General features: G+C 40.9%; 2 protein-coding genes across 2 annotated transcripts; both read left to right on the forward strand.

Moving 5' to 3' along the window:
* Positions 1–33919: 33919 nt before the first annotated feature.
* On the forward strand, positions 33920–45342 carry IL12B (interleukin 12B). Its single transcript, XM_061456605.1, has 7 exons — positions 33920–35864; positions 38206–38287; positions 40170–40451; positions 41588–41705; positions 42733–42926; positions 43726–43871; positions 45198–45342. Exons 2-7 carry the CDS (start codon positions 38206–38208, stop codon positions 45321–45323), a joined length of 948 nt encoding a protein of 315 aa, XP_061312589.1. The 5' UTR covers positions 33920–35864; the 3' UTR covers positions 45324–45342.
* Positions 45343–50964: 5622 nt separating this feature from the next.
* LOC133271291 (ovomucoid-like) lies at positions 50965–60401 on the forward strand. Its single transcript, XM_061457225.1, has 5 exons — positions 50965–51170; positions 53688–54647; positions 56754–56773; positions 58689–58816; positions 59336–60401. The coding sequence occupies exons 2-5, from the start codon at positions 54593–54595 to the stop codon at positions 59379–59381; spliced, it is 249 nt and encodes an 82-aa protein (XP_061313209.1). The 5' UTR covers positions 50965–51170; positions 53688–54592; the 3' UTR covers positions 59382–60401.
* Positions 60402–63053: the final 2652 nt, after the last annotated feature.

A 63053-nucleotide genomic window follows, 5' to 3' on the forward strand; every position in this document is an offset into this window, starting at 1 on the left:
CAAACATTTTCATCATATGCAGCTACAGCCCTGTGATATGAAGTGCTGAGGATGGGCTTGAAGGATCTTGAGCTTGGTGAAGAAACTTTAGCTTTCTTCTAACCTCAGTTGGGGAGATACTCTCAGGATTTATACCCTACTCCCTTTTAACCAGTGGGGACAAATTCAGAGGTTCACATGTTATTCTGGCCTAAGAAAAAGCAGGTGAGAAGGCTTTAAAAAGTTCTTCAGCCAAGAGTTTTTGAGTTTCAGGTAAAGGTTCCATACCCATAGTAAAAATGGTACATATCTGTTGTAGTCATAGTCAACAGGAAGGACCTATCTCTTCAGAGGAAGAACAGAGCCACAAGAACGTGTTCTTCAGCCTAAGCAATCTGTAGTCCAGGGAAGTCCAGTGAAAACACAGTAGCAAGGTACCTCCTATGGAGAAAGAATGAGAGTACAGACTTCAATGTGGAAGTGTACCAGGCTCTTTGAGGATGTCATGGACTTGCTGCTTGGTGGCCTGACCCAAAAGTTATGAACAGAGTATTGTGATTTCTTCCTTTCTGCACCCAACATATCTGCATTCACCGACAAGCTTATCTTTCCTCTTGTGAGAATCAACATCCTAACCCAACTCCCTGGCTTCCAACACATAATTTTGAAGATCTGGGGGAAAAAATGGCTAGTGAGAACACGTTTTCAAAGAAATGACCCAACTTTGTGCCCAGCTGACTGGTTCCCTTCTAGTGGTTATTACTTTTTAGAAATTTACTGTATAAAGCACAAATTGTCACCAGTTTGGCTCATGATGCTGTGGGATGAGGAGCAGTCTGAGGAGTTTGAAGGACCTGTTTGTCCTTTGCCAGTTGCAGCCATTTGAGCTGGAACAATCTTTGCTGTTAGTCAGGAAGTTAATTGCTGAGACATGAAACGGGGGTAGCATGTCTTATTGCAGCTCTCCTCCGAGATTACTGAGAAACAACTGAGCGGAAGAGAGTCTTAATAGCAACCCAGTGTGGACCATTTCCCCAGACCTTCCGTTTCTTGCTGAAGATTTATATTTCTAATTCTTTTAATGAAGGTTGTCCCAGAGGTCAAGAAATTCCTAACTGACACTGGCAAGCAGGATTATACATGAAACAGCGCTCCCAGCTACATGCTGGCAGAGGGGCTTCTGGGGCAGAAGTTCTAGGGGATCTCAGTCATTGCAGAGCCCTTGCAGTGCTCAAAACTGCCCTTTTTTAAGTAAACAAAGTCATAATTTACAGGCTCCAATTTCATCTTCTGATTGAACATGTTTGAGGAAAGAAATCATATTTTTAGGCTTATTAAGTTGAATTTTCTGCCAGCAGCACTGTATGACTGGATTGGACACATATGGAAATGAGTTCTTATCTGTCCTAACACACTCCTGATGGAGTTAGCTCTCAAGGACCTGATGGAGGCAATGCTGGTGTCTGGACAATTTTCTTCGTAGCTGCTTAAAGTCCTATTAGTTGTGTGTGGTATGTCCAGAGAAGATAGCTGCAGTACTCATGCCAACAATATCAGCACTAGCCAAGGCCCACAGGAGGATAATTTTCTTGGTGTATCAATGTACGAAGGCCCACCTGCCTTCATTCCCACCTCATTGTTGTTCCAAGGAGGAAGGAAGTGGTGGCAGGGAAAGGCTTTATTTCGTACAAGTTAAAGGTTACCCTTTTTTCACATAGGTCCTGAAGGCTCTTCTCCCAGCCTTTGGCATGTCATAGTCAAATGAGACTCCTAGAAAAGCACCTAATCTCCAGCACACTCCTCTTCCTGCTCCAACAGCTATCTGAGATGCTTCCTTCACCTCAGGACCACATAGCTCAGACAGCAAATGAAACATTTTGTGCTAAAACTCAGGCTCAGGCTGGAGCTAATGGAGGAGTTCCTACTTCCCACTGTTATCTATGCATTTGACCCCCTTGCTTGAACTTCTGGCTTGAGCTTCTGGCCCTGGTGGGTGCAACCAGGGGCTGCTGAATCCGCCTGCAGCAAGGCCATGGAGGTAGCAGTGGTTGTATCTGCCCTGTGCTAGTGGAGAAACCATTTCCATGAGGCGAAGCTTCATGACCCATTCACAGCTTCAGTGCCATCAGAACTTCTCTTGGTTTTCTTCTAAAATGATGAAGTGATCCCAGAAATAGATTATTGTTTGAAGCTGTTTCGGAACATTGAATTTGTCCAGATTTTTATGCTGCAGGCTACAACTGCATTTGAATAAACAGAATTTGTCTGCCAGGAAACCTGTCTAGTAGGGATTTTTTAAGAGCAGGAATACAGCACAGAGCACCTGCAAGCAGTGGAATAAATGTGATTAAGCATGAGTATGTGCAGGGAATTCACAACTTGGTTTTACCTACTGAGGTCTAAATTATGCAGTGTGACATATCAAAGATTTGTGGGAATAAAGCTATATTGGTGGGAACAGTAACACTTATTAACTGGAAAACAGATATTTAGGGAAATGATGACCTTAAGCAGCTGTCCCCAGGGATGCTTAGAGTTTTAAAGAAACTGCTTCCTTATTACCTTAGTAGTAGAGTCTGTTCTTATTCAGAGAGGTGGACACTGTCCAGAGAGAAGCACTTTCCAGCATATCCTACTATCCATTCACTACGTGTGAGAGACTTCTGTAAAAGGGCACTGTGTGTTTCTGGCATATATTGAATCCTTGATCTTTTCAATGCCTTTAAAAATTTCTAGTTATTCTCAGCAAGTGGCAATTGCTTCTGTCAGTTTCAAAGTCTAAATATACCAGCTTCCTGCCCCTTCTGATTGTATTAGTGATGGTGTGAGCTGCAGCCACTGGCTCCAGGCAGGCTGCAATCAGATCTGACAGGGTCTGAAGTTCCGGTATGCTTCAGTATGGCACTAAGCATCACTCATGGCACCAAGATCAGTTTCCATCAGGACTTTCACCCTTGCTGAGACTAAGGGAGAGCTGAAATTGTGGGTTTCACACTCCGGAATACTTACATGAGAAGGCTGAGGGCTGAGCCGGCTCAGCAAGACTGTGCCTGTTTAGGGTTCTAATTCATGCTGTATTAAAGATGGGTTTTCATTGTGTTCTGATTGCACACACTAATTAGGTAAATAGAAATTCTGTAATTTGCTATAGGGAATTTTTTCTTGTGCTTGTTTTAGGGATGGTACATTCAGAGCAATGACAAAGCCAATATACCCACTTCTGCAAATAGATATACAGTACCATTTAATGGACATACCTGCTTCCTTTCTTAGTCTGTAGGTAGTGACACCATCTTGCTGATTGCCATGAACAAACTAAGGTATGAACTGTGGGAAATGAGACTGATGATCCATCTGCCTTTGAGAGTTGCTGTACCAGGTACGGCAAAAGGCTATTACAGACTCATGAGAGAATTTCTTCCCTTGTTCTAAGCTGTTATGCCTTGTCCAGCCAAGAATGAGGAGCTGGAGTTGCTCCTGTCCCAGGAAGAAGATGAACACAGTTTGGTGGCAAAAGTAGGAGAGAGAGGTGGGGAAGAAGTGAGAGCACAGGAGACATGATTTTGGGAAAACATGACCTTATGGGCAAAATTAGGCAGTAAAACTTCACTTCTCATCACTGGGTGAGACAACCTGTAAACTGCATTTGCTTGCAAACCCTTCACTGCCAAAAGCAGCTGAATCACTGCTGAGAGACTGAATCACTGCTGTTGCTGACACAGAAAGGAGGGGCTTCCCATATGCTCACTTTATAATATTAGCTCCAGCATATGAATGTGACAGGTCTAAGAGTGAATAGAGAAAACAAAACTTCAAAGGTCCTGACATGATGGCATTTAGGGACTATAACAGCCACCATCAACCTCATGTTCCTCTGTGGCTTATATATATTGGAATCCAAATCAGATTCAAACCAGTTCTCCAATAAGGGGAGCTGTCAGAATAGTGAACGTCCTCCCCAGGCAGCTGTAATAAGTATACATAACATACCATCCTGAATAAATGTAAAGAGAACATCTTTTGTGGCTTTTAAAACATCTTTTTCAATCTCCTAAGACAGGATTGTGAATCATCGTGTCATGCTGTCATTTTTGGAAGTGCAACAGATGGAGGAGCAGTCATCAGTGATTCATCAGAAGACATCTCAGGGATGAAACCGGTATCAGGGGGCACCCGTTATGGAAGACAGCTTCTGTACATGGTCTGCAGAAACCCTGGACCACAATATTTGTGATAGGTGTGTATATTTTATATGAAACTACTGGAAGCAATGTTACCAGTTCATTCATAAAGGTGTCAAAAGCAAGGCGATCCTACAGTTACTCTTGCCTCATGAGCATTACATCAGCCATCTTATGTTTATGCATTATGGCACAATCCTTAATTGCTCGACTGCTTACTAAGTTGATGGAAGACCTGTCTCCACCACTGCCCAGGGTGAACTTTGTGGGATAAATCAGCTGCATAGCAAAGCACTGTTTGTGTGCAAGGCTCTGTTTTCTTTTTGGAGGCATGGAAGTTCAATGTACTGAATCAGTTGGCAGCCTGAAGACACAGAAGGGATAGATGCTGAGCAAGGCACCTGAAATCAAACTCCCCAGAGGTGGTTGCTAATTGTGTCACTAGTTTTGTGGTAGCTGTGATATTCTAATATACAGCACCAAGCCATGTTCTGTAGCAGTTCTGGCAAAGCACAACTACAGTGAATGCTGATTAGTGTTATTCTGTCAACAAATTAAATGTTGCTGGTACAGAGGTGAGTACAGGAGAAATTTGTGCTGAAAGCATCCCAAAAATGTGCATCCTGATCAGCACAGTTTTGGTGGTTACTTTTTGTCTGAGCAATCGGAATTTTTCCAAATTCAGCTGAAAAGCTGTTATGTAAATAAACACCAGTGTTGTAAAGCTCCCAGATTAGTGTTATTAGTGATGTTGAAAAAGTTAATAGAAGCTAAATATTATATTTATTCAATAATACCACAAAGAGGAATAAAGTCCCTTAGAATTTGATTTAGTGTTGTCCCTCCCACAGGAATAGCTGGGAAAAGGCCACCCTATTTGTTATTTTTATTATAAGCCATACAGAACAGGTATTACATTTCATTGTCATCTTCAGGGAGCTGAACCATGGTCATTTGGGCCTCAACTTGAGAACTTGCTTCCTCTTCCCCTCAGAGGTGAAGACACCAAGGCAGCAAGTGAAGTGGCCAGCTAGGAGGAACATTTTCTGCCAAGTCTATAGGCAGGAGGAGGTGGGATTCTGCAACATGCCTGGTACAGAAAGGAGGCATAAAAGTGCAAGTGGAAATCAACATGCAGGTGAGGTGGAACCAGAGCTTGGTCTGTCCCTTTTGGTTCTCCAACCTTGTATGCCCTGGCTCTGCTATGACCTCCATCTTGCTGAGTTTATTAAGAAATAAGAGTTCTTTGACCCTGGTCCTTTTTTAGTTTTTAAGGGTCTGCAGATCCAGCTCTCAAGAACACATTGCATGTTTGATTTCTTTTTTATCATGGTTTACCCTAAAACCCAATCAGTACAGTTTGTGAAATAAATGGAAAGACCGTTCCTTTCATTTGCAGATACTAGCAAAATCATGACAAGACAGATTTGGAAAGGCCAGTTCAAAACTGGAAGTAGGGAAAAAAGGAAAATCCAGAGGGAAAGGGGTAGTATAGTCACAGGAATTTATCTTTAAATTCTGGTTTTTATCATGGAGAAAGAGAAAGGGCTTCAATTATGTTAATATTGCCAAATCCTGATAATACTTAAAACAGTTGCAGAGGTGGTTATACTGGTAAAAGAAAAACCCTTTGGAGGATCTAAAAAGTTCATTTTCTTGGCAAAATTAGGAAATAATCAGCTGAAGAGAATCAATGGAGACAGAGAAACACAACAGAGAAAGGGGAAAAAATCTGTTCAGGGACAGGTCTAGCTCTTAACTTGAGAATTAGTCAAAGGGATAAGAAGTGTAGCTTCCTGGGTCTCAGTTTAACAAGTTTCTTAACTGTATGCTTAAACTTAAATTACTGAGTCAGTGTATAAACTGACTCAGTAATTTAGTAGATGACCTCAGCAGGTTCTATGATTAATCTCAGCAATATTAACTTGTTGATGTTTAAGGACACATTTATGCCAACTATGTAACTAAAGTTCGATTCTAGGGGCCACAGCAGCAGACAATTTACTTTCAAATTCACTTTCAGTGTCTATGAAAGAGAAGCAGCTAGGCCTGAATAGTTAATACGTCTATTTTGCTTCTTGCTTGCACTGAAAATGAGACCAGCAATATGTTTATTACATTCCCTAAATCATCAGACACAGACAGCAATAAGAAATTTTCTAGCTGGCTGCTTGAGAACAAATTAACTCCTACTTCAACTCCATCACCTTTGAGGATGCTTTTACCGCAATGACTTTGATGTTTAGTGGACAAAGTAGAGTGGAATCAAGAGGGGAAAACATTAGAAGGATCTGTTTGACCTGCACTGCTTGATGCTGCTGTGATAAAATGTAGCTTATTTTTTAACAGATATTTTGGAAAGACCCATCCAGTCTTGAGCCCGAAGTACAAAGTTACCTCAGCTTCCCTGTAGCAAGTTGCAAAAGACAGAATATTCAGATTATCGCGAAATGACCCATAATGTGGAACTAGTTTCTCTTCCCCTCTGCTGACTCAATGACTGTGTACTTTCTGGTTAAGTAACATTAGAGGGTATGGAGTTGACTTTCTGATAAGGAAGGGCCTATTTGTTTTTCTCCGTTGTTGTCATCATTTTCTGGTTTAAAAATTATAGATTCTTTTCTTTTATTAAAGTTTTCCTTGATATTGCTCCAGGTCAGTGTTTGTAAGGAGTAATAGTTTGAGTGCAGAGTGTCTTTGAGATATTCTACAGAAGCCCATTTTCTGTAGCAGCATAATTTTTGGCAGCATACAACCATGAAGGAGACGTGCTGGTTCTCCTTGTGAAGTAAAGCTGGCACTGAGTTTTACACTTCTGCTAAGAAATCATGGCAGGGGGGTTCTCCAGTGCTGCCCATTCAATAGACATGAGATCTAAGGGAGACTTTAATGAGAGATAGATAAGTCACTGGAAGATTTACTTCTTTGCTTGTCTCTGGGTTTGATGGCTCTACAGTGTTTCCAGATCTTTACAGCCCTCACTCTGTCCCTGACAAGTTTGTCAGGATTTTAACATTTTGCATTCCTAATGGCAAGGTGCAAAGTTTCTTGTCCCTCTAATGCTAAAAGGGTTCGCAGTTCCCACAGAGGACATAACAAACCTGTTCTGCTGTTATTTATGGAGGAAAACTGTTTGAATTGTCAGGACATGCCTGCTTCCTTTGTGAACACATTCGCAAATCCTAGGGGCCATTAAAATACAAGCATAACTATAAAAATACCTGCACCAGGTGGTCCTTATTCATGGCATGCTGCTTGTCATTCTTGACTCTGAAAGCTTTAGTTGGCAGTTCAGTGAGCAGCATTTATCCTGTGTGACTCCATAACAATGGAGAGCCAATACTGAAAATCCCAACAGCAGAAAAGTTTGTCCTCCAAAACAACTCGAAGACAAAAAGAGTCTCATTTTCCTTGAAACACCCCAAAATCGGATGAAATGAAAGGATAAATTGAAAAATGTAATTAATATAAAACACAGACTATACTGTAATAAAATAATTCCAAATAAAGTGTTAAAAAGGCTTTACCCTGCTGCTTGTTCTGACTGCATTTTTCTCAGCTTGAATAATAAAAGCTTTTCCTTTCCAGTTATAAAGAGATTTTCAGTCATAATTAGAGTGGTGTAGAGCAGACCATGTGTATAGGGGGAGTTTTGCAATGAAATGCCTTTGAAAATCCCAGTGGATATTGATCTTCTGGTGTATTTCACATTCTCATTTCTTTTCTTTTAATTAGGTTTTTGAAGTGTCCATATGTGGTGAAACAATGCTGATGTGCCTGAGCTGTGACTTGTTAAACCTACTACCTCTGAGCACACTTCAAGGCATATTTTAATATGATGAAGGAAACTCTTAGTCTTACATGCCAGAGTCTACATTCAGGAGTGATTTGACTTGACCAAACTCTTTTAAACAAGTGTAGCAGATCAGAATATACATGTTTTGAGGGTGCATTTCTTAACAAGATGTGATTCCACACTTTCTCAGAGCACCTCTTACATATGGCCTATCAGTCCATAATTCTCCGAAAATAGGAACAGCTGATTATTAATTTGTGTCTATTTCCTCACAGGAAATCTTTTAGGATTTTACCACGGAAGGAGCCAAAGTGTCAGGAGCTGTTAGACAGACTAATGCTGACTGGATATAGCAGCTTTACTGCAAAATCTTGGACACCTTCCATATACCAGACTCCAGAGACCCAAACTGCAGAATTTTCCTTGGATCTCAGGGGATGACGAGGTAAAGGCAGCATGTGCACAGATCTAGGTGTGGAGGTCAGTAAAGGCAGCATGTGCACAGCTCCAGGTGTGGAGGTCAGTAAAGGCAGCATGTGCACAGCTCCAGGCGTGGAGGTCAGTAAAGGCAGCATGTGCACAGATCTAGGTGTGAAGGCCAGTGATGGGATCTGGTGGGTGCCTTCCAGTCTGGAATAAAAAAACTGTGTGCCAAATTTCAGAATACACATTGAGGTAGAACATAAGGAAAGGTTCAAACCAAGTATCAGATTTGGCTCCACCTGCAGCAGGCGTTCTCACTCTCACTATACTGCCTGTGCATACCCCAAACACAGAGTAAGCTGTTAGTGTCCTAGAGACAGGCAGTACAATGTCTTACTCCTCTCCCTGTGTTCACACCTCTTCCCATCTTCTTTCTTCCTTCTTCTTTCCCATTTTCTTTGTGAAAAAAAAGAACCCACAAAACGAACCTAAAACAAAAAAATCTCCAGAGGTAACTTATCTATAACTGTGATAGCAGCATTTATTTTCATAATGTCTTAAAGTATTGCTACAACGCATGGATTTCTTTTCTTGCTGGTGCCATTGATCTGAATCCAATGCAGGTTACAAGTTGTGGTATTCAAAGAGAGTTTTTATCAGCTCACATCTTACAGTACTGATCTTATTGACATAAGCCATATGTGTAAATTCATTTGCAAGGAATAAACAAAAAGAAGGAAAAAAGCTGAGGAAATTAAATCTCAGGAAAACCAAACAGCTTGCACAGTATCGCTCCTAGAACATTTTGTATCGCCCTTGTGCATAAAGATTTGAGAATGTAACAGCTATTCCATGTCATTCAGCAATTTCCTGTGTGAGTCGGTGCAGAGGTATTTATCTCTGAGGAACTTGCAGAAACCTTCATTCTTAAGTCACTTGAAAGGAGGGGGGATGATGCAAACTCTGTAAATAAGCTCTGTAGTGTGGTCTGTAGCCCTGATCCAGTCTTTGGTGTCTGGGAAGCATTCAATGGCCCTTCCAGCCAGCCTGTAAAGGTCACTGAAAAGTTCCCAGGCCTTTTGGTTGCATTCATTTAGACCCAAATAGGATGATGTTTTTTTGTAACTTCACTTTCTGTGATTCTATTAGAAAACCTCACTTCCCATTCATACAGCAATATTTCCATAAGGCCAAATTTCACTCTCACATTGGAAAAATAGCAGCTTTTGGGCTCACCAAGAGCAACATTGAAATGAACTTTAAGCTGTTGCCTTCAAGGCTTCTACATTCATTAGAGTTTACAAAGCATTTTCTTCATCGGTGTAGCTTTTAAGTGGAGAAACTGGCGCACCATACCCCTCCTTTCAAGTACAGCTCCCTTTGTACAAGTGTGTCTCTGTCCTTAGCTACGGCTCCTCCATGTCACCTTAGTGTAAGCAGCAACAGCTCTTTACTGCGACCGAGCAGTCTTAGAAAGCATCTGAAGAAACTTCGTCACTAAAACCTGAACTTCTAAATTGTGGAAACAAGCTCAAGCTGGAATGCGTTAAATTCCCTTTTCCTGATCTTATATTACCCTCTAGTGGCTGAGTCCTTGAGCACCGGAATCTAAAGTGTTTAACTCAAGGTTTTCTTTCAAGCATTGCCCTTTAATTGACCATATTTGACCTCTGTATTTCCAATAGGTTTTATGTTTTTTAAAAAAACTTTCTTCAAAATAATAGAAAACGTGCAAAACCAACCGAATCACTTTATCTTTGAAGGAAATGAATGCGAGAAGCATTGTATTTTTGCCAAAGAAGAAAAAATGGTCTTCAGCACTGAAAAATGGAGAACCACAGTCTGAAGACAAAAATAGACCCTAAAAATGGATGAAGGTCTATTTTAAACCTCCTCGACATCTTTCGAGACTAGGTAAGGAATGAGAAAGGCAGAAAAGGCAATGAGATTAAATATTAAATACTTCGGAAAGTATATTGAAAACTTCCATTTTTACTTGCGGTTGTTATGGAGGAGCAGTCATTCAAGGTTTCTAGGGAATAAAATTGTTTTAAATTTCAGCTTCTGTTTCTAATTTCAAATTCTCAAGGGTTTGGAGGGATTGATATAATGTAAATTGATCAATACGTTTATCTCAAGGAATTTGGCAGCGTAATCACTATCATGGCTTGCATTGCTCAGTTTGTTCATTCTTTATTATTCTAAATTTATCAAAGAGTTGGAACAGTGTGTCTATTGCTACTAACAAATTGACAGGCTCACATTAGCTTAATTCCACTTAAAGCAATAAAATAAATCTCAGGGCAATTAGGTAACTTTTCACACTTCTGTTATTTACAAAGGAATAGAGAGATTCAGATGTGTATTTCCTTCAGAACAATTACATCAAATGCCATATTTCTCTGACTTTCATTACATTAGAAGTGTTCAGTGAGTATTCACGACGTGCTCTTTGCACTGCCATGGTAATGAGTTATGTGATATTAGCTCCATTCTGGCAGGATAACTTGCGTAAATAACTAACATGATTCTAGTTATGAATATGAGAACAGAACATTCAATTTGAAACTACATTGTTTCAGTGTGACCCTATTGTTTATTGTAACTAACCGAAACAATTCAACTTTGCATAACTGCCCAATATATTTGATGGGGCTATTCTCCTCTAGCAAATCTTTCCATATGAATTATAGTAAAGTAAACTCAGCAGACATTCTTGACAAAGCTTTCCAAATAAAAGTATAATATTGTTAGAAATTCATCCAGGATATATTGGAGCTTGGAACTCCAAGCATATGAATATTTATGAATCACAAAATAGTCCCCAAAATATCTGAAGATCAACATTTGTTTGTAACTGAAATAAAATGTATAGAATGTTTCCCCTCGCCACTCAGGCCCCGTGTATGCAGCAGTCTTAAAAAGCAAGTTGTTGGATCTTTTATTTTGCTGCTTTCAGAATGAGAGGTCATCCTCTCTGTCCATGGAATGTCACTGCAGTAAAACTCAAGCATTGTTGGGAATGTTTTATGTCTTTCAGTCCCAAACAAACAGCTGGGTACTGTAAAACCTCAAAGAAATCACATGCAAATATCAACACAGCACAAATGAAACATGAAGAATTTCTTGGGGTATTTTGCCCCAGTGGATTAGCAAACATCAGACCAATTGTATCCCATGTCCTGAGCTCTGCCTTTATTTGAGCCTTCCCAGACAAACACCATTTACAGTGATGAAACATTCCCTTCCTGTATCGTTCTCTCCCTCCTCATGCCTAACCAGGTTAATTAAGTCCAAAATTCTAATAAATTATAGATCTTCTCACATATCTCTATCTCACATAGAATCATAGAACAGTTAGGGTTGGAAAGGACATCAAGATCAACCAGTTCCAACCCCCTGCCATGGGCAGGACACCTCCCACTAAACCATGTCACCCAAGGCTCTGTCCAACCTGGCCTTGAACACCGCCAGGGATGGAGCATTCACAACCTCCCCGGGGAACTCATTCCAGTGCCTCACCACCCTTACAGTAAAGAATTTCTTCCTTATATCCAATCTAAACTTCCCCTGTTTAAGTTTTAACCCGTTACCCCTTGTCATGTCACTACAGTCCCTAATGAAGAGTCCCTCCCCAGCATCCCTGTAAGGCCCCCTTCAGATACTGGAAGGCTGCTATGAGGTCTCCATGCAGCCTTCTCTTCTCCAGGCTGAACAGCCCCAAGTTCCTCAGCCTGTCTTCATATGGGAGGTGCTCCAGTCCCCTGATCATCCTCGTGGCCTCCTCTGGACTTGTTCCAACAGTTCCATGTCCTTTTTATGTTGAGGACACCAGAACTGCACACAATGCTCCAGGTGAGGTCTCACAAGAGCAGAGTAGAGGGGCAGGATCACCTTCGACCTGCTGGTTACACTCCTTTTGATGCAGCCCAGGATATGGTTGGCTTTCTGGGCTGCAAGCGCACACTGAAGCCGGCTCATGTTCATTTTCTCATCAACCAACACCCCCAAGTCCTTCTCCGCAGGGCTGCTCTGAATCTCTTCTCTGCCCAACCTGTAGCTGTGCCTGGGATTGCTCCAACCCAGGTGTAGGACTTTGCACTTGGCATGGTTAAACTTCATAAGGTTGGCATCAGCCCACCTCACAAGCATGTTGAGGTCCCTCTGGATGGCATTCCTCCCCTTCAGGGTATCAACCGAACCACACAGCTTGGTGTCATTGGCAGACTTGCTGAGGGTGCACTCAATCCCTCTGTCCATGTCAGTGACAAAGATGTTGAACAAGACCGGTCCCAACACTGATCTCTGAGGGACCCCACTCGTTACTGGTCTCCAGCCAGATATTGAGCCATTGACCACAACTCTTTGCGTGTGGCCATCCAGCCAGGTCTTTACCCACCGAGTGGTCCACCTATCAAATTGATGTCTCTCCAATTGTTGTGGTTTAAACCCAGCCAGACAGCTCGTTCACTCACTCCCCCCCTTTTCCTCCCACTTTCTTTCCTTTTCCCCCTCCTCCCAGAGGGATGGGGAGGAGGATCAAAAGAATGCAACTCCCAGGGGTTGAGACAAGAACAGTCCAGCAAACAATGTACAACACAAATCACCACCGCTACCACCAACGGCAACAATGATAAGAGAAAATAACAAGGGAAGAGAATACGATACCACCTGCCAGAAACGAGTCCAACCCAGAAGCCCCCGTGTCCTTCCGGGTAACTCCCACTTACCCCCCGGGCATGACGTGCTGTGGTATGGAACACCTCTTTGGCTACCTTGGGTCAGGTGAGCCAAAGCCAAAGCAAGTCTGCTTCCTCCTGGCTTCCCCTCCTCCCTGGCAGAGCATGAGCCTCACAAAGCCCTTGGTCAGGGTAAACATTACTGAGCAATAACTGAAAACATCAGTGTTATCAGCACTGTTCCCAGGCTGAAAGTCAAAACACAGCACTGCACCAGCTACCAAGAAGGAGAAAAATTGACTGCTACTGCTGAACACAGGACACCAATTTAGAGACAAGGATGTTGTGTGGGACAGTGTCGAACGCTTTGCACAAGTCCAGGTAGATGACATCAACTGCTCTACCCCTGTTCTGTAGCCCCATCACAGAAGGCCACCCAATTGGTCAGGCAGGATTTCCCCTTAATGAAGCCATGCTGGCTGTCACCAAGCACCTTGTTGATTTTCATGTGCCTTAGCATGCTTTCCAGGAGAATCTACTCCAAGATTTTGCCAGGCAGAGGTGAGACTGACTGGTCTGTCATTCCCTGGGTCATCCATTTTCCCCTTCTCGAAAATGGGGGTTATATTTCACCTTTTCCAGTCATTGGGAACTTCGTCTGACTGCCATGATTTTTCAAATACGGTGGACATTTTAGCTTTCCCACTATACCACGAGGGATTAATTAATTCTCCCGAATTAAGAATAAAAATAAAATCACATCCTCCCTAGGATATTAAGATAAATTTTTCTGTGGTGTTAATCTCAAGCTTGTATGAAAAGTGTCTCAATTTCTCATTGCAAAGAATGCTCACATACTTTGAATGCAGGAATATTGAAGCCTTTTTATGTTAAAGGCAGCAAACTTCCAGGGCTGTTGAGAATGTGAAACTGCTTAAAGCATCACCATAAGGTTCAGACTTTTCCAGCCATGAAAAAGCCAGACAGTGCCAGTGTAAGAGAGGCCTGAACTCTGTTTTTACTATCCCTTTTGATTTCAGCCTTAGAATCTGATCTTAGAATCTGATTATTTTCATCCCCTGGATGCAACTTCAGTGAAGTTTTATCTTTCAGCAGCAGAATTAACCTTTTTAGTAAAATCATTCTCTTTTAATCTCAATGTATCCTATTTTGCATTGCTTTGCCTCATATGAGCACTGCTTTGCTAGCCTCTTTCCAAGGTTCAGAGGTAACAGGACACAGGTGGTCACAGCTAATTCCTACTTGAAACACCTTCCTGATCACACCCTTTTGGTTGGAAGGTATAAATTACTGTGGTGCTCAGCCTTGTTGGTAAGAAGGGGTTTTGGATTGTGTGTTGTACTGGAAGTCTCTGGTGTCTATGGATCCATATGTTGTTACTCTAATGCTCTCTGGTAAGACAAGATTATGAAGGATTCATACTGAAAACTGTATCTTTGTAGCTAGTGTTTTCTGCTGAGTACTCTTTGTAGTCTGTGTTTATGCAGCAGGAACCTCTGAAAATGCAGCAATTAAATAAGCTGAAGTATCTTTGAACTGGTCTAAAAATCTCAAGGTTTTTTGGGTAGAATTATTTAGAAAAAGTGATTTTTTTTTTTTAATGGTTCTTTCAACTCTGAAGCTAAAGTCACATTTGGCAACATTGAAAATTAGATTTCTTTCAGTATATTGCTGCCTTGCTTTTGCAAGTGGCTCTGGATTAGGGTATGAGGGAAGTGGGAGGCTAATTATCTAAAGTGAATGCAGCAAATATTGTATAAGCCTCATAAAGGTCCATCTGAATTTGCTTCTGGCTGAGGCAGTGGTAACAGTTCTGACATCTTTAGAGATAATTCTCTTTCTTTTCATGAAGTATGATTCTTCAACGCCACATTTTAATAGTGTGAAGACATTAAACTTCCCTCTAATTTTCTAAGGTAATTAAGGAAACAGAAGTTTGCTTCCTGGCAGCCTACCTTCTTTTGCAATCTCTAGTGTGTATATTCAGATGTAACTGAGTTTGTCACTTTACTAAATTAAAAATTCATAAGTAAAAGATTGATACTTGAGCCTAGAAATAATTAGGAACTTATGAACAAAATTTCTGTTTCATTGAAAATGCTCTTACAGGGTCCTAACTTCGTAATATTTAATTACAAATGCCCATGGATTTCAAAGGCAAAATTTCAACAACTAAAAACTGCAGAATTTAGTCAAAGATAAGGGGTGGGTAATCCTTTGGGATCCTAAAGAGAATCATGTGGATGTGCTGGTCTGTTTCCTGAGGTGTTACTGTGTCATTAAGACCCAGATTTGCACTTTTGCTCCCAGCACTCAGTTGACTCTGCAAAGAGTCTTTCAGATGAGATTTCAGAAGCACTTGAACGGTGCTTTGTGGACTCGTGGCCTTTTGACTACCTTCATTAGTCAAGCATGGAGCACAGCTAATGATGTCTCCCAGGTATTTAATCAGAAGTCCTGCAATGCGGTTAGGTTACTGCTTTGATGGCCTGTCAGTTGATTTGCAGCCAGATTTTGGCATATTAACAGTTTTTCTTCTTTGAGTGCTTCACTTACGAAAGGCGCTCTCTTGGGATCCAGTCAGGGTAACATGGTTTGCCACCGTGAATGTGTAGAGTAACTGCTGTCCTTATCCAGCCTTTAAAAACTTAAAGAATCAGGAGTGATAAAGAATGACTAAAGATGCTTGCAAGGCTGTATGGACTGGTTGTTCATGTCTAGTTGTGCATATAACTAAGGCTTCCCTGGTTATTTCCCTGAAGAAAGTTTTACCACCGCCTGCATTTCTTGGAATCTACCTATATGGTAAAAAATATAAAAGAGCTACCTTGATGAAATGAATGTTTCTTAAAGAGTTGCTTGGCCACAGAAAGTATTAAGAAAATAACTTGGGTAACCCCTGGGCTATCTGATAGCTCAGCTGTTTCCCTGCAGAAAGGAGTTTATATTGGTGTGGCACACTTGTGTTGATATAACTGTATCCTCACTAGAGCAGCTATGACTACTGCCAGCACTACAGCTGGTTCTGGCCTTCTTCAAGGGCCTCATTCTGACACCAACCTGCTTAAACCTTATTTCTATGGGCAGCTGTGCACAAGAGTACCCTAATTGCAAAACCTGACGTTGATTTTGCAGGTCTTCAGCTTTTCTAAATACAACATAGAAATTGTTGGTAGGTGTTAAGGCAGCCAAGAAAGAAAAACAGCGATAAAAAGTTTGGGCTTTCTGACTCTCGTGTATTGATGTGAAGTCTAAACCTCATTAAAATGTAGCCGTGGAACAAGATTTCTCACATAGGAGAGCCAGAGCCTTAACTTGGAAAAATAGGTTTTGTATGAGTAGATTTTTTTCCTTTTTCCTTTCTGGGCACAAGAGCATTTCCTCAACAGAATGTGGATTATTTCCTTGCTGTTTAGTAGCTTCAGAAACAACAACTGTGTCCGAAGAGAATCGGAAAGTCAGATTCGAGCACCTGTACCTGCCTGACGCCTTGATCAAAATTCAGTGCTTGTACAATTGCAGAGAGATTCTCCTGTGCCAGCTGCTGTATGTGAGTGCCTAATGAAATACAGCACAGCACAAACCCTGCTGGAGTCGAGTCCTCACCAACATCTTGGGAAGTCAGAAAAAATGTCAAACTTTCCAGCTCGGTTGTTTGGGCAGATTTGGAGTTACCTATAACAATGTTGAATGAGACACCTTGATTCCTGCTCAAAGCAACCTCGGACCTACTGATGACTTACACCTACTAATGAAAAGGATGCAGGGGAAGGGAGGGTGCATAATGCCAATGTCTGAACTCTGGGATCCACAAAGAAAGCAGTATCGAGGCTGATGACTGTGGTTCAGGATAGACTGCATTGGAGAATTGCCCCTAAGGTGGGAAATTTTATGGCATAAAACCTGACTTCTGAGAGCTTATTTCACTATCTGTATTGGAAACAAGTCTCTGCAGAAATGAAGAAGCCTTTTTCAATGAAAAGGGCACCTTTCTCATAACACTTAAAAGAACACATGGAATTTTTCTTCACCTCAAGAAGATGATACCATTCTTCAATTCTAAATACATTTCAATGTGTGTGTTATATTTTTTCCCCTCAGACCACACTGATGTTGTCAAAACTGTCTAACTCTCAAAGGCTACAGAGAAAATACTGCAGAACTGAGAATGTGAGTTGGGAATGCTATGTCAGTGGTGTTCTGACAGTGTTTTAACAAGGGGATCTACGAAACAGCTCTTTTCTAGCAGCAGTGAAACCACTAGGGAAACTTGTGGGTATCAGCCAAGAGGAGAAAGAAAGGTTGAGATTCATGGTAAGAAGATTGTGGCATTTGTAATACACTTGCGGTGTGCTTGTGATACACTGCCATTGTTGCTTGGGTGATTAAAGAGATTAAACAGCTTCCAACACAGAGCAATGGAGCGGCTTGTAAAGTCAATAAGGGCAAATTTTTCTTTTGGGGTGTTTTTTTAACCAAAGGGATAAATTGTCTGTGAGCTGGTAGCAGAGATGTAGGGAGGAGTCCCTGCCCCTGCTGTGCAGTGCTTGGACATCTTTAGAGCAAGCCCTCACAGACAAAAAAATAACAATCAAAGCTTATGGGGAGACTTTGTCTTCATGGGGCACAGCTTAATGTTCAGGCTGCCTCCAGTGAGATGTAACTCAGAGGTCTGAGGCTGCAGTATTTCATCCAGGACCTGAACTGCATGGGGCATGTCTGACCTGCTGTAGGTGCAGCCATCCCACCCGGCTGCTCGCTGCCTTGGCCAGGGCAGCCACATGCAGCAACCAGCACGCAGAGTGCTCCAACCAGTTCCCTTCTGACCTCAAAATGTCTGTCCTGCTTTCAGTGCATCACACACCCCCCTCGGGCCCCAGTTTTGGGAAAAGAATACAGTGCTTGTCCATGTACCATCCCAGTTAATGAGGGAAGTCTCTGGCAGAATGAGATGCTGGTTCTGCTGGACTTCTTGACTTGCTCCTTATAAAGCAGTTCTTACAGGAGCTAAGTTAATATATTTTGCTCAGATATTTGGTGTTAAGCAAATTAATGGGACAAGGGCTCAGAGAGGAATTTTCAGTGAGATTTAGTAAATGATTTGGGGAGTTTCTTTTGCTTTTTTTTGTGGCAGAAAGAGATGTGGTCCTTTCTTTAGGTGTTTCATCTCAGAAATTCCATGGAATTGGAGGGACTCATACTCAATATAATGTCCTTGGCCTTTCCTGCTGTGCTGCTGAGACACTGTGTCCTGGGTTCAGCGCTTAAACCATGACATACTGGTTTTGTAGCCTTCAGTTTTAAAGGCATTTGGAGCATTTAATGGCTTGGGGGGGGTTGAGGAATGCTTTGGAGTAAACACCTCTTGTGTGGTCATGATGACAGGGAATTGGTCTTGGTGATCCAGGTGTCTCTTCCAATTTCTATTTTTTTAACAGGCATCTCTTTTTAAAGAAAAGATGTCTTAAAGGGGATAAGTATCTTTTATTTATATTTTTTTATCCTCAGGTCAAAAAATACGGACATATGAACTCTGTGACCATCACTGAAGCACATGGTCTTTCATTTCAGTGTCAGCTAATTGGCTTTTTTAAACTTAGATCTACCGGTGAAGGGCAGTATATTCACACATGTGGAAAATGAAAGAGGAAGAAAGAAAATTGCCCCAGTGAGTTTCCCCATTTCATACCCCTATTAGTCTTGTAAGAGGTCTCTTGATGTCACAGGAATGAAGCTACTAGGGACATTTTCCACCCACCCAGGAGGCAGGAAGTCCAGTGTGCAAGGATTACATTGCTTTCTTATGTACTGCATTCTTGGATTACTTTATGATTTTGTTCTTGCTAAAGCAAGAAATTTGAATGCTTATGGAGGTAAAGAAACCAGCACAGAATAAACAGTCACAGACATGAAGAGGTTATGGCATTCACACCACTGCATGTCCCCAGACACTGTCTTTCACCCATGCTTACAAGGAGGCAGCTCGCATCCATAATTATTCTAACATTGGCTTCATCCCTGCGAATTCTATTTGCTGTGACACGGTAAGAGGCTGAAAAGGGCAAGAGGGGCTCCTTCACCATGGACCAGGAGCCACTTCTGTACCAGAATGACTGTGAGCTGGCAGCTGCAAGCTGTTTCCAATCCAGGCTCTGCTGGAGAGCCGCTTTGCCACCTCTTGCAGCCTTAGGGCAAACTTGTGTGATTGCTTCAGCTCACCTAGCAGAACGCTGCTGCAGTACAGCCTTTCCTGGTTCTTTCCATGTCTGCCGCTGGCTCCCAACCATGTGCACTAAGCTGGTGCTGTGGAGCTCATCAGCCTCTCATGAAACTATGGGAGCTGGCTAATGTGCAAGGAGGTGCAATATTTCCAGCATCCAGGACTTGTAAGTACACCTGGAGAAAAGCAAAGTCTCATGTTTTGGCCCTGGGTCCCAGAAGTCCTTTGACTCTGAGCAATTGCCTGGGCTATGGAGGAGCCCCAGGGTGGTAGCACAGCACTGACTTGGGTACATGTGCCTTGGGAATGGGCACAGCTGACCAGGGATGTCTGATTCACCCAAAAACATGAACTGGGTATAGGGAGAAATGACAAAAGGGAAGTAGACTGAAGAATTGACTGTGCATTAGGAATCTTTGTGGAGTTCGTTAATTTTGAGATGAATTGAGAGCATTAGTCTTGCAAGTGAGATCACCCTCAATATGAGTCTAACTGGAATTTATCTATCAGAAAGTGGAATGAAACTATTCAAACTTTCTATGAAGCTACTTGTTAAAGATCACTGGCTTTCAGTTGCAGTAGATTAAGGTTGGCAGTGAATTTCTGATTCATAACTAAAAAGGCATCATTGTCATCTTCTATCCTGGAAATTCTTAATACAATTTCTTTCATTTTTAAGTCATTTGACTAAATAGAGAAGAAGACTGACCTTGCAATTAGAGCACATGGCAGAAGCAAATCTCGTGTTTGTATTGCTATAGTCGGGTAACTTGATCAGTATGTTAATTTCTCAGTATTAAAAGCCATGGTAATCCACACTGGGACCTTGTGAATTCCATAAGAACAGTAAAGACTATTGGTGTGAAATTATTGCAGGGAAGGTACAAATGCTTAAATAATAAGTCAATGAAAGCAGTTGCAAACTACTAAATTGAAATGGAAAACTGCATCAAGTAATGTTTTCTGCTGTTCTTGGTGGATTGAACTTTGACAGTCCAGTTGCTGATCCTTCTTAAACATGTTATCCCAGAGGTGCTACCACTGTCACTGATGGGTTTCAGCCTTGGCCAGTGATGGGTCCATCTTGGAGCCAGGTAGCATTGGCTCCATTTAACATGGAGGAAGCTTCTAGCAGCTTCTCGCAGAAGCCACCCTTGTAGCCTCCTCCCACGTCCACCCAGCTACCAAAATCTTATCAGACAACATCATGTCACTTAGTAGTAGGTGAAAAGGCAGTGTGATGTAGAGACCAGTGTGTAACCCAGTATAGACTACTGCATATGCTTTGCAGGGTTGTCCAAAGCAAATTAACTTGTTCAGGACAGTTTCCTAATGTTTGCTATGCCAGCTCTGTTTGCATTAGTTCTCTTGTTCTGAAACTTGAAGCTTTTGGCTGGAATAATTCTTCATTTCCCATAATTAGATCTTTTTGTGAAAGCTATTGGCAAGATTTGGTTTTGATATCATCTTCTGCCATTGCATGCTTGCATCGGTCACATGAACTTTGTTGGCACACCACAAGTGAGACTTGTAGTCACATTGGAAAATACATTAGTTGCCCAATTTGAATGTCACAGATACATTTGAAGTTTCGGATGCCAGCAACGGTCACAAAGTGTTAATGAGGTCTGGGTTTAGTGAAAATGTTCACAAAGTTCAAATAAACTGCAGTTTCTGAGGGGCTGTTTTGAAAATCACTGAGGTTTGAGAATTCTGGATCTGGTTTAAGCACTGCAGACGATTCCTTAATAAAATGAGCATGAACTAAAGCCTAGAATTAAACACAAGAAAGGTTAAAGTTGAGTATAAAATGCGAACTGGAATGTATAAATGGTAGACAAAATATTATTCAAGTCAAGCATTTTATACAACTTTATTACCTTCAAAGCAGAGGAGGTTCTGCTGAAATGCACTTGAGGGGGATGAGCATGAAGGGAATGAAAACAGATAAGGGACTCTATGGTTTGGAAATTCAGCAGAAGTCTGGAGAAAGAAACTCAGCTTGTCTATGGTTAGAAGGATGCGGAGGAGAGTGTGTAATAGGAACTAGCAGGTAAGGAAGGCAGCTGGGACCCTGGAGATGTAAGGATGGGGACAGGATGGAGGCTGTGGGACAGAGGGCTGAGAAGGAATGATGCCAACCATGGTCTGCAGTTGCTACAGCAGGCTCTTGGCGGAGATAAACAAGGGACTTGGGGCTTCTGGTGGTCAGTGTGACATCACTGCCAGCAAACAGACAGAAACTACTCAAATTACATGTCAAATCTCATCCTACTTGCAGAGCTGATGGTGGTCCCTGGCTCCCACCATGTCTGTCTTTACCTTATTTGTGGGTGTTCAAAGACTCTTGATGACCTAAACAGCGTCAATGTGACATGACACGATGGAACTTCTGTATTTCCAGTTTGGTTTTGTTTATTTGTAAGTCTGTAAGAAAAGTACAGACAGAATAACCACAAAAAATTACTGAAATTGCAAGTCAGTTACTAAGATACGTACAAAAGCCCAAAAGAATAACTTCCACTTGAAGGGTAGTGGTGTGGGTATGGGAGGGGATGAGACTCAAACATCTCTACAGCCCATGTGAGTGCTGCAGAGGAAACTTGTATCAGAGCATCTGTGCTCTTCTGTCAAATCAGAAGTTCTACTGAAAAAATAATCTTCATAGTTTATTCTGGTTTATTTTGGAACAACAAGAAGTTTGCAGGTACTGATTAGTGCTTCTGAGATGTGTCCATCTTGCTTTTCTTCTTATTTGGCAGCACCAGGAGTATGACATTAAAATCCTTCTTGTCTGTACTTAATCTCTACCAAGCAGTCAGAAATTCCTTAAGTCCTACTGCCATTTCGCAAGTCACATCTGTAAATATCAGGAGTGAAATCCTGACCCAGTACAACGAGCACATGTTTTTATACATTCTAAGTTAAATATTCTTTTATTTAAATGGAGCAGAGATACGGCTTCAGTCCTTGAGCACCTTGAAATCATCAGCCAAACCTTGACTCCAAAATAGTCAGTGTAACATCACCAGTCATAGTTACGGAGCTGTGTGTTGACATGAAAAATACATGACACAAGAATTGATTGGTTGATGTCCAATACAATGTGCTAGGGTTTTATGTCAAAAAAAAAACATTCAAAATCAATGCTTGCTAAGTTCTCCTCAGCAAATGAAGGAAATCAGCTTCTTTATCATTATTTTTAATAAGTAACACTGATTTTTCACAGTGTGAGAGGCTGTTCTATGTAGAATACGGTAAAACTGTAAAGCGGAACTGACTGATCAGCAGGACAGGGTATGTGCAAAATTTTGGTACAGTTAAAGAGAATTAGCACATGTTCTGTGCTTTAAGGATGTTATTTCTTTAAAGCTATTTTCACTGTTGGGACATGCTTGGGCTTCAGTGTTGTTTTTAAATAATACACAAGAAACATAACGGTTTTTTTTCTTATGCAGTGTTTTTCCATTGAATATTGAGCCGGGCCATCACACCCTCTAAAAAGACACAAATCTAATTCCACCCAACGCTATCCACTGGCAGAAGATAATGACAACATGGCAGCACCTTTGAGTTTGCATCAGAGCTTGTTTCCCTGACATGCAAACCAAGTTCACAGACCTGGGCTTACAGACGGGTAAAACCGTCCTCCATCAAGCTGCAGGCAGGCACGCTGCACCTGCCCGATGGCTTTTGAAGGTACTAATCTCTGAAATCACAGGTTTTCTGGCCTTTGTATTTCACTGGATCAAATTACGCTCCTGTCCACAGGAAATGTGTTTTCTTCCCTTACTCACTGGATCTACAGCTCTTAATGTCATTCTTTCTCACCATCCTCCAGCTGGCAGAGAATGTCCAAGTTGCTTTGAGCTCTTCATTTAGTTTGGGAGTTTGCTTCACATGAACTTCATCAGAGATGTTGGAGGGGAAACACACTGTTGTCTGTGCAAACACACCACTTTGCTTAAAGTGTAATGGCTGCTGCTCTTCATATTCACATGGCTGCTGCAGCAGTGCACTTCCCTGTGACAATGAAGAGCCAGTTCCAGGCTTCTGGGGGTTGAGGTCAAGTTAGGTCTTACTTAGTTCTGGGGGAAGTACTACAGTGAGCACAGACTTACCTCTTCTGTGAAAGGCTTAGTATTTTATTACATAATAAACAGAGCTCCACTTCTGACTCATCACTTTGTTTTTTCCCCCCTATATGTAAATGAAACCACAGAGTTGTTTTGACTGGAGCTGGTTGTACATCCCTAGATAACCACTCAGCAACTGGAAGCTTTGCTGAAGTCAAGGAGGCTATTCTAATCAGTGCCTGCGTACTCCGCGTCTGGCTCCTCTCAGAAGGAAACAGTTTTTAACATAACAGAACTGCCTTAGTATTTTGAAACTGAAAATTAGAACTTGGGGAGGGGAGAAATTGTGACTGCATCAGGAAAAAGTACTGTTTAGTTTGAAATCACGTTCTGTGCATTGCAATGACTTTAAATGACACACAGGTAGTCCTGAATTGCCAGGTTTAGGCTGAAGCTGTTTTGTCTTGTGGTGAGTGAGAAGGTGGACACGAGCAGCACCAACCTACACTATGCTACTGGGGGAATGTGCGGTGAATATGCACAGTGGTGTCAGTGGACATAGATGCAAGGTACTGAATGGTATTTCAAAACAGCATCTCTTTTCTCATGCTGTGACGGAGGAGGCTGTGGCCTGATGTATTAGAGCATATGAAGGATACCACCAGAATAATGGTCTAAGGGCTTCTTCTGGGCATTCATTAATTTCCCAAATTTATCTTGGACAGATAAAACATTGCTGAGACTCGAGGTGGTTCCTTTCCAGTGAAATTGCGAAGGGAAACACTGAATTTTCTTTTTTACCAGGATTCCCCTTCCAACTGAAAAAAAAAATCAGTTCTTTAGGAGCAGTGGCTTTAAATTTTCCTTCCCAAATGCAGATATGCTGAAGTTGCTTGTGAGGAATATTAAACTTAGCTGCATTCTGCTGGATTTCAACGCTATAAATCCTTGTTTAAAAACACAAAATGAGAAATGGAGGTATAGAGTTTCTAGGTTAAACCTTTCAGCGAAGTATTTGGACAATGAATAGTGGTAACAGGCATAATCTGTATACAACTACAGGCAATGTTATCTACTCGTGCCTTGTCCACATCATACAGTTTTATATGTGCTGTCCATAGAAATGTACCTAGGTCTTTTCTACCACATTTATGCATCGCTGACAAGGAATTCAGATTCAAGTCGTAGTAAAAAATACCACACGTTGTTGCAGAGCTGACTTCCGTGGAAGCTATGTGATGACTCCAGGAACATGGCTGTGTTCATACCACATCCTGTGTCTGTGGTGTTTCTGCCAGCTGGCTCATGGAGCAGTGCCAGGCACGGGATGCTGACCACAACCTGCAGTGTGACCAGTTCTTTCAGCCAGCATGAAGTTCCCTGCAGGTCTGGATGGAGGTGTCCTTCCATTAGGATACTCACAGTAGTTCTGTATATTCATTAAATTCACTTGGTTGAGATAACAAAAGCAGTTCACATACAAAGGATACTATTTGCTCTACTGCAGAATTTTTATTTCATCCAATCTCTTTACAACACTGAGCTACCATTACTGGACTGCATCCTGTGATAAAAGTGGTTTTCTGATGAACTCTCTAAATACGGTTGACATCTTGTTTGCTTTGGGCAAGCAACAGTTCCTTTGACAAGGTGATTTATTGTTATGATCATCAGACTAACTCTCTGAAGTAATTCTTACTCTCAGACGTTAATTATAGGTGGAGAGAATTGAAACAACATTTAAAATAGATATTATTATCACATATACAAACAAGCATTGCATAGGAATATTAATGTTCTGAGGTAATCAGGCATGTGCTTATGGAAGACATTCTACAATGCAGGGTTTTCTCCTGCTGTTTCTCACTTACCTATGAAATTCCATTGCTAATTGGAAGATAGTACAGCTTTGGCTCACAACATTAGAGGAATTTGCATTGTGGAAAGTCACAAAGGCAAGCAAACACCTTGCTCACTCAACATGAATAAGAGAAATAACCAGTGAATACCAAGTGTACTGTTTTCATATGATGTTCCTTGCAGTAGCTATTACCACGGAAAGGAAGTAAAGCCATTTGTGGCTGGAACCCACATTTGATTGACTTTCTAGTGCTGGGGAAAGGTTTGGTGGAGTTACGAAGAAACTCTGTTGTGCTTTCATTACATCAATATCTATTGTGTAACTTAGCTTTGTACAGAGAAATTGAATTTTTGTTTTGAGTAATCTGAGGAACATCCTAGGGGATTTTGCCTATAGAAAGAGGCAACGGAAAAGCCAATTGAAGATGTAAAGTTAAAAATGGAGTGACACATTTTTGGCTCAAATAGCTTATGAAGTCAAGTAGAACTTGGGTGCCAATGAATCTTTATGCTTTGCAGCTCCGCACTGCAGGGTTGGAGACCAAGTTTAATTTCTATCCTGTTCATTCATTCTCCAGCTAGACAGAGTGATGACTGCCACCCCCCAAAAAACAATTAAGCTTCAGGGAGGAGCAGAGTTAGGGACGGACAGGAGAGTCACCAATCACTGTGTGGTAGCTGCAGGGGTTATTTACTTAACAGGATACCATCCTCTTCCCTCTGTAATCTAGAAGGTCCTGGTTTCATTACCTTCATACTTTCTGCCTATAATGAGAGTAGAACCCAGTAGAGACTCTCATTTTCTGATACAGGATCAGATGAGCTCTCATACATGCAAAAAGAAGTCAATTTTAACTCGAATTGAGAATTGGCAGTCTCTGTGCAATTCTGAACAGCCCTGGGTATAAGATCTAAAAAAAACCCCAAAACCATAAATCACTGGGTTACATTTTTGGCAAAACCAATCCCACGAACATCCACGGGAAACATTTCCTTTTCTTTTTTTAATCTGTCTCCTCAGCCAAATTTAAGACACATCTCATTGCTGCTCAGGTCCAGGAATTTACTGACATTTGTCAATGATTTCATCTGTGTGACAGACCTGTTTTTTACAGAGCTGTTGTGCATTTACTCAGGATGATGTCAGAGCCACAGAAGGAGCAAAAGAGCACAATTCCCAGTATGAGCAACTCCAGGCACATCCTCATACTCCACGGCGTGATGGTAAGCAGAAACAAATGTGTCCACTCCATGCAAGCAGTTTCATCATTTTGGGGGAAAGTACTGAGTGGAAGTTCCCGCATGCAAGGATTTCTCCTTACTTTGACACCTAAATTTCTTGTTGAATGACAGTTATTGACCAACCAGTAACCTCCCCAGAATAAGGAACAGTGGGTAGGTTCATACCCAAAATCTCAAAAGACATCCCATAATGACGTGAAAAGCTATGTCTGCTTTTGCTTTGCTCAAACAGAAATGGAAGCTGTTACCTCCTTTCCTGTTTTCCTCTCTCTGCTCCTCGTCTTTCTGTAATTCAGGAATTAGACCTCTCTCCTTTAATGAAGCAGCTTGGTCTCAATGTCTTTACCCTTGCACCTGCACACAGGGACCATACCAGCAGGCTCAGTGTTCAGTTCTTAGCTGTTTGATGTTGTCTCCCTTGAAAGCAGCTTTTTAAGGACTTGCAGAACAGCAACAACAACACTGGAGGATGTGACAATGTCTGTTAACCCCACTGCTGTTAAATCTTGAGGCAAGGCATTGCAATGTCACTTGCTCTGAGTGCAAAACTGCTGTTCAGTTGGCATCAACACAAACAAGGTATTCCTGGTGATTAACAGCCATGGCAAACTCAGGGCACGGGCCAGCCGGAGACACAGCTTCAGGCTGGCATTATTATTCCATTCTTACAGCTGGCACATCAGCTCCCACATCTGCCCCTGTGCCATGAACAAGCAGCCTTCTGCAAAGATTTCATTCAGAAATGTGTAGTGGTGAGAAATGGAGTTGTTGTGGTTAAGTATGAAACAAACTAATTCCCATTAATCTTGTAACAGTCTGTATGTCAATGCAGCTGAGAATGAGACAGATAAAAACAGTTAAAAACTAAAGACTCCTTTGTCTCTTTCCTCTGCCTGTTTAATTACATTTTTGGCTGCAGAGGGATCATTTTAGTGGTAAAAGAAATTTTTAAAAGACTTCCCCTTTTCAAATATAAACAAGATAAATTCAGATAGCTGATCCGTATTATAAACCTTGTAACAAGAAAGCTGATTGCTAAGAAAGCTGATACTGTTAAGGGAAAACAAAATATATCTGGATCTCCTGTTTTATGGCTATGATAAATAACTCTAAAAAAAAGGATGAATTTTCAGGGACCATATTTTTAAGAAGTAGAAGAATGCAATACAAAGTCAAGGCTAAAAGCAGTACCGCAGAAAGTGTGGTTTTGCTGAAAGGTGACACTGTAAAAATAACTTTTGGGGCTTCCAATTTTTTAATTTATAAAGAAATCAATTGAAAAATATTGAAATATTCGTATGCTCCCTATTAGAGTTCAGATCTACTCTGAGCATCTCTTTAATGGACCAAGTTAAGGAATGTGAATTCTACTGCATGCATCCAAGTTAAGCTCGTGTATTGCTGCTCTCCCTAGTGGTTTGCTGCGTGATTAACTACGTGAAACTACACAGCAAGTGTAGTTTTGTGTCCTTGAAATTCCATGATCTATGACTCAAGTGGATATTGAAAACCTGGGTTTCATATTTCTCCAAATTTTCCAGTGGAATTTCAAATATCTGTTGAGAACGTTAGACTGCTGCGGTGACCTTACTCTTTCAGAAAGCTCATTTATAAGCATCTTAGAACAGTCTGTGGGCCAGTTTGCAAATCTCTGTTGCAGAAAACGTCTTAAAGACTGGCACATGCATTCATTCCCTATGTAAGCCAGAGGATAGACCTTAGTCTCCTGATCCCCTCGTTGAGAATACAGGCAGCACGCTTCAGGTCTGACCATGATCCATTAAAAACAGTGGAAGGTTTTCCTATCGTCAAGGTTGTTTCAGCCACAGCCTGCATGTAAGGGGCAACCTTTCTGCAGGCACCTCAGTCAGAGAAGCCTGAAATGAGTTCTCCTGTCTAAGCATTGTAGCTTTAGTACCCGAGAGATTTTTGTGAACATTGGCGCAGAAACTTTTCGCTCACATCTACGCTGAAACACCATTGTATTAGAGGGAGAAGGATTAGCCCTGTACTGTTTCCTCTTTAAACTTGGAACATTCCTTTTTCCACTGTACAAACTCTGTGTAAATTCACATTAATCCAAATTTGGCTCTATCAGAAATAGAAAATAAAAGCCAAAAGAAGGCTTTTCTTTCAGCTTTCTTTTAAAAGCTTGCTCAAAGTTCCAGAACTTGCTCACAGGTTACCTTTGCCTTTGCAGTTTATCAACATAAAAGCTATGTAAAGCTTTGAATTATGTAGTTTTAATTAGTCTAGGCTAGTACCAAGCAACCTTATTATTTCTCTATGTATAGTATTAATAGTTCACAATTTTACAGATGCTCATCTTTTCTTAACATAACCGTTAGTGTTTAGATTTACATGTTAACACATGAGAATCAATTTTCAGCTTACATTTTTTACTAAAATCAGCTTCTGGCTATTGTGGTTGCAAAGAGCAGCTGATGAGTGCAACGCAGCTGCATACCGGCACAAGACAGAAAGTACTGTTTAAAAAGCAAGTCCCTGGAGTATATGGTATGTGGAAAGGCCAGCGGGGCTGTAGCCCCTCCTGGGCACTTCTATTCCAAATGTTATCTGGTACGTAAGAGCAGGGAGGATTTGTCAGCCCAGAGTCCCTCTCTTTTCCCCATTCCACTGTGGTTGCTAGAAACCAACACACGTTAAAGCTCCTGAATTTTTAGCACTCAGGGTGGTAATACTGTAGTCCCTCTTATTACAACATGACTTCAGCAGGGAGAAGGTTGACAGAAGTTGCAGAAGTGAATGTCGTGTCACAAAGCAACCACTGCAGTCATTTCAGAAATTTCCTTAGACTTTCAGAAGTTGAGGGACGCTTCAGTGGTTCATTTCTGAAACATCTTTGCTTTCCAAATAGGCCTTGTATGACCTCATTCATTAACAGTCATAGGAGGCGTTAAAGCTCTATTACATACTTTGAAATGTCTATTCATCCCCTCCAGGAGCCTGGAATTTTCTGACAGATAAAAAGTTGTGCAACAAGATGCTTACCTCATGACCAGGCACTGAATCTTGCTCCTGGTATCCCTTATAATATGGGGTCCCCGTCGCAGTTTGAGTCTCTAGGTTTTAGTATAAAATAAATATATAAACATTAATAATTACATATCAAAGTAGGAAGTTGTCATTACTTCCCTATTCTTCCAGGTATATCCTTGAGTAATTTATGTCCATTTTCTCCTTCAAAATAGCAATAAAGGCAGATAAGAGAAGTATTTTTCCTAATGGCTCCACTTTGTACTGACATACGTGCACTAAAGTACAATCGAAATTCTATTAATACAGTATTTCATACCCAGATGTCAGCTTGCTCTGCTGGGATCCTGAGCTTGATCCAGAGTTGCACAGCAGTAGTTAGCACAGCGCCAAGCCTGAACAGCCCACCCTCTTAAGAAAGCTTCAAATCTGCTTGTGAAATACTATGTAAATGTAGACTTAGGCAACGGAACTACTAGTAAGAATAACTCCTCTGCTCTGCTCTACTTTGTTTTCCTGTCATTAATGCTATGATAACAGGCTGGTACACGAGCAGTGTGCTTCTATATAGCACAAATCATTTTCCCCACAGGAGGAAGTGTCTGTGTATTAGAAGGACAAGAAGGAGACTTCACTTTGTTCTTCATAAACACATTTCAGTCAGGGGGGTGAGATATTGGCACAGGTTGCCTAAAGAAGCTGTGGCTGCCCCGTCCCTGGCAGTGTTCAAGGCCAGGTTGGATGGGGCTTGGAGCAACCTGCTCTAGTGGAAGGTGTCCCTGCCTGTGGCAGGGGTTGGAACTGAATGAGCTTTAAGGTCCCTTCCAATCCAAACCATTCTGTGGTTCTGTGAGTCCATGATAATGTCTTTCAGTGCCTTCAGCAATTTTCCCTTTCTCCCTAAAATGGGAGTTAATGAACGGCACTTTTATTCCCAGTTCTCCACTTCATCAGAGCTGCAGATCACCCAGCATGGGCTATGCTAGCCAGTGCAAAAGCAGCACTCCTTCACCTATGGTTCATGAGCAGCCTTTTCCTCATAAGGCTCTTGGATACTGCATGTAGCCATTGGGATTTAACAAGCTTATACTTCATTAAAGGAGAACAATGTCTCATGTTGCCAACGGTTTTTTATTCCTTTAATCTCTGAGACTGCAAATCCTAGTGCCAAAACAAATTGTTACAGTTGCTGAAGCAGAATGATTTAAAAAAGTACCCCAAAGAGTAACCTGTCCTTCAAAGGCTGCGCTATTGGCAGGTGAGTGAGGTTAAAATCACATATTCTATATAATCCCACAGAAATTGCAATGTAATGACTCCTGCAAAAGGTGTTGTTATAACACCTCTCTCTGAGGCATGCTTAACTTTTGCAATTCCTTTCTGAATTTGTTGCCCAAAGATTTTTTTCCTTGTCTATTACTAACTTACTGCAAATACCCCAAAAAATGTTATATGCAATTTTAGAATTGCAAAGAAACCAAGTGTCTGGCCTCCTTTCTATAGAAGTTGCCTGACAAACAAGAAAATGCTGCTTGAATTTAAGTCAATAAGTTACAGCTTGGTTTTTCCCTTTACTTTCAGTTTGATACGTTATTTCCCCCACCCCCAGCACTGTATCCTGGCCTAAGTTACGGTGACAGTGGATTTCAAATAGTTCAGCATCACACTCAAGAAGTGAGTGAACTTTACGTAAAGTGAGCAACTTGCATCTCGATCCTCCAGCTGGGTGTAACATATCAGACTTACCAAATGTAAACAAGAGATTTGTGATGGAAATAGAGGATTGATGTAATAGGAAGCATTGCATTGCACTGCATTGCAATGCACTTAAAAAAGCAATGAACAATCTTCACATGCATGCTCTGGGGGAGGAGCTTTTGTGCTTCCTTTGTTAAAGAGAGGCTGGTATCTCTACCATTCTGCGATGAATCTGTTTCTTTTGTATCTCTGCCCAGTATTTTCTGAGTGACTATGGAGATTTGCAAAAGGATATCATAGACTTGGGTACCCAAATCCCATTAACTCTCTGGAGTCATTTACTGTAGAAGATGCAATTTGGTTCTTAAAACTCTATTGAAATGACATACCTCTTTTTGCTTTTTTTTTTCATTCTTAGGCAGGATGGTACTAGCTCCTTCCTCATGTTATTTTTTCACTTCTACTACTGTTTCTAAACACAGGTTGCATGTATAATGGAGTCTATAGAGAGAGATCCACTGTATCATGAGTTTTAAGTTGGCTGGGAAGATGTGAATTTACTGTCGGAGGAGTAGGACTAAGAGGCGAAAACCCCTTCTTTCCTCTTCTCTTCATTTAGAGAAGCATGTGCTCTGTGTTTGCATGTATTTTATATCCATATTCAACCCTACCCTGAACAACAGTTAACTCTAATCTAAAGTTGAGTAACTACATTAGCATGATACCGGCCAATTAACTGGGTCAGGGCACAGTAATAGTGTTGTTCAGCTTCTATTCTGGAGGTAGTGGATGGCATACCAGCTCAGAGCACAAGCGAGGTAAACTTCTTACTGTGCTCTCCATCCAAGGAGAGGTGCTCAAAGTCCCCACCTTGCGTGGCTGTTCTAGTTGTGTCACTATGCAAAGAAATCAGTTTGTATAAACCTTAGAGGTTTTGATTTGTATAAAAGTGGGAATTATTTTACCCCTTATGGCTTTGCATTTCTCTCAAGGTTTAATCTTGGTTCAGTGATTCCATGTAGTAGCTCGCAACTGGAATTTTTTAGGAAAATTCATTGATATACTAATATTACACAGTGTTTCCTCATGAAGTCACATAAATCACTGTTTGGTGAATTAAGTGAATTTGGTGAATTAAAGAACAGAGTTCCCTTCTTACTGCTACTACATTAATAATAACAGTATTAAAATCTGATCTTTGTCATTGATCTCCAAATCAACATCCATGCAAAACCAGCCAGATGCTAAAGGAAATTCCATATGGAGGAATCATACTAATTATACAATTTGTATGAATCTTCCTTTTACTAACGTTATGCAGTTTTTTTTTTTTTCCTGGGTTGTGGTAAAATAATTGTGTCATTCCAAAAAGCAAAAATCATCTGTCATTCAAAAGAAAGGAAAAGCATTTTCAAACAAGCCATTCCTGCCAAAAAAGAGTGTTTCCATTGCATTAGAGGAGAGCAAAACATGGACATAGAGTTTCCACCATTCTCTTTCAGCATCATAAGGGAAGTAGGATAAAATAATTGGAGAGAAGCTGCTCTCCTCCAAATTTCCCCTTAAGAATATATGAGCTCATAATGGAAAACCAGACTGTCATCAAAGATATTTTCACCATCTCTATGTTTTAATATTTAAAAATTCCTCTGATGGATCATAGCAAACTATCCCATCATGGAAGTTCCACACAGATGTGTCTGTGCTTCATAACTGGCATCTAAGATTCTTGACATAAAACTTGGGTACTGAATTACTTCACTTGCCCCGTAGCAATAGCTGAGCTAAGGCAGCTCTGTAGGCTTCATGTATGTGCACACTCTAAAGAAGTGTATGTATTTATATTAATCATTAAGTATTCATGTTTCAGAACTGAGCAGGCATTTAAAGACTACCATCAGGTTGGGTGGATGTTTATGCTATGCATTAGTGACATTACAGTCAAAAAACAAAAGCTATAATACATGGTTGATTAAGTAAGAAACTGGCAAGCTAAGATGGGTTGAGAAGGAAGTAGGCAACATGTATGTAAGGTTACTTGTGCCCTTATTTATCTGCTCAGTGACTGAATGCAGCTTTCGAGTTTTCCTGGTCGTTGCTAACTTGCTGTTGAACTTGTGTGTTATCACAGAAGTGAATTCTGGATATTGAAAATTGTCTTAAATGGGAAAAAAAATGTTGCCTAGCTTAGATTCAGCCTGGGGTCTTTCCCATTTGTGAAAGGAGAGCTGCCTTAAGTGCTTTGCAGAGGTTGCGTTTATAAGAGGCTAAGAATGCAAAGGGAAATGAGTGTCACTGCTCAATGGGGCTTCCTCCCTGCCCTTGCTACAAGGTCTTCACTGGAAGGAAAAGCAGATGAATGGGAACATGATGCACAGCCCAGCCTCCTGCTGATGTGAGTTTCAAAGGTAGTCAGGGACCAGGATCAGGACTAGACAATATTTTCACCTGGAACAGTTTGAATACCATTCACTTGCCTGTGCACAAGCCACTTCTGCCACATGTTTCTCAGCATGCCTTCTCAGACTGCCATCTTCTCTTTCTCATCAGTGTAACAACACCAGCAGAGGAACTGTCAGTGTCTGTGTGAGCCACCTTTGGCAAACTAGCCTGGATAACAATAGATGTTAGGGTAGGAGTGGGAATATAAACAGTGTACGTGAATGGAGGATCCAAAACTGCCTGGGAAGACATTTGTCCCAGACGATCATGTAGGAGAGGAAGATGAACATCAGCCAAACGCAAAGACAGTTCATGTGCTTGTAACCCACACGTCCCCTCAATATGTGTGTAAGACCATGTATATGTGTGGAAGGGTGAGAGAAGAGCTTTTTGGGATAAGTGGAGGGTAGAGACCTATAGGTATTAATTAACAGTTTGGAAGTTTCTAGTACTCTGGCTTGTCTGTTGTACTGTTGATATGGATCTGGAATGAAGAGTTCACTGTTGCTGGTCAGTTCTCTGTCATGAATAAATCAATAAGCCACTTTGATCCAGATTCAGTATACAGGATGTGAGGGGAGCAGTTTTTCTCTATGGCAAAGCCACCATTTCAAATCTGCTTCCAGGAGCTGCGCTCGCAACCTTCAGCCCTCTCGCTCTGCTTTTGCCGGCTCTGGCCGTGAGCTCTAGCAAGGGGAAATCTGGACTCATGTTTGAGTAACAGGTTGGGTACGCTGGGCTTGGCGAGGAAGTTGTTAGGCCCATCTGAGATTGCAATGATCTAGTTGTGCGTTTAGTCAGGTGGAAGTTAAAGTTCAGCAGCCAAAGGTGTATGTAATCCTACTCAGGCTGTGCTTGAAGAGGATGGCTGAGGAGAGAAGAGCATTCCACTGGCAATGTTGTATGTTTGTGTAAGGCTTTCAGCACAGTTAATGTGGAATCCTGACACAACCTTAGAGCGTGCCACCCTGTCAGCTGTTTGCCTCCCAGATGTGTGACAATAAACAGGAACCCCATGCACCAGGAACTGCTGGGGTTCATAATAAGTTTATCTCGCTGCTAATTTATGTTGCTTCTCCTTTTGTTTTATGTTCTTGCCGTATTTGGAAGGACCAAATGAGCAACATATGGCAGATGCTTGTGTTGGTTCTTCGCGAGGAAGACTTCCAAAGACCACGGCCTACAGCAGAAGGGACAGGCACCCTTTTATTTGTTGTAAGATTACTAGATTATAGCTTTCATCTCCGGGCTATGGGAATACTCCTGCTACTAGAAAGCCCACAAGGTAGAGTTGTGTCTCTTCATGAATTCCAAAAGTATGTCAGGCTGAATTTCAAGCCATTTTTTTGATTTTATAAGCAATGTATTTCTTCTTGCTTATAACTTTTCAGTCATCTTAGGTTTGGAACAGGGCTAGAACAACAACTTAGTTTTGGTTTACCTTACAAAGTGAATGGCTTTCTATTGCTTCACAAATAACAAAAAAAATCAATAGAAAGTTTTTCCTCATTTTCAAAGTGTACGTTATGTGTGGGGCTTCTGTTATGCTTGAGGACAGGTCTCAATGGAACATCAGGTCATAAAAAAAAAAAGGTTATATTTTAAAACTGCAATATGAAATAATGCGACCACATCAGATTTTGATCTGGGAGCCAGAACTAATAGTTTAATTTTTGGTTAGCCCAAGTCTCAATTATTAGGTTAAATGCAATCCTAAAACAGCAGTTAAAAATTAACTTCCCCTTAGCTTCTGATTGCTGTTGTAGATGGGATTTTATTTCATGTAATTATCTCTTTTGTGCTTATCAGGTAGAAATAGATTTATTTTATTTAACTTTCTCTTTCTGTCTTCATAAAATATTTCCCATCAGACAGTTTTGGAAGTTTATTTAGTCTGTATTTACTCTTCCTCAGATGATGAACAAGGCTGTACGAGAGGGACAGAAAATCAGGCAGGAAAGGAAATGCCTCTGGCATGCCATAAAGGTCACTGTAACAATCTCATCATCTCATTTCCTCTTTAAAGTTTACCTGGGAGTCCCAACTCTTTTTTTTTTTCTGCTTTAGCTCTGCCACTATGTAAAAAAGGAACCCAAGCCACGTGTTGCAATTCTGTGGTATTGCGGTGAAACGGAGCATCCCTTTCCTTTCGGAGTTAGAAGTGTTTATAAGCGAGCCAGCACTTTGCTTCCTTCAGATCACAAAACCAACCTGTCTGGCAACTTCAGCTAACAAGCACCGCAGGAAAAGGTGAGAATTCCTTTCTTCTCTAACACTGGGGCAACACAAATCTGGTACCAACTGATTCAGGTGCAGCTAATGAAAACTTAGAATTATTTATTTTAAAATGTTTTTAAATAGTAGTTGTGACATTTTTCACAGGACAGTATTTATATGCTTTTGTGCCTGAAGTTAAGCACGCAATGTGTATCTATGTACCTCATAGAATTGTTATCTATCAGAACAGCTGATGGTTTGAGGTAATAATCTTTTGTATCTTACCAGGATTCATTTTGCCGGGGTGTGTCCATTGACAAATACGTAGTTATGGTCAGATCATTCTCTGGCTTAAAAAACATGCAGTCCATTGACTTGGCCCTGCCTTGAGCTGGGACTGGGCCAGAGTGATGCCCAGAGGTCCCTCCTCACATAAATCATTTTGTGATCCTCAGTGAAGGAATCTGTGCCGATTTACAGCACCTCCTGCTTCCAGTGCACAGGGAGCCTACGATGCTGGTGCACATTCCTCATCTATGAAGTGCTTAGGCAAGTGCACTGATTAGTGATGTTCAGAAACTGAGTTTATCTCTGCTTAATTTTGCAGTAATTTTTTTTTTTTTTTTGGGGGGGGGGGGGGGGGGGGGATGTTCTTCCTCTATCTTCAAAAATGGAATAATTTTCCATGAAAATTTGAATATTTGTTTTTCGTCCAAACCTGAATTATGAATCTTCTCCCTAAAAGCAGGAGAAACTTGTCTGTTTTCAAGCTACAGTTTTTATGAAAGGCTGATATAGAACAGAAGGCATGTTTTATACCCTTCTCCTCCAGATTTTAGTTGTATTTCAGATACCAGCATAGTGATAGATGCCATGTTACAATGAAAGAAATTAGTGTCTTTTAGAAAGCTGAAAACGTGTTTTTCTTTCACAAATTACAGGCAATCCTGCCTGCAATGGAAAGGAGATAAGAATGTTTGCCTTTTAATGAAGCAATAAACTGCTGATAGGCTGCCTGATAGTATCTGGCTTTTCGCTGAGAGTAGTGCCTCTCTCTGAGTATAGATGCAGTGTGAGCTAGTTCCTCTCGTAGATACTCTCCGGATACTTGTAGTTTCTAATCCCATTAACAGCTATGTTGTGAGGGGTTCAAAATCAGATGACATAGCACTGGTCCAGAGACAGCTGACTTTGATCACAGTTAATGACTGCTAATAATAGCAGAAGCTGCCAGTGAGCAACAGATTTGGAGCATGTACAAATACACACAAACTCTTCCTCCATAAACCCAAATGAATATGTTTCATGGCATATGAGAAGAAATCAGGACTACCCCCCCTTTCACTGAAAAAGGCTAGTTTGCGAGGAAGAAAGCCCCAAACCACTTAGTTTTGTGTTTTTCATGTGCATTCTTTTTCTAAGTCATACTCCTGTTCATTTGGTTTAATCTCCAGTTGAAAAGGTCTGAAACTGTAACTTGTCAAAGGTTTTTATGCACCCAGTGGTTACTACAGTATTTGGCAAGTATGTTTTCTGTTTCATGAAAAGCTCTAGCTGTATTTTTCAGTCAGGACAAATATACATTTATATATTGTATATACAGCCACATACTTGCATATTCCCATGTTAGAGATATGTTTATGTCTCAAATGAACACAGCTACAATGTTATACATACCCAGCTGTCTCTGCAAATATAGCTGTGGCATTGAATCCAAGAGGAATTTTACCTGAAATTGCTTGCAAAATTAATCCACCAGCTTCAGGTGCGTATTATAACTGGCACCAGTTAGGGATGTGTCAGTATTGACACCAGCTCTACACTGCATTACTGACACTGCTGTCACTTGTTCTCACCAAGGTGGGGAAGAATACAGTCCAGCAAACCACTTCAGCTGGTCCTTCATTTTATTTGCAATCCTTTGCTTTAGAAGGACTACTGACATGTACATACACCAAGAAATATAAGCTTTGTATGACTGGAATTTAATGTCTATGGATCCTTTAGTGAATGCCTTGTTCACGCAAGCAGCCTCAGTGACAACAGCAAGACTTTTCTTGCCTGGGGAATATTTAATTGAAGGACTTGGGAATGCTTCTGAGCTCCTGACCACATAAGACCTATGCACACAACAATTTCCTCTAAGTTCTGTGGTTTCTTCTCTAAACCGGTTTGTGGTGTCAATAACCAGCAGATCAAAATCTCAGCTTGAGTCTAGTACAAACCTAATTTCCAATGTTCATGTAGTCTAAGAGTTCTTACTTTACTGGAACTGACTCTCTCTTGCTGTTATCCTGCCCAGCACTGGGCTTGGTTTCTGTACACACTCAGTAATCCTCAATGAAGTTTAGTAATTTGGTTTTTTTCCCTGCAGATGTCTCACTTACTATTTGCCATACTTTCATTATTTTCCTTTGCTGCCCTTCTGGAAGCACAATGGAAACTGAGGGAAAATGGTAAGCAGTCTTCACTTACTGAGACCTGCAGCTGCTGTAGGACACAAGGGTATTTCAGAGTTATGTTTTTGTTCACAAGTACAGCATTTATCAGATATAGTACCTTAGGCCAAAATTCTTCCTGTTTGTTTGCGAATAACTAGCCACCTAACTGGCATTGAAGTCCCAAAATGTTGTTCAAAGGCCATTTGAATTTTTGCATTAGAAACTGTCTTATTTCCCACTCTCTTGTTTCAGTCATGAGGTCTGGAAGCAGAAACATCATCTTGTGACTTAGGTAACAGCCCACAAATAAGCAAGTGCAGACTTAATTGTCAAAAAGAATATTTCATAGTAAAACCTAAAACCTAGAAGTGGCTTATCCAATTTTTCTGGTAAACAACTTGAATGTAAATACATTTGTAAAAATACAGTCAGTAATAAGCAAACCTTCTGAATAACTTACCAGAAAATTGGGCTAAATTCAGCTAATAAATTTGCTGTTCCTAGTCACCCAGTGTAGCTCCATAATCCATTCTGTCTTCAATGCAGTTATCCAAAAGGGACCCTAATCAACATGATGAAAGCATTCTTAATCTGATTGTGTTTTAATTTCCACAACTAATTCAATTACTTTTCCCTGTATCTTTACATTTAAAAAATATTTATCCTGTGGGTTCCCTGGACAATGCTATGATGCTGAAAACTGTGTTTGTCAGTATCGAGAATAATCTGTGCTTGAAGTCTGTAAGATTTACCTTGCCTGTGCTTCAAAGGTCCATAAGTAGTTTGGTAAGCTTTCAAGCTACCTGGAGTTGCATGTTTTCTGTCATTTTAGATTCAGTGTTTGACATGTATTTCTTAAGTGTTCTTAGCAATAAAGTCTTAAAGCTCTCATTTTGGTAGTGAGGTGCTCCGATGAAAAGATCTCAGAACTCTGATTTCCTGAGCTGTGCCTTGCTGTGGTCTTGACACACTAAGAAACAAATTTTTGCTGTTTCTTTCATGTAGAAGAGTCTCTGAGGTCACTGAGCATGGCTGGGAAGCCTGTGACAGCAGTAGTGTATCTGAGCAATGAGAGTTACTTTTGAGAACTGATGCCACATAAAAATGTAGGTGAAGTTCTCTAGCAAAGAGACAAGAGAAGATAATGTTTCTTTAATGGGATTATTATTTTGTTATGTGGTATGTCTTCTGATTTGGAAAGGCCAACAAGGCTCTTCAGAATTACCAGATGGCAGTTAAAAGACCTCAGTTGTAGTCCATTTGGCTCTGCTGTAGCTCAGCTCAGTCATACCCCATCTCTTAGTAATTGCTCCACTGGGACCAGGGTGATAGGAACACAGATTGTTCCCTGCGGAAAATTGAAAACAACAACAGCTACAGGCAAATACAAACCACCTGCCCAGAGCTCCCATCTATCTCATTGCTTTCTCACAGACTTTGATGCTGAAGAAGGCAAAGAATCATAGCTCAGCTCTAAATCCACAAAGTAGTTTTACATGCCATTCTGTGAGGAAAGGCCACATGCCACATGCCCAAGGAATACCTGGGCTCAGTGTGTCCTGGCATCCTCACCTTTAAAATAAAGGTACGTGCCTACTTCCTATGGTTATGAACTGCTGTAAGGTTCTCTGAGAACATGGAAAAAAAAATAAATGAATCACTTCTTCCGTTAAAATGTCAGCCCTATTGATCAGCAGGTTCTAGAGACACAATAGATTTTTTAAGTTGAACCTCTTCTTGTAGTTAAGATTTCCAGGTGATGGTGAGGCCTTGGGCAAGAAAGCCAGAGATTTGTTAGTGGTTTTCCTGGAAAGTAGAGCTGAAAAAAGGGCTCAGCTCAATCTTTATATTGTTAGGTATGAGTAGCTGCTAACATGTCTTTCTCTGCAATGTCCAGTGTACGTCATAGAATCAGAGTGGAATAATGAGACACCAGCTAAAAGAGTGGAGCTCACCTGTAACACATCTGATGAGACACTGCCAGTGTACTGGGAAAAGGACAGCGAGCTGAAAGGAACTGGACGGACTCTGATTGCTGAAGTGAAAGAGTTCCCAGATGCTGGCAACTATACCTGTCTGACAGCTGATACCCATGAAGTCGTCAGCTATGATTTCTTCCTCGTAACTAAAATAGACTCCAGTGGGCAAATGATAAGGTCAATTCTGAAAAGTTTTGACGGTACGGTCATCATATGCTGTGATGTATCTTGTTCAGCTTTGTGCCTTGGAACTTTATGAGGTCCAGAGGGAGCTCTCTGGAGAAATGTGCCAGAAACATCTACTTTAAAATGGGTCCTCTTCAAATGTTTTACTGACAGTGAAGGAAAAAGCACTACTTTTGTGGGTTTGTGCATGGAGCAGCTGATGAGCAGCATAGGAATCTGTTGCCATGGGATTAATTTAGACTCTCTAGGAATGATTAGAATCAGGATAACATTAATACTATGCCACTGCTTTTCTGGTGGGGAATCAAGTGACTTGCTTTGCCTTCATCTCACAGACCCAGCACTCAGGAGAGAGTTTGCAAAGCCAGGGCTACATGGTTTGACATGACCAGGGATTGACCTAGATTTTAAGTGCTGTCGTTTGGTCTTCTCCATCTACAATTAACCCACTGGACAAGCCTGTGATGTTTTGCATTTTCTGCATGAACCTCGCTCATCTGCGTCTCATATTGCAGTTCCTTAGTGTTGTGCCAAGAACTTAGGAATTTCCAAGGCTTTTTCCCTGACTCCTGGACCCATATGCCAGATGCAGTAGGCTGATCTGCCAGTCAGCTACATCCAGGGTGCAATATAGAGAGTCTGCAGTGCTGGGCAGCAGAAACAAAACACATGCTTGTATTAAGGCCTCATTCACTTCTCACACTGGAAACATTCCCCACAAAGTGCCCTAGTGTGTGAAGATGAGAGATGATCCACTGCAAGCACTCTCAATGCACGGCATAATAAATACAGAGCTTTACCAACTGAATAGCGCCAATGTTTCTTTTTGAAAGGAACAGTGGCTTTGCCTATATAAATCTCTTACTGACAGCTATCTGCAACAGCTGGGGTGTGCTCTAGCTCCTGTTAATAGTCATGTAGATGTGGTTAATGTGGGCCCATGTAAACCAGCCTCCAGCCACTTGCTAACTCTGGTTATATGGCTTTTAACTACAGGTGGCTGCCCAAGGGCAGTATGAGACTGTGTCTGCTGATGTACCCACCAGCTACCAAAGTAGATGGGAGCCTACTGAATCACTGTTTTCTCTCTGCTTGGACCTCTTTGGCAAAAAGACTAAATAAATCGTGTTTTCTGTCTTTTTCCATCTAGAGCCAAACAAGACGTTTTTAAAATGTGAGGCAAAGAACTACTCTGGAATTTTCGTATGTTCATGGATGACAGAAAATGAGAGTCCAAATGTGAAGTTCACAATCAGAAGTCTAAAAGGGTAAAAGCTTGTACTTTCCTTAACAACTTCATAGTAAGGCTGGAACGCCCTTTGTGTTACTCTCAATAGGAGATCCTGGATTTTGGGCTGCTGCGGACATGTAGAAGGCAAGGAATCCCTCTTCCAGAGTCCGAACATGTGCAAAATGTTTTGAGCCATCACTGGGACTAACTTTAGTAAGGGCATGGAAGTTGCTCAGAAATTAATAAAGGCTTGAAAATGGACCAGCCCCCACTGGACTGTTACAGCTGCTACAGTACAGCCACAGAGTAACTTAAGCAATAACAAACCAGTTCGTGCTGGGGAAAGAGAGGAAGTTGAGCCAAAAGCAGAAACAATTGTAGTACTGAGTCCCTTCGCAGCAGATCCAGTGCAATGAGGGGAGTGGGAGACTGCACCCACTGCAGAAGCCACATGCCACTGACGAGTCTCTGTTGAGGAAGGCTACAGAAACCTGCAGGGGAAATATGTGAGGGGAACCTTATGGGGATTTCCTGCCTCCCACTACTCTTGGGGGTTTCTCCAAAACATGGAGGGCTTAAACAAACGTCACTTCAGTTTGTTAAAGAAGAAACAACTGCAAAGGGGGTTATTTTGCTGAATGCAAAAATAGAACTGGATTCAGGTAGTACTTTATAGGTGGCTTTTGTTATTTATTTCCCAATGGATATATTTTAACCTTCTCTTATTTGTTCCAGCAAGGCTTTGGAAAGGGCTAAGGAACAAAGTAAGATACTAGAGCTTGTCATGGGACATTGGTAATAAGGAATGAGATATCCTGGTTTAGGTTTAAACCCTAATTCATTCTGCTAAGGCAGGGGGGCTTTTGTGATTTACATTAATATGTAATACAGCACTGAAAATGTAAGAGCTAAGAACTCCCACTGTCCCTCAGCTGTTGAAGCACAGCCATAAAATGATCCAGGCAACATCAGAACATTACCTTACCAACTATATGGTGTTCTTGTGGCAACGAATTCTCAGAACAAACCAGCATTTCCAGTACTTTTCTCTGTTCTGTATTCAGCTCTCAAGGAGACGTAATCTGCAGCAGCCCTGTAGCTCACACTGACATATCAGTGACTGAATACACAGCCCAGTGCCAGAAAGAAAGCTACTGTCCCTTTGCTGAAGAGCACGAGCCAATTGAGATGTTCCTGGAGGTCATTGATGAGGTGGAATATGAGAACTACACTAGCAGCTTCTTCATCAGAGATATCAGTGAGTACATCAGGAATCATGATTAAGCCTTAGCTTTATTCTTGCCAATAGTGGAACTAACAACGGGAGCTGATCAAACCAAGCTTGGGAATCCCTGCCCTGCTCTACTGTAAATCTGTATCGAGCCCCCAGTTACAGGAACAGGGGAAAACAAATCATAGCAGCAGTCTGGAAGAGGATGAGGAAGTGAAGAAGCAACATTTTCCTAGCTTGTGACCTCAAACCCTCAAACACTGCATCTCCCAGATGTTTCTGTAGCCTTCTTTATTAGATGGAGATGTTTTGTAAGGGGTATACAAAAGAAGTCAGAGAATAGCCAATAACCCAGCAGCCTCTTCTCTGAGAACTGCAGATTTACCCGGATAATGGTTAATGCTCTCCCCCAATATATTCTTACAAATGGGCATCCAGGGCAGGGTAATAGAAACTGACAGGAAAGAAGAGGACCAGTTGTGTCCGTGATGCCACAGGGCACAGGAAAAGGAAGCAGGATCCTATGGAAACAGATGCTTTGCTGAATGTCCTAACAGTCAGCAGGGCCTAAAGACATTCCTCTGTGTCCAACAGAGCCCTCTGCAACCCTCTGGGCAAAGAAAAAGAAGGATCTTAACCTGGAGAGACTCTGGGAGTGTGCTTAAGCTTTCATAAGAAGCATACAAGGCAATTCATATCCATCATGTCTACCCCTCTTTTAATCTCACGAGGGCCCTCAAAAGATGACTCCTATAAAACTACCAACAGTAGTATACCAACATCTAGTATTATGCCGCTAATGCAAACTCTGTATCTTCTCTTGCAGTAAAACCTGACCCACCCCAGTGTCAGTATGTGGCTACAAATGGAACAGTGACTTGGACCTATCCCGGAACATGGAGCACACCTAAGTCCTACTTCCCTTTGACTTTCAGGGTCAAAGTTGAAAGTACAAAGAAACGCAACAGCCAGGTAGAGATACAGCATTTGAAACACAATTTTCTTGCTGGAACAGACAGTATAAATAATATAAACTTAGTATGCAAGAATTATGGACTAAAATTAAAAAGATAATATAAAAGGGTGCTGAGACCCAAATGTGGCAGGGTACTGTCTTGGCACAAAGAGACCTCTTCCTAGTTCTGTGAGCAGTAAGATCCAAACAACACACTCTGGGGTGGATGCAGTGCTGATGTCACTGGGAAGATAAAATCGTGCCCAGCATTGCATAGCTGTGTTTGTGTGAGAAAAGTGATTACTAATTCATTAGTAGGCTGTGTGGGTCCTAACTTGGGAAAATCCCCATTTCCAAACCAAGAAGTCTAGGATCTGTTGCACTGGTTTCCTTGTGTGCTGTTTCTACCTGGGTAGCTCAGACTTTCTTTGTGGGTGACTTGGCAAATAAGGAACCAGTGACCCATTTGGTAGCATTTCTGTGTGGATTGGTGCAGACTGACGTCTTGGGCACTAACTTTCCAGTTATCAGTTAATTGTTAACTAATCATTGCTACTCTGTGTTAGTCTGAAATCACAAAATGGTTTTGCTTCATTTGCTCATGCTCATGGGATACACATTGAAGGGTACATGACAGCAGTATGGCAATTTGCTTAGGTTGACAAATCAAAAGCAGAACTGGAAAGAAACATACAAATCAGTGGACCACAGCGCAGGTCCTTAACTGCAGTGTTGCTCTTCCTTGGTCCAGCAGTCAGAAAATTAAAGCGATGTAATTAGCACTCCAGTTTGTAAACCAGACACTAGAGGATGTCCTCTTTCATGTGAAAAAAAACCCAATCCAGCAAGCGTGTACCGGCAGATGGGGCTATTCCCGTTAGTGCTGACTCCTTGATTTTAGTGGCGTTAGTTGAGCTCCTTGTCCCTGAGCAGAGAAGCGGGGAGTGCTTCTTGCAGCAGCCACAAGCCCTCAGTGGAAATTTCAGCGATACTGAAAAGCAGCAACGTCTGTCTTTTAGGGTTCCCACTCTGGAAGAAGAAGAAAAAAGAGAAACCCCCAGATAAACAAGTTAACCCTTTGTTTTAATGACTGAGTTCGGGGGTTGGATCACTTTACAACACTAACTCCAGTGGAAAGTGGGCTTTTAGTTTCTTTTTACTGAGGCTTAAGATTTCACAAGTCCTCATGACTTTGGTATCTGTGGGTGAAGACTGGTGCCTTGGAAACAACAGACTGACAGTGGAGTTTTCAAGTTACATGTGCTTGTTGCAGTCTGTCTGGCACTTTATTGTGTGTTCTGCTTGACCTTTACAATCTGCTGATGGAGCTGTGCCCTGTTCAGGTCTATGGCACTGATGAGCAGTCCATTCAGATTCCAGTGGCTGGGCCAAAGAGGAAGATCTCTGTGCAAGCCAGGGATCGCTATTACAATTCATCCTGGAGTGAGTGGTCTTCACTTTGCAGGTAAGACTTAACAGAACCTCCTGCTGGAGGAGCAGGGGTGATTCCTTACCTAGGAGAGTAAGGTGCCCATTGAACTACTTCTGCTTCTTAAATATTCATTTGTTTCACAATTCCTCGTAGTCCTCACAGACATTTTTGTCTCCTGAATGTTTGGTTATTTAATCCATTTAAATCAGAGAGGAAACAATAGATGTAGGTTCATGGACAAAGGTGGGATTCTACCCCATTAGGCATTTACAAATATTGCCTAAGAAATAGATGAGCATTTGGTTGTTGCCAATGTTGAATCAATGTTGAGCATCCAAATGCAGCAGACAACCCATATACAGCCAAGTTCTACCAGTAAAATAAGAAAGGGAGTAAGAGAGAGCTCTGAGATATTTGCTATTAGAAAGAAAAGCTATAAGCAGCTTCTGCTAGTCCTAGAAATGGCTGTTTCCTTATTCTGTGAATTGATCAGTGCTCTCTGACAGCTCTAAATTACTCTCAGCCCAGCTTTCCAAGTCAAAACATATTTTTAAATATGGAAATATCCTCCTTCAGATCCAACACCCAAAAGAGTTATGCAGATTTTTCTCTTCTTCCTCTCTTATGTAATTTTGGGGTGGGTTTTTTCACTTAGATGCAGATGCAAATCTCTCTGACCTCCAAGTATCCTGAGTCACACTCTTGAAAAGTTGTAAACTTGTAGCCCTATTGAAACATTTGAAATGAGATCACACTTCTGTCATGTTCACACGGGAACTCCTGAGCCTTGCGTTGCGTGGTCTGGAGTCCTTTAGAGCAATTGAGGAGTGGCATTTCACTGGATGGCTCAGACCAGCAAACCCTTATTGAGAAATGGACTAAAAATCTATATGTGAGGGAAATGAAGATAATTCTTAGTTCTTACATAAATTTCCTTTCTCTTATTTTACAGATAACCAGTAAGAGATTCTAGGAGGAGGCACAGTCCTCCTAAAGAAAACAAAGAATGAACTAGCACAAGAACATAATTAGAAGGAAATCTGCATTGAGATTATTAAGAAGCCATGCTTACCTTTTTTTTGGAATAGATTGATGTAGTCCTGATTTTGGCAGCTCTTTTAAATTCCTTAGATTTTAGTAATGCCTTTAGCATACATCATGTTATATTAACATGCATAGTATTTTGGTGCACTGCTGTTAGCCATTATTATAGGTTCTGCATATTCTTGTATTGCTTCTATTTATTTATTTATTATTATTTATTTACTTGACATGACTTGCAATGCCAGATGATGGCATTTAAATTGCTATTTAAACTGTTTCATGTGTTAATTTATTTCGGAAGGTAACGTGCTGAAAGAACTGGTTTAGTATTCCATTATTTAACTGTTTAATTATTTGATAACCTATTTATTTTAATTTACTATTATTTATTGTGTTGAAATGTATTGGCACAGAAAGCTTTGGCTGCATGTGGCAGCCACGTATCGTGTCTCTGCGCCATCGTTGTTGGCCAGTGTGATGGCAGGTGTTTTAGTAACAGAAGGAATTGCAAGTTCTGAGCCCCAGCAACGTTTGCTGCTGGAGTTTTTCCACTGCCTGTGTTTACATCATGTTGATGCCCAGGTATGAACACTGCAAATGGTTGTTGCCTGAGAGGTCAATCACTCTTAAAGGCCTATGACTGCAGCTGAGCCCAAGCTGCAACGGCGGCGATGGAGGAAGCTTTGAGCTGCTGTGGTTGGAAAAGTCCTGTTGCTGTTGCCACCTCTGGTCAACATGAAAGAAAAAGGGGGCCAGTAGCTGAATATAACACCTCCTCAACAAAACTCCTTTCTTTCATGCCTGTGATCATTAGAGGCCCTTTATTCAGTGACACAACTATACCCAGTGCATCTCTTGCAGTGGTGTTTTCTGACAGTAACATTAAATCAGATCTGCTGTACCACAGGGCACAAGTAGTCATGAATCTGCAACTGAAACCAAGGCAGCTTAAATGATTTAAGAAAAACTGCAGTTTATCTGGCTCCTCAGATAACAATTGGTAACTGGTTTTATCTGTGGATGTTAAACATAGAGTTTTAGAATACAGATTTTTATAGTTCATTTTGAAAGTATTGCCCTACTTCTGCAACATATGTTAGGTGCCTTCACAGAACCTTGGGGAAAAAATCAAGTCCTGGTTCTGTACTGCTTACAGTGTAAGTGCCCAGGTCTGGAAAGGGGTAGAAACAAGTGTTGAAGCCTGTACATTTTTGTAAAACTACCTAAGTCCTGACTTCCAGGAGGGCGAAATACGTTAAAATATCTTTGAAGATTTAGGCCTTAATCCCTGGTAGAGAATCACTGAAATTAAAGACAGGCTTTCATTGTGACCTTGCTTCCTTTTTTCCAGTCTTAGCAACTTTAGGTGGTAATTTAAGATATTAGACACTGAAATGTGGGACGTATCTGATATTTCAGAAAACTGTTGATAATCCAGCTACAAGTGCTGTTAGTATTTATTAAGGTGCACATCTTATTTTTGCTATAAATGCAATTTACTGTGGGTTTTTTTTACAAAGAAGCTAATAATAAATACATCTGAAAACAAGAAAACTTGGTTTACTTATGATATTTGAGAATGGTTTATATCACTCTTCACCTTCCTACCAGTATATTATACACTACTTTTGAGGCAATGTCTGTAGGGAGAAGTAATGTTACTGATTAATGCTACCAAGTTCATGGCTTGTAAAAGTGTACAAGAGAACACAGAAGAGTCATGCCTCTTAGTCGTCAGTCTCTTCTAAACCCGCTTCTGCAGGCCAAGAAAGGATTGTTTCTTCTGCAGCCTAAGAGCACGCTGAAGTTCACTGGCCTCTGTGGTCAGGAGGTTTGCAACTGAAACTAGGCTGACACGTATCTTGAGGTCTTTGAGGTTTCTCTCTAAAACTGTTGGTACAGTGTTCAGAATTAGGACCTTCCTGTTCTTTGAATATCTGGGCTGAAACCCCGGCACCATTGAAACCAGTCACTGAAACCTCTCGCCACCTTCAATTCAGCCATTTTCACTCCCAGAAATACTCAGGCTGAATTTACAAGTATCCTGATAAAGACTATATGAAACTATTATCTTTGGAGGAAAATGCCTTTCTGTGCCTTGATCCCACAATGTGAGTTAAACCTCCCTGCAGGAAGCTTCAGTGAGGAAAGTCATTGTCTAAGATTCTTCAGAAAAATAGCAAAGCACAGCTTGAAGTTGGCTTCAGTCCTTGATTATCCATATCCTGGGCCTTATACGGATCCAGGTGCCCCTGAGTATCTGTTCTAGAAATTGTCAGTCTCCCAACTCTGGGGAAGTCTCTAGATTCTATAAAAGGGTGTCAGTATCACAGTGCAAATATTCATTATGGTGCCTCCATACACTGGAGATCATTTCTGAACATACCCCATCCAGTCAAGAAAATAATAGCTGATGTGTCTGTTAATCCTTGTACTTCTGTATCTTAATTCCTGTGCTGGTTGCACTGCAAATGATCTGGAAACCTTCTCCTAAATGTCACAATGGGCAGACTCAATCAGGCTGCACAATGTAAAAAATTGCCTTATATTGCATCAAAGCTTCTTTGATATAAAATTATAGAATGATGTTTATTCCTGAGGCAACTATAGTTATTAATCATATAGACACATAATAGGTCTTCTACTGGACTAATAGGTCTCAGTGAGCCGGAATCTCCTGGGAAGGGGCAGCTCCTCTAGCTTTCTATTCAGACTCTTCATTCATCATGTGGGTTTAGGTTTTGCCTACCACACCTCCCTAAATCTGCACTGCACTGAGACTGACTAATTCCCTCCAGGGTTTTTTGTGGGTGATCCTCATCTTAAAGAAGGCTTTGCAAATAGTTGCTATACTTAATGAGGCACTAATAGGTTACAGTAGGAGCTTGCTATCCTCTAAGTGCTTCACCCATTACAGCTGGGTAAGCAGAGACTGCTAACAGCAAAAGAGGGGGGGAGGCTTAGGTCTGATTAGGGATTTTGTGAAAGAGCACAGATTTCAGGTCCAAATTCTTCACATCCACCCCTCCTTTCATGTTGACCTTCATCTTATGCCTCTTCTACTTAAGTCGTAGCTTCTTTTTTATAAGAGATTTTATAAAAATAGAGGTAAGATTTTTAATGCAGGCAACACCAATGTGTGTCCTCTAACCTTGTTCTGAGACATGAAAAAATTTAAAAGAAAGCTTTCCTCAAATATGTCTGTTTGACTGACTGTCTTCAGTGTGACAGAACTTTGAAGTGCTAAGCACCTGGAAGTTAGATCTTAAAGTATGAAATAGAGTGTGATTCAAAATCAGTCCTATTCAGAGCTCACTGTCCAATTCATTCAGAACTAAGTACTAAGCGGCTAATACCTGTTTTGCATATATCTGTGAAGAATCAAGTCATTCAGAAACATCAATGGTATAACACTAAGTAACTCAAGGGATTCACAAGGTAGTTTCACAATAGTAGGCATCACAGCCTTGTAATTTACCTTAAAGAGATCGGAAGATACAAAGAAAAAGAATAAAGATCAGCTCCAGCCTTTGCAGGGAGTCTGGTGTTGGGTATTTTTACTTTCTAAAATCACACCTGAAAGCTTCAGTGGGGACCTGTCCCAGCTTGACAGCTGCAATTTTAACTAAACCCTTCTTTGATCTCTCTTAAGGTGTGCAAAATGGGAAACTCACCTTCCTTCAGGCAGATACCCAAATGTTTTGGCATGGTTTGATGCCTTAAGAAATACATCATTTGGTTCGCAAATCTTCCATTGAGCAAGACTTTAAAAGTCTGATACATTAATTGCACATGGGTGGACAACCCTAACCACCCACCCACAACAAAATTGATGGAGTCTGTGTACTGGGTTGCGTGTAAACAGGCACTGGAATCACTAACAGGTCTCAATTCCCACTCGTGACTGTACCAACATCTACCTTGGCTTGTGCATTCTTCGCAGGTATACATGGGGTGTGAGAACATGTTTTTTTAGTTGTTCCATGTGCCTTTTTTTTCAGCACCGTTGATGTCCTCACTATGAGGCACTCCACATGAATGGGAACAAGCTGCTGCCACCAGCGCTTTCTGGAATGCAGCAAGATAACATCCTCCCATGCAGAATAAAGCAGGCACTTAGCTAATGACATGCTACAGCAGCATTCTTGCCATCACATTTGTGCGCCATTCAGGGCTCCAAAAATAAAAGCAATGCATCAATAATTGTGACAAATGCTCTCACTCAGAAAAATACAAACTAACATAACATCAGATGTAACAGGCCCATTAAAGTGAATAATCATGTGTTCAAAAAGCAACTGCTTTTTCTTCTAAATAACAATTCAGAGAGATAAGAAGTTGGGAAAAGACAAGATACAATAAGGAAAGTAGAAAATTACCAGAGGCCCACAATTAACGTACATGTATTCAAACAGGACGTCCTGGCCAATGGAAACCAGTACAAGTCTACTGATGAGGCCAAGATTTCACTCCTGATTTTTCAATCCAAACAGAGTATTTACCACAGATTTCAGATTTTCTTTTAGGTAAAGAGGCCTTACTTATCCAACTCTGGGAAGCAGCTGTAACCAAACAGATCTGAACACTTGTTTCCCAACAACTTTTTTATTCTGAGGAGCTAAAATCAAATCAATGTCCTGCTTTATTGTCAGTGTCTGCTTTGTCAAACCTAGAAATGTGAACTCATAAGGACAAATACAATATGCCACAAAGTCCCAAAGTAGCTGACTGTCAGCAACAGATGACATTCACTTATGAGAATCACAGAATCAGTTCAGGTGGGAATGGACCCCTGGAGGACTCTTGGTTCCCTACATCCTTGCCCCACCACCAAATCACGGTACGAACAGATCCATTTTTCAGTCTCTCCAGTGATGTCTCTGGGCAACCTGTTCCAATGCTTGACTGCTCTCATTGTGAAATTTGTTTTCCTCACCTCTAATTGGAATTTCTCTGGCTGCAATTTGCTCTATTCCCTTGCTTCCTTTCACTGTGAGCCTCCAAGAAGAGTCTGGCTCTTGCCTGCTCTGTACATCCCTATAACGTAGCTGAAGAAAACAGTGAGACTTTGCCTTCTTTATTTAAACTGAACAAACCATTTCTCTCAGTTTTCCTAGTATGCTTAATCCCTCTAAACATCTTTGTGGTTCTTCGCTGTATTTGATACAGTATTTCAGTATCTTTCTTGTGCTGTGGAGCCCAGAACTGTACGCAGAACTCCAGATGCAGCCTGAACAGGGGGAAACAATGATTTTTTTTCCACTTGATAATTACATTCTTACTAATAAAGCCTACTGTGCAGAGCTGGAAACGTTCACTGCAGGGGCAAACCGTTTGCTTGTGTTCAGCTTGCCCATCAAAAGAATTGCTCTGTTCTCCTCTGAGCTGAGCTGAATGTTCTCAAAGACAGCACTGTGATCTAGGTGAACCCTTGGCCTACCTGAGGATGACAGGATGACAGCTGGTTGTTAGACCAGCTCTGTATGAAGACTACCAGGGCAAACAACAAGCCTCTGCAAGTTTGGACAGAAAGACGCCTCAAATGAAGCATTTTTTCAGTCAAATGGTGACTATTATGGCTAATGTGAATTCTGCCCTTTTTTAGGCATATAGATACAGACATATCTGGGTATCCTTTTAAATGGGAGGTGCAATAAATGTTTTGTGACACTACTTTTTATTGAGACTTTGCATGAGTATTACCCCACTGCAGCAAGTGGAACAGACTGTTGTTTTCTGTGCATGGCATTTTAATTCTCAAAGCTTCAAGACAGCTTTTATGTTTCCGAATGCTAACATCTCCAGAACTTCAGCTGACCCCCTGTTGTGCCATGCTTGTATTTAGTGTCTATTTGCACACCCTACAGTATGTCACATATTGTCACAATATGTCACAGCTTCTCGTCAGAACTGTATCCTTCCTATGTGAATTGCCTGGGCAAGCCCTACTAAGCTTAAGGTCCACTGCTCAGAAAATGAATCTTAATTTGATTCAAAAGCCTTAATCAGACAACTTAAACATTACCCGAAAGAAAACCTTCACACCATGGCTTTTCTGTTACGGGTCATAGAATAAGCATAAGGAATCCTGTCAATAGCAAGGTAATTTTCAGATGCTGAGAAAAACCTGATCCAAAGTCTACATTCCCCATTAGTTCCCTCCCACTTCCAAAAGTCTTCTCTTCCTTTCCACACCAATCCTCAGAAAACCTTCCTGCATCAACTCAGAAGACTGCAAACAGATGTTTATATTCTTCTGTTAGAGGGATGAGATGGATATTGAGGTTGCATCAGACAGTAGACTTTGTAGCACCATATTAGGCAAGAGAGTGTAACCAAAGTGGCAGATTTCCTCATACCAGTGTCAAGGAACCTGCATGTTCTGTCAAGCTGCAGTTTTATAGTTTGAAGCTATTCTCAAGAGACTTGTTTGCTCAAAACTCTTCAGACGAGGAGTACCTTCTGGGTGGTTTGGGGTTTTGCTCTTGTTGCCTAATGTTGGTAATTGTCCATCAACCAGCAAACATGTCCTGAATATTCTCCAGGAGTTTATACATGCTCTGTGGGAAGCTCTTCAGGAAAGATTTGGGCTTTCCAGAACAAAAATTTCACAAAGCAGCAGAATCCAGACCAACCCCCATTTAAATTACAGCCTGTCTTCTGCCATCTCCACTTCAGAGGAATATGCACAGATGTCTACGTTAAGAATAAAGAATAACTTACAATTAAATCTCTGAAGTAAGGGCATATAAAGAAAAAAAATCTACAGGCCTGCAGCTCAATCCAGATCTTTGTCTGTCCTGGAACTGGTATTTGATGGCATCTGGTTTGTTGGTTTTTTGTTGTTTTTTTTTTTTCCCATTAAGTGATGAGAAATTAACCATTTATTCATCATTTACATTCTTTAGAAACAAGATTATCTTTTTTTGAATGAATTAGTGGGGCCCAAGTTCTACTTGACCTATTACCACCTTCTCTGTAAGCGCTCTCAGTCCCTCTGTCTAAGTGAAATTAGCATGTATGACCCTAACTCCTCCATGGGGAAGAAGCCTCAGGCTATCTTGTGATGTAGGGAAGATGATGACTGAAATACTGTGAATTGTAATGATGCGCAGGGATCTTTCATATTGAAACAACTTGCAAATCTACATTGCAAATCGCTAAAGAGAAGGCAATTCTGGAAGGTTCAAACCAAACTATAGGCTCAAAACTCCTCATAATTTTGAAATTTATGAAAATTAGGACTCAGAGCTGAGTCTCCCATTGTAACTGAACCCCTTGCATGTGTTAAAAAAGGAAGAAAATTATGCCTATTGATTAAGTCACTAACATACTGGTATGTTGGATTTGTTTAAAGGATCCCACATGATATGACACCTATTGTGCTGGAAATAGCAGCAAAAGAGAAGATGGGCAGGAAAAATCTTCTCCTTATCTCCATGACAGCAAAGTAGGCAGCAACTCAGCAGGATGCACAACGGCTGTGAACTCCTTACTTCACTAGGCAGTGCAATGCAGTGTTTTTGCTCCTTCTGTCACAAAGCTTTGCTTCTGATCTCTGAACTGGTGGAACGTTAAAGGCAGAAGAACACTGAAATACTGGGGGATCTTTTGAGTTGTGTGTGAAGGTGAGAGTATTCATGTGAAACACAGACTTTTCCAAGCGGCGACTACCACCACAGAGCAGTCTGAAAGGTCTCCATGTATGGCCATAGTAACCAGCATCACCTCTATCCACGGCTAGTGACAAGGCTCTCCAAAGTTTCAAGAGATTAGGAATTATGCATTTCAGTTCTACTGGCATGGATCTTTTGAAACACACCCAGTGAGAATAATTTTTCCCCTGGGAACTATGTTCAACTCTAAGGGTCAATATGGCAATAACAGCAATAAGTAACCACCTTACTGAGTCACTCCCTGAACTCGCTAATGGAGATGGAACAGTTAATTAGGCAAGGAGCTTAACCAAAGTACAATACATCTCCTGTATCAACACAATCCATGCTGTGACACTCATCTTTGCCCTGTACTTATGACCTTCATGTTGTACAGAAGACATTCTTATTGACACTACCCATGGGCAACACCTTCTTCTAATTACCTTCTCTACAAGGGGGATTTCATCATCAGGGTTCCTGCTCTGTGTGTGTGTGTATATATATATCCGCTCTCACAGATACAGGAATACACATCTCAGATAATCTTACTGGAATACCAAGAGCACAGGCTAGCAGTGAAACAAGTCAAGAACCCTTGAGTACCATGAAGATAACAGGTGTCTTTGTGCTTCTCACGCTGGCAGTTCTTTGCTTAGCAAGTGAGTAACCATTTTATTTTCTGATATATTATAGTTCTCCTGTTCAAACAATGCAAGCTTCTCAGTCTACTGGGATGATAAAAAATAATGGTTGGGTAGCAAAAAGCAAGTGAAATTTTATGCTTGTGCATTATTTATCAAAAAATAGTGCACCAGCTTTACAAATTCCAACTTAAGCAGATGAAACCTATTCCTTTGATGATGGTGTGAATCAGAGCTGTATTCTACAGTGCAAGTAAAAAGTGAACTGTAAAGCCTCAGAACTAAAACAGGTTTTTACCTACTTATTTTTTTCTTCCATTTGAGCAGGGAGCTTGGAGCTGATGTGGTGCCTCTCCTACCACACTGACCAAGCAGAAGACAGTTGATTATACATTGGCCATATAATATGGCCGTAAATAACCTCTTCATGATATTAGTTTGCTAGGCTGGAGAGAGCTTTGAGGGGCAGGTTGCTCTGTGGTAAAATAGGGAGCTGGGAGCAAGTTCTTGAGCCTCCACTTGGCAATTTTTTTTTTTTCTTGTTAACAAAAAAAATTGGAGAAAAAAGAAGAATAAGTACATTTACAAAAATGGAGAGTCCAAATCTTCACTGCCAGTAGTATAACAGTTCAATAGCATTAAAGAAGCAAACCAATGAAAATGTTAAAATCAATATTATGAGCCAAAATAATCTGTTTACATTTTGAATAGCTCTGAAAAGTTTGCTTTGAAAATTGTCTCAAAATCAAAATTCTCATGACAAATGTCAATTTCAGTGAAATGGCATGCTTTTGATGGAAACTGTTCTGCCAGTGTTTCAGTGAGTGCAGAAAAACAAATGAATATTGTTTCCTGAAGAATTCCAGCAAATCCTTCCCTTGAACTTTTTAACTTATCTGGTCTACATTAAAAATGTATGGATAGATACTTTTCAAGCCACATATTTTTTTGCATTCGCTCCCAAATACATAGTGGCTTTTAAAAAGTTGCCAGAGAAAAAATAGCACCTTAATATTTTTATGGGAGGGGGTTACATCTGATCCAATTCCAGAATAATGACAATTCAGTCACAGTTCTGGCGACAGACTGAAACATGACATGGAGCACTTTTTTTTTGCGGGTTTTCTTCACCTTGAACAACTTTATCTGTTGGGAAGTTGTAAGCAGCTCCATGAAAGGAAGTTTCAGTGGAAGGCTTAATGGCTTTAAAAATTAAAATGAGTTACGCTTAGTCAGAAAAACAAATGCTAGAGCTGCATTGCCATAATATGTTTTCTTCCCTCTCCTTCTGTACAGAAGCCTCTGCCTGATCACTTTTATCCCTTGGAAGCCACAGAATGACAGTTACAGGACAAAATACATTCCTAAAGAAAGTAACAAGTGTGTCACTGCAATGGAGACACGCCAGCATTACTTGATGACTTTCTGGGAGGTGTACATGTCATTGTGTTGAAGAAGCTTTTTGAAGTCCCACCTGAGAACAGGGCTTCATTATATCAGATGCCATGTGTATGCAAAATAGGAGCCAGTCCTTCTGCCCAATAGTTTAGAATACATATGAACCAGCAAGGGAAAACACTTTTTAAAGTGATATTATGATCCAATTGCATTATTATTATTATAATATATATCTAGTATTGTATTGCAATGAAGACACTATCCTCATTATTGACAGAAATCCAAAGCAGAAAAGGACCTTGTGATTTGCTTACAGCCACATCCAATATTTAATTTTTTTTTTAAATAAACTTGGGAATTAAAACCCAGGCATGCTCTACAATTTGTTTATCCTAAACAGACTGGCTATCGAACATAACATTGACTTTGGGTCTCTAATATTTTCTGCTGAAAATGGGAACAATATCCTTTCTCCCCTCCCACAGCAAAGGCTGTTGTAGCTGCTGACACAGATTTCTAAGGTAAGAAATACACCAAGGACCACTTGTTTAATAGGTTCTGACACCTGCAGCTTATTAAACACTTAAAACCCAAGTATTCACTTTCAAGCTAGTAAGAGATGTAGTGTTGCTGGAAGGGCTGGTAGGGAAATCATCCTAGTTGCAAACTGAATGTTCATCAACAGCAGTTTTTAATTTATCTTTTATGATTCTGCTTGCCTTGCAGATGCTGCCAAAGAGAATGAGGTGAGTAATTTTCTCCTTTACTGCTCTATAAAAATATGTAGTTAGTAAAAACATGAGGTCAGATAAAAACATATTAAGCATTAATTAAATGGTGTCAAAGTATTGAGGTTTCAGAGAGAAATCCCTAATTAAATGGTGTCAAATAATTGAGATTTCAGAGAGAAATCCGTGAGTTTGAGATACGTGGTTTCCATACACTACACTTGACCTGAGAACTTCCAGGTGTTTTCACTTGTACTGCCCAGTGGACAACAAATTGGGCAAGGCCAAATTTTAAGTGAGAGAAATCAGGAATTTTTTATTATTTACCTGGTGATGACACTTTGTTTCTGGTGGCTTTCAGATCCTAAATCATGTACCTGGAGATTTTATTTCTGACTATGCTGCAGTGCCCATCTTGGGGTCAATCTCTGAGAGAAATGGGGCATCAAATGATAAAAATCCTTACTCAGATGAGCAGAGACAAGCCCCCTCAGAGTCCGGTGGACAGTAGCAGGGAGTGGAAATTTGCACACACACAGAGCTGGTCCCATATTAGCACAATATATGCAGCTTTTGATGCCTAGAACTACACCAAGGCATCCATTCTTTCCCAAGAAGAGCCTGTTCCACTCTCCACAACAAACTATGTATCTTCCCCATTTCACCAGCTGTTACACAGATGTACATGGGGGAAATTTGCACACACACAGATCTGGTCCCATATTAGCACAATGTATGCTGCCCCAGATTTAAGCCTATTATTCCCAAAGGAGTGATTGGGTAATGACTCTTTTTGCCACTGGAGACCTCTCAGTCTGTGCTGAGCCATGGCACAGGCTGCTGAGGGGGCTGACCACACACAGCTCCTCACTTCACTCATTTGCAGACCCTGGGCAATGACTACCACAAAACCAATCATATAATCTGTAATAAATTCCACGGTTTGGCTGCAGTAATAGTCCTGTCCTTCACTAAGAATTAGAATGAAGGGGGCAGAAAAAAAACATTCCATAAGAAGAGAACAGCAAAGCTGGGTTCTGTTTTAAATATATAAATCTATAATACATATTTTTGGCTAGATTTTCAGAAAGCAAAAGCTGCAGACATAGTGTCCTTCCAAAGACTGGTATGTTTCAAACTGTCACTAGACTAGCACCAAAAAAAAGCTCACTTTAGTTACAACAGCAGCTATAAGGACAGGCAATTTCCTAGGCAAGCAAATCCTAGGCTTTTGAGGGTGACAAATAGCAGATTAAGTAGAATATGTGCCGTGCACAAGGACTTCTTGCTTGTCAAATACTAGGAATGAATTCACTTGACAGAAGATAAAGCTCCAAAACTAGGACAGGAGCATTTTCAGTCATTTCTTTTATTAGTTTGTACTCCCATTTTCATATGTAAGTCTGTAATGAATACAGCCCCACTATCAGATGAAGGCCTTTCAACAATTTCTTTTCATGCTAATACTTAAATAGGACTTAATTCCACCTGGGCAGATCCTTTCACCAGTGTAAAAAGCATAAAGAGCTGATACTTGTGCAATAAGAGACAGAAACCCTTCCCACTCTCAAGAACTAATCTCATCTGAATTTACTGACAATTGCAAGCAGGTAGAGAAAAATATTGACCCCTCTTTTCTGTAGATGGAAAAAGGGCTGTATTTTTCCAGTGACTTATTCTTATACTGATAGACAGCAAAGTCTCTAAATGTGCTCAGTACCTGACATGGGTTGCATCACACACATCTCTCTCAGAAGGAACATTTATTTCTTTAGGCTTAGGCTCAGCAAATACTGATGGTGGAACCCATTGTCTGTGATGTTCTAAAGCAGCTGTCAAATTTGTCCAAAAATTTCATATATTCAATATTTCTGTACATAAATGGAGAATGTGAGAAAGATGGATTCGAAGAAAATTGATACTCTATTTGCAGGTAGACTGCAGTGAGTACAGCCGGCTAGAGAGAGGAAGACCTATTTACTGTGAAAGACTCTATCAACCTTTCTGTGGCTCTGATGGGAAAACATATAACAACAAGTGTTCTTTCTGCAAAGCAGTGCTGTAAGTACAATACTATGTAATTACTCCTGAATATGCCAAAAACTGAGATAGCTCAGTTGTCTGGTGTTTCCAGTCTACCTAATTGCTGTCATATTTTTCAGGGTAACTACTCCTCTGCTCCTTTGCTTAGTCTTTATAGACTAATGGCTTCTCCCACCAATTGCTCTAAATGAATGACCTTGATATTTGCGTGAGCAACTTCCTATTCTAGCACAATGGCAGAAGTCAGACAGTAAAAAGAAGAGTCCAATGAACAACACAGGGCTAACAAGGCACCTGAACCCAAATCAGGTCAGCTAAGAATTCAAAAGTAGTACCAAGGATACTTAGCTTTTTATAGATAAAATACAACTTTTTAAAGGGCAAAATGCTTACAGATCAGTGTCTTCTTGCCTCCTACAAATGTTTATAGTATTTTTTTATGTTTATCAAGTTGTTAGCTGAGGGCTTCAGAGATATTTTAGTGCATAATGTTAAGCTTATTTTCTGCAATGTGTATGTCTTTGTTTCTCTTTGCAGGAAAAGCAGAGGTACCTTACAAATGAAGCAAGCAGGGGCATGCTGAATGGATTCTGCATGGTAGAGAAGAGGGCTGAGAACAGCTTCACACTGCCTTATCACAATCTCTTAATTTAATTTCATTCATTCTGCCTGATCTGGTGATGGCGAACAAAGCACACAGCAGCTTTTTCAGCTGTGCTCTGTCATTTGCTGCTTCTCTCTGCTCCCAAGTGTTGGGATTGACACTTCTGTCCTCCCTGCAAAGCAACTCCTCAGGATTTCTGTTTCTCTAGCAAATCGGTTTTCACATGAGCCCTATTCTTCTGACGGTGCTACCTGATCTTAGTGGACACGTCTGTGTAGGCACTGCCTCTGTTTTCCTTGTTGAAGTGTTTTCTTTCATTTACTCAAACTTTTGCAGATGCTTTTTTTCCAAAGGCTTCAGCTTTTCCAGGTAATGCTTTGATTCTACCAGGTTTGCAGCTAAATTTTACATGCTCGTTTTTCTTCCACCTCTATACAATTCTGATTCATACATGTTGTTTAGCTACTTAGTCTGCATGTTTATTAAAATAAACGTTGACTTGTTTTTTTTTTGTCCATGGTGACCTTTCTAGAGAATAAGTTTATTGCATCCATTATTCACAAATGAGATACTTCCCAAGTTACAGAAAATAATTGTAGAGCAGGAGCTAGAGAGGTAAAAAAAAAAAGCCTGGAAGACAAAAGTTGTCTTCCACTAGATGGCCTCATGTTCCTGGAATTGATCCTACAGTCTGGCTCTCTTTTTTCCCTTCAAATGAAGCAAAGCTGTTAAACTGTAAGACTGTATAAACTTCATAGCAGTGCCTCTGTTAAATCCTGCATTTAAATGTCATCATTAATGATACTGTTCACTTCTGACAAATTGGCAGCTTTTAGACCTGAAAAGAATTCTGTTCTGCTCTTACATCCTTAATATCTTCATTATTGAACTAGTTTGCCTTTTACACTTGAATAGTCAGACACGGAAATACATTTCCCAGAATTAAAACCTATGAATGATTGACTTTACTGGGGTTACACATGAAAGAAATTTAGGAACCAGAATGTAGGTGTCATATGCTGTCTGATACTCGATTCTCCGGACAAGAGAGGCTCTATTTCATTTGCTAGTACACACTGATGTAGCTCTAGTATTTAGTTTGATTTATAATGTGACCTGGCTGAACTATCTTTATGGTAATTGCCTATTACGCTTAGCACATATAGAACATCTGAAAGAATGATAAAGCTGAAAACAACAAAAAATGAAAGGAAAAAATGAGGATTAATGAAGTTCTAGATTAAGTATGTAAATAGAGTGTTCTTGTCCAACCAAGCTAACACCATAAAAAGTAAATACTCTGCATTTCTTTGTCAAATAATTCTAAGTAATGATTGTATTTAACAAGGGACATATTTTTCCTGACTCTACAACTTCCTAATGCATTGTATTTCTGGGGGAAAAAAAAAAAAAAAAAAAAAGGCAGTTGCTACTGAATGTGCTGTAAATCTTGGCCAAATAAATTTCTTACCATTATTATGTGCTGTTCCCTGTCACAGATGTGTCCCATGAAACCACAGATAGCAGGATAGAATCCTAGATACTGTTTTGGGGATGGAGTGGTGTTTATTCCCCACTGTGGGAGCTTCAAATTCTAAGGGACAGTGGTGCTCTTAGTACATCAGAAACCTACTCAACACTGGATCATTCAAAGGCCACTGAAACTTACAAGGTGCTACCTGTGACCTTGGATTTAACCCTCATCTTTCAGCAAGCATAAGCAGAAGATGCTTTGATGTTCTACTGAGGTTTTCAATTTAGAACAAGTGTTAGCCAAATGCCAGGCTAAAATAGGAAAATTAAATATTGAGTCTAATGATGATGGGTGAAGAGTTTAGAGAAGAGATTCAGAGCAGCCCTGCGGAGAAGGACTTGGGGGTGCTGGTCGATGAGAAAATGAACATGAGCCGGCTTCAGTGTGCGCTTGCAGCCCAGAAAGCCAACCGTATCCTGGGCTGCATCAAAAGGAGCGTGACCAGCAGGTCGAAGGAGGTGATCCTGCCCCTCTACTCTGCTCTTGTGAGACCTCACCTGGAGCATTGTGTGCAGTTCTGGTGTCCTCAACATAAAAAGGACATGGAACTGTTGGAACAAGTCCAGAGGAGGCCACGAGGATGATCGGGGGACTGGAGCACCTCCCATATGAAGATAGGCTGAGGAAGTTGGAGCTGTTCAGCGGGGAGAAGAGAAGGCTGCGTGGAGACCTCATAGCAGCCTTCCAGTATCTGAAGGGGGCCTATAGGGATGCTGGAGAGGGACTCTTCATTAGGGACTGTAGTAACAGGACGAGGGGTAACGGGTTAAAACTTAAAGTTTAGGTTGGATGTAAGATGGAAATTCTTTCCTGTTAGGGTGGTGAGGCACTGGAATGGGTTGCCCAGGGAGGTTGTGAATGCTCCATCCCTGGTGGTGTTCAAGGCCAGGTTGGACAAGGCCTTGGGTAATATGATTTAGCGTAGGGTGTCCCTGCTCACGGCAGGGGGTTGGAACTGGATGATCTTAAGGTCCTTTCCAACCCTAACGATTCTATGATTCTACACAGACCACAGCCCCCTTCTCTTTGTAACTGAAGTCAGAATTAATTAGCCTCTTCACAAGTCACAGGACTGACTATTGCTCTGAATGCTGAACCACACAAGTATGTAAGGAACATAAAGCTTGTACAGTGAGGAGTGTGGTCACCTTCTACATGGTACCTGAGAGACTGTGTTTCTGCCTGGTGTATTTCTCTCAGTAAACTTTATGTACAGTGTGTGTAGGGAGTAATGGTGGAGGGGCTTGTCTTCAGGGGCCATGTTCTTCATGAAACAGAAAAAGCACAGTTTATTACAAGCAAGCTACAGTTCCCTACAGTGCTAACTTATCAATGTTATTCCAGAAATGCTGGCAGAACAAATCACATTTACATTCTTCATCTTTGCACTTTGTTAAAAAAGGCTGTTTCCATGAAGCCAAATGTTTGTTTCACAGTGACAAGAGAGCTGCAACAGACAGTAAGAGGTTTCTATCACATATATTTCTTTAATTAGTCTCTTCATCATTAATGTTTCTTGGTTGTGGGAAGTTTCTGTTGTTATGAACTACTTTCTGATGGATATGTTTAAAACATTTTTTTTACGAGAGTGTCCCAACTGCTGAAGTTAAGACATCAGAATGACGTATTTTCAGAAGTAATTTGGGCTCATGGTTGCTTTGGAAAGCAGATCTTCCTTCTAAATTAGTGAAGAAGAGATGCAGTAAATCATGGATCCTGAAACTTGCCATGTTCAAGCATTTTCAGATGGTGGCAGTGACAGCACCACAGGCAAATGAGGGACTATCAAGCAGAACCAATGGACAGTGTTTTAACATGACCCAGGAATCCACCAAATAGAGATCAACACATATAGACTAGAGTTTAACAACCCATAAGATCTCTTGAATTTTGTTCATCTCCTCATAACCCCTAAAAGAGAAAGGGAAGACAGTAGATAGACGATACTGCAGATGAATATATCAAATGCTGAGAAGGAATTCAAGTCAAAGAGGCTTATTTTTTGTGGAAGGTAAAATATATTAACACAGCTAAAGGTGAAATGTAACAAATACTACAAATCTTAGGAAAAATGAGAGGAAACCTTCAGGAGAAAAAAGCTCAGAGAAGAGTTTAAA

The sequence above is a fragment of the Pezoporus flaviventris genome, unplaced genomic scaffold (genome assembly GCF_033815535.1).
Source record: "Pezoporus flaviventris isolate CSIRO_AGI_PZ_B2104156 unplaced genomic scaffold, CSIRO_AGI_Pfla_v1 ptg000023l, whole genome shotgun sequence".
Classification (NCBI taxonomy): Eukaryota; Metazoa; Chordata; class Aves; order Psittaciformes; family Psittacidae; genus Pezoporus; species Pezoporus flaviventris.

Bases quoted from the DNA above. Each gene is read 5' to 3' on its own strand.
- LOC133271291 (XM_061457225.1), top strand. From the start codon at position 54,593: ATGAAGATAACAGGTGTCTTTGTGCTTCTCACGCTGGCAGTTCTTTGC. The intron at 54,648-56,753 runs GTGAGTAACCAT...CTTGCCTTGCAG, and splicing joins GGCAGTTCTTTGCTTAGCAA to ATGCTGCCAAAGAGAATGAG. The intron at 58,817-59,335 runs GTAAGTACAATA...TTCTCTTTGCAG, and splicing joins TCTTTCTGCAAAGCAGTGCT to GAAAAGCAGAGGTACCTTAC.
- IL12B (XM_061456605.1), top strand. From the start codon at position 38,206: ATGTCTCACTTACTATTTGCCATACTTTCATTATTTTCCTTTGCTGCC. The intron at 40,452-41,587 runs GTACGGTCATCA...TTTTCCATCTAG, and splicing joins AATTCTGAAAAGTTTTGACG to AGCCAAACAAGACGTTTTTA. The intron at 43,872-45,197 runs GTAGAGATACAG...TGCCCTGTTCAG, and splicing joins CAAAGAAACGCAACAGCCAG to GTCTATGGCACTGATGAGCA.